This window comes from Solanum lycopersicum, chromosome 3, assembly GCF_036512215.1.
Source record: "Solanum lycopersicum chromosome 3, SLM_r2.1".
In the NCBI taxonomy this organism is placed as follows: domain Eukaryota; kingdom Viridiplantae; phylum Streptophyta; class Magnoliopsida; order Solanales; family Solanaceae; genus Solanum; species Solanum lycopersicum.
In genome coordinates this window covers 6566765-6638853 of record NC_090802.1, presented here as the reverse complement: position 1 = coordinate 6638853, position 72089 = coordinate 6566765, and the positions used below count along the sequence as shown (strand labels likewise).

Here is a 72089-nt window from a genome sequence, read left to right as displayed (position 1 = left end):
CCCTTATAAATATACTATTTTGATTTATTTTATCCCCTTGTTTGTATTCACGCAGTTGACGCGCATGGATGAATAAAATTTCTTCTACAAACGAATTAAAAAGTATCATGTGTCATTTCCTCTCTCTATTATTTAATTACTTCCTCTCTAGATACATCATCTTACGCAATTCTTTTACGAGATTAGTTGGTTGAAAGTTTAAACTCAAAAAAGATCTTTTTAAATGAAAACAACCCAAAAAGTTTAAAAATTTCTAACATTTTGTTAATTTTCAGTTGTTAAAATTAAATTTCTTTATAATTTGAAAAATCAAGTTACCTTATTTAATTAGATTTTGTGGAAAAAATTTCTAATAATGTCAAATGAAAATATTAAATCGCATTTGCAATGACGAAAATAATCTGATGTTGCATTTATTATTTCATTCTGCAAAAGTGTCTTAAGCTAAAATCTTGCAGAACCCCAATCCATGGAACTTAATGAACCTCAAGTCTTAACAATAATGGCGGAAAAATTATTAAACTCTACCAACTTTACACTAGGCCGCTTTACTAGTTTTTATCGTTTACTCAAAATCTAAAGATTGATGTAAGAGATTCACAATTGTAGTTATTTGATTTTAGTTTTAGTCTTGTTGGATTATTTTATTTTAGTTTTAGTTTGTAATTGTAGGTTGTAGCATTTGTAAATTTGTAAAGGTCCGTAATTCGATTAACATAAAAAATGTCATACTATGTTTTGACGGTAACATGTAATTATAGCATTTGTACTATATTTTCTCTTATTGATACAATTTCTTATTATCATTCTTGTTCCACTATATCAAAACATTTAGAAAAGTGAGAAAGTGTATAATATTTTATGGACAGAATCTTATTGGGTAAACGAAAATCAAACCGATAAACCAAAAATCATAAAAAATATCTTATTGGTTTGTTATTGAATTGGCATATTTGTAAACTGAAAATCAATAAACCAAATCGAACCGGCCGATGCACACCCCTAGTCCCCTTCTTCTCTATTTTACCAACATAACTAGAACACAAAAAAAAATCTATACGCCACACTACATCTTGCTATGAATGCTACGAAAAATAATATCATAGCTAAAGTGTTTAGCCACATAAATTTTCATATTTAGTTATGACGAATTTTGTAGTAATATATGCATTTTTTTGTAGTGGTCGTAACCTTAATATTTTCTTTCCATTTTATCTTTCTTCATTATTTAATAATTTTGCTTTATCCTTTACCCTATATTTTTGTTGCAACTCACGTCTACCCTACGTATTTAATACGTTTATCATTTAAATTGTTGATGTGTGGTATTATATAACAATAGGGAGCAATACAATTTATTCAAACATTATTTTCATTAATACAATACAATATAATGCAATACAATACAATACAATACAATACAATACGATACAATATCATACCATACAATACAATACAATATTATAACATACCAGACAATACGATCACCATCGTTCAAATAGGAAAAGGGCTCAACTAATAGTTGATAGTAATAATTTAAGTAGGAAAAGCAAACAACTTATAGTTTATAATGTAGAAATTCGTAATAAAGCGATAATTTAGATGTGTTTTGTTATATTGCTTCATTCCTAATGTGAGGCAAGTAAGTGTGAAGGACATAATCATAGTCATCTTCTCGATAATAAAGGATAAAGGACTTCACCTCAGATTGTAACCAAATCCATTTGAATTTATGGCCATCATAATAATCTCTAACCTTCTTATTATGTTCCAATGTGACTTCGAATTTGTTGCTCAAATATATCTCAACAGCTTCGTAAAGTTCATCAAATTCGTTGATCACCTTTATTTCCTTATTTGAGAACAAATTCTTGAGTTCGGAGAAAAGATTTCGATTGTCATCGATTGTTTTCGCAATCACTGTGGCTATTGTAATGATAGTGATCAGTGAGTCTAAAGTCTCCTTGGTTTTCATGCTTAAGCAATAGAGTTCTTTCTTTTGCATTGAATTTTATGTTCTTGTATTATATATAAGAAGAAAAAATAGCGTATGATTGACTTTATTATGTGAAGAAAAAATTATACAGTGTGGATGGAGAAAATTGGAACAATCAAGGAAAGTGTTACTCATTTATTAAAATTATATTTATCAAAGTCCTTTTTTTTTAATGGAAAAAGGGTCTAATATACTCTTAACTTTGTCGAGGCTGATATGTTTCTCGTTTTACAGTATACCGCGGTACTCAGCTAGAACAATGTGGCTCGCCCTTACTTTTCGAGTCGATGCCCGTGACTCATCATGGGAGACTTTGAGACCAACGAACCTAATGCTCTGATACCATGTTTGTCACGATTCAAACCGGGTTGCGACTGACACCCACACTTACCCTCCTATGTGAGCGAACCAACCAATCTAACCTTAACATTTCAATATAATATCAACAGAAAGTAATGCGGAAGACTTAAACTCATTAAATAAAGACCAATTCATTAACTTCTAAAATTCAACATCTATTATTCCCCAAAATCTGGAAGTCATCATCACAAGAACATCTACGATCAAATGACTAAACTAAGAGTATTCTAAAAGCTAAAAATACATAAAAAGCTAGTCCATGCCGGAAGTTCAAGGCATCAAGACTTGAAGAAGAAGATCCAGTCCAAGCTAGAAGCATTAGCTCACCCTGAATTTCCGATGTAGTAAGACTGGCTTGAATTACTGTTGAGTTGAAGACGATGGCACGTTTGCTGCACTCCACAAATAAACAAGAAGAAAACATAAAAGTAGGGGTTAGTACAAAACACGGGTACTGAGTAGATATCATCGGCCAACTCAAAATAGAAATCAATATATACCAAGTAATATCATAAAATCAACTATGATACTCAACATAAAGCAACAACAAATACTATATCATTAACAATTACCGTCAAGTTCACACATGAGGACTCAAGCCTCAATACCATACTCATTTGGGAATCATGTTCATTAGATTGAGTATATTAACATCTTTCAAGATTCATTATCTTTATTTCTCTTGTGTCGGTACGTGACACTCCGCTCCCTCAATATTCATTAATCCTCTTATGTCGGTACGTGACACTCCGATCCCCTAAATCTATGTGTCGGTTCGTGACACCCGATCCCCTAATTCTACGTGTCGGTTCGTGACACCCGATCCCCTAATTCTACGTGTCAGTTCGTGACACCCGATCCCCTAATACTACGTGTCGGTTCGTGACACCCGATCCCCTAATTCTACGTGTCGGTTCGTGACACCCTATCCCCTAATTCTACGTGTCGGTTCGTGGCACCCGATCACCTAATACTACGTGTCGGTTTGTGACACCCGATCCCCTAATTCTACGTGTCGGTTCGTGACACCCGATCCCCTAATCTCCTTCCATCAATTCATCAAGCCTTCTTTCTTACCAAGGCATCATCAATCCCATTATTTTAGTTCATCACGCCTTCTTTTATATCAAGGCCTCATTATTAACAAAGAGATTAGGATTTTGCAAGATTTGGATTCAATAACTTCATCATGCTTATGTAATCACAATTATATAATTACATTCATGCAAGCATACAATTAAGCACATAGCAGGGTTTACAATATTATCAATACATATCATTCTCTATTAAGAGTTTACTACGAATATCGTAAGAGAAACCATAACCTACCTCCACCGAAGATTCGTGATCAAGCAAGCAAATTTTTCCAAAGCTTTGTGTTTTTCCCCTTCTCGATCGTCTCTCTCTCTATCGATTCCCTTCTCTCTCTTTCTCTTGTTCTTTCTATTTTCTTTATTCAAACCCTCTTTCTTTTACCATAATTAGTATATAATTAAGAATAAAAGATGACAATAATAGCCCACTAATTAACTTAAGGTTACCTCTTTTATCCCCCAAGAAATTGAGTTATTAATATAGACCCACGAAATATATAATTATAGCAGGAATAGTCCAAAACGCCCCTTTAAAACTTAACCAGAATTCCGACTTCAACTGGGATTATGCAACCTGTGACGGCCCGTCGCGCCTGCGACGGTCCGTCATGCAGGTTCGTCAGAGACTCGATTTCCTTAAGGAGTCTGTGACGGCCCGTCGTACCTACGACGGTCCGTCCTGCACTTCCGTCACGACGTTCAGAGAATCGTTCCCTGTACCAAATTCTCAAGAGTTGAAGTGTTTTGAAACGGTGGATCACGACGGTTCGTCGTGCCTGTGACGGTCCGTCCTGCAGGTCCGTCACAGAGTTCAGAGAGTTGATTTCAGCACCCAAATTTCAGAATTTCTAAGTGTTTTGGAACGAGACACCCTCGACGGTCCGTCGTGCCCATGACGTTCCGTCGTGGGTTCCGTCGTCTCAGCCTGTTTTTCCAGAAATAAAATCTGCTGCTCAAAACGACTAAACAGGTCGTTACATTTCATCACCAAAAAATGACGTTAATACATCATATAAGTCGGTCAACTTCTTTTCAATTACTCCGTCTAGTTGTCCATTTCTTTTACTCGGTTTGATTGACATTATAAATTTATTATTTTGAGATATTTAATTATAAACTATGTGTATAATATATGTGTATAAAATATGTGATTGTATTTTAAGGGATAGATTGCAATTTTGCCTTAAAAGTATGTGAAATTTGTTATTTGCCCAAAAAATATTGGCTCATCTATATGCCATTTTCATTTGAGAAAATGAAAATAATATGAACTTTTTCTTTCACACAAAAATACATAGATAAACCAAAATTTTAGCGGAGGACATAAATAAGCTTATTCCAAGTTTCAATGACATATTTAAGTTTTTTCTATTCCATCAAATCTACATACATGCAATAAAACAGAAAGTTTTTTTTACCCTTTTCTAGAAGTTCCCATCTTTTTATTTTCTTGATAATTTCAGCTCAAAATTAAAAATAAGACTACTTATCTTTCGAACAACTCCATCTCCTCGGAAAAAGAAGAAGATGAAAGGAACAATCGAGAGAGTAATAGCTAAATTGACCATAGGTTGATTTTGATCATGAGACCTAGTCCTGTTCACACATTTTTCATCACCAAAAAATGACGTTAATACATCATATAAGTCGGTCAACTTCTTTTCAATTACTCCGTCTAGTTGTCCATTTCTTTTACTCGATTTGATTGACATTATAAATTTATTATTTTGAGATATTTAATTATAAACTATGTGTATAATATATGTGTATAAAATATGTGATTGTATTTTAAGGGATAGATTGTAATTTTGCCTTAAAAGTATGTGAAATTTGTTATTTGCCCAAAAAATATTGGCTCATCTATATGCCATTTTCATTTGAGAAAATGAAAATAATATGAACTTTTTCTTTCACACAAAAATACATAGATAAACCAAAATTTTAGCGGAGGACATAAATAAGCTTATTCCAAGTTTCAATGACATATTTAAGTTTTTTCTATTCCATCAAATCTACATACATGCAATAAAACAGAAAATTTTTTTTACCCTTTTCTAGAAGTTCCCATCTTTTTATTTTCTTGATAATTTCAGCTCAAAATTAAAAATAAGACTACTTATCTTTCGAACAACTCCATCTCCTCGGAAAAAGAAGAAGATGAAAGGAACAATCGAGGGAGTAATAGCTAAATTGACCATAGGTTGATTTTGATCATGAGACCTAGTCCTGTTCACACATTTTTCATCACCAAAAAATGACGTTAATACATCATATAAGTCGGTCAACTTCTTTTCAATTACTCCGTCTAGTTGTCCATTTCTTTTACTCGGTTTGATTGACATTATAAATTTATTATTTTGAGATATTTAATTATAAACTATGTGTATAATATATGTGTATAAAATATGTGATTGTATTTTAAGGGATAGATTGTAATTTTGCCTTAAAAGTATGTGAAATTTGTTATTTGCCCAAAAAATATTGGCTCATCTATATGCCATTTTCATTTGAGAAAACGCTCATCCATGCCATTTTTCGTTTGAGAAAACGCTCATCCATGCCATTATTTATTAGCGAAAAACACTTTTGATTTTTCAAAATCATTTTTTACGCGTGGTCAATTATGATTCGGCCACATCATTAAGTAAATTAATTTTTAAAAGGAAAAAGGCTAAAATGTGACATCAAACTTTGAAAAAATACTCATTTATGTCATTCATTAAAACTTAAAAGTATGACTCACTTGTGCCATTATAGTTAACAAATATTATGAACCTTTTCTCAAATGAAAATGATATAGATGAACCAAAATTTTAACGGGTAACATAAATAAGTTTTTTTCAAATTTTAATGACATATTTAAATTTTTTCCCTTTTATTAAATCAATATACATGAAACAAAACATAAAGAGTTTATCTTTTTACCTTTTCTAGAAGTTCTCGCCTAATTATTTTCTTGATAATTTCAACTTGGAATGAAAAGTAGGACTACTTACCTTCCGAGTAACTCCATCTTCTCGGGAAAAAGATGAAGGGAGCCAAGGGGAGTAGTACCATTGGTTGATTTTGATCATGAGACATAGTCATGTCCACACATTTTTCATCTCCAATAAATGGTGTTAATACATCATACAGTCAGTCAACTTCTTTTCAATTACTTCGTCTAGTTAAATGCACTTGCCCCATCGCTTTTACTCGGTTTGATTAACGTTATAAATTTATTATTTTGAGATATTTCATTTTATTTTACGTATCAAATAATTTGTAAATACATATTTAGTCATATTTCATTATGAAAATAAGAAGAGAAAAAGGTTTTTTATTTTTAATTAAAGTGAAAAAAATAATATTTAAAAATTGAAGTTGTGTTTGGTCATAAAATAAATTAGAGTTATTTTTAAATTTTTTATAAGTAATTTATAGTTAAAAAAAGAAGAAGTAAAAACAACTTTAATTATTTATTATTTGTTCAAAAAAAAAAGAAAATAAATTTTTATTCAGAATTTTGTGCCTCCAAAATTGAACTTCAGAAAAAATTGGAAATAATTTCATAACCAAATAATTAGGGCAACTTTCACATATAGCAAACATAAAATTCATATTTGTATGCTATAGCAAAGTTTACGTAATTGCACTCCATAACAAACATATAAATGTATAATTCGCTATACATATACAATTGAAGCGAATTATCTAAAACGAAGTGTATAAAACGAGAAAGAAAAAGAGACTTGGACAGAGAATTGTATAAAAACAAAGTGTATAAAACGAATTGTATAATTATAAGTGTATAGAACGATTATATACAATTTGAATTTGTATAAAATGAGAAAGAGAGAAAGGTAAAAGAGACTTGGGCGGGGAATATACAATTGAATCGAATTGTATAAAACGAGAAAGAGAGAAATTATACACAATTTGAATTTGTATAAAACGAAAAAGAGAGAAAGACAAAAGAAACTGGGCAGGGGAGTATTTTTATTGTATAATAATAAGTGTACAGGACGAAAATATATGTATATGCATGTGTATATACAATTTTTTCTCGCTTTATACAAACAGAAACGCAATTTATACATTTCGCTTCTGTTTGTATAAGCGAGAGAGGCAAGGGTAGCGAGTGAGATTAGAGAGAGTGGCGAGCGAGATCTGGAAGAGGGGAGAGAGGGAAAAAAATATATGTATTTATACAGTTTCCTCTGCTTTATACAAATAGACACAAATTTTATACACATGTGTTTGTATAAAAGTGAGAGGAAGCGAGCGAGAGATGAAGCTAGAGAGAAGACTGGCGAGCGAGAGTTTAGGGAGAGAGGTGACTGACAAACAGTTTGCTATAGGACACAATTAAATGAAAGGGTGGTTATTGCAATTAATTTGATTTATTAGTTTGCCATTATATATAATTTTCCCAAATAATTAAGAGGTTGTTTGAATTGATTTTTTTTAAGTGACTTTTAAATTAATAGACACAAATCATAAGTTGGGTACGGTAAATACCCAACCATTGGCTTTTCTTTTTTTAGGTACTTTTTCAACTTTAAAAAAATGTTTTAATTTTTTTTTGTGTGTGTTATCCAAATATTTTGAAACACATAAATAGCTTAAAAATCATAAATTATTGAAAATAAGTCAAGTCTAATGGGGTGTTTGGTATGAAGGAAAATAATTTTTGGAAAATGTTTTTCAATTTTATCATGTTTGGTTTGGTCAAATGTTTGGAAAATGTTATGCAAATTAACTCATTTTCCTCAAATTTAAGGAAAATGACTTTCTGTCAAAATTTAAGGAAAACATTTTCCAAAACTCTCTTCCAACCTCCCTCCTACCCATCCCACCCTACCAGCCCCCCTACCCCTAAAAAAATTAAATTTATTTTTAAAAAATATTTTTAACTTCAAAATTTCATTTTTTCACCCTTACCCTCGACCCCACCCACCCACCCACAACCCCATACCCTCCCCCCAACCCCTGCCCTCCAAAAAAAAATTTTAATTTGTTTTTAAAAAATATTTTAAATTTCAAAATTTCATTTTTTTCACCCTTACCTTCGACTCCACCACCCCACTACTTACTCCCTTACCAGCCCCTATTCAACTTCAATTTTTTATTTTTTTCACCCCTACTCTCGAACCCCTCTCCCCCCCCCCCCCCCCACCCTCCCAAAAAAAAATTTAACTTTGTTTTTAAAAACTATTTTAAACTTCAAAATTTAATTTTTTTCACCCCTACCCTCGACCCCCCCTATAGCCCCTACCACCCCCTTCCCCAAAAAAAAGAATTAATATTATTTTTTCACCCCTAATCTCGAACCCCCCCACCCCCACCCCATCACAAAAAAAAATTTAAAGTTTATTTTTTTTTATAAAAAAATCTACTTCAAAAATTATTTTCTACTCTAGTAAAAAATAAAAGATATTTTTCAAAAACATTTTTTATTCAAAAATCAAACACTGTATTATTTTTCTGAAAAATATTTTCTACTCTCCAACCAAGCATGAGAAAATAAATCAGACATTTTTTTTAGGAAAATATTTTTCACGAATTTTTTTTTTTTTTTGTACCAAATACACCCTAAACCCCAACTAAATGATGAGAGAAGGAAAGTGATAGACAATGAAATTAAGTAAAATGAGGAAGAAAATGGATTTACCAATAAGACTTCAAGAAAAAAAAGAAAGAAAACACTTATTACAGAGAATTAAGTAATATACACAGAAAAAAAGGTTGTTATTTTTCATGAAAGTAAAAATATGATATTTAAAAATTGAAGTTGCGTTTGATCATAAAATAAATTTAAGTTATTTTTGAATTTTTATAATTAATTTATAGTAAAAAAACTCTACTTTCTGAATTTCTTTTTTTTTTTAGAAAAAGGAGAACAAATTTTTTATCAGAATTTTGTGCCTCCGAAATTGAACTCCGGAATAGGCGCATATAAGCTAGTCAATAAAAATTTGGCTCATTTATATCACAGCTGTTTGAGAAAATGTCCATCCATGTCATTTTCATTTGCGAAAACGTTCATTCATGCCAATATTTGTTAGTGAAAAACACTTTTGATTTTCAAAATCATTTTGTACACGTAGTTAATTATGATTCTGTCACGTCATTAACTAAATAATTTTTAAAAAATATAAAAACTCATATGTGATATCGAACTTTGAGAAAATACTCATTTTATGTCATCCATTAAAAGTATGTCTCATTTGTGCTGTGCCATTTCAGTTAACAAATAATATGAAGTTTTTTTCAAACGAAAATGACATAGATTAACCAAAATTTTTAATGGGTGACATAAATAAGTTTTTTCTCAAATTTCAGTGATATATTTAAGTTTTTTCCGTTCTATCAAATCTATATACATGCAATAAAATGGAAAGAGTTTTTCTTTTTACCCTTTTCTAGAAGTTATCATATTTTTATTTTCTTGATGATTTCAAACTCGAAATGAAAAGTATGACTCCTTACCTTCTGAGTAACTCCATCTTCTCTATAAAAAAGAATGAAGGGAGCCATTGAAGGAGTAGTACCATTGATTGATTTTGATCCTGAGACTATGTCCACACATTTGAGACCATGTCCACACATTTTTCATCACCAATAAATAACATTAATATATCATATAAGTCAATCAACTTCTTTTCAATTACTCCTTCTAGTTAAATATTCTTGTCCATTTCTTTTACTCGGTCTGATTGACATTATAAATTTATTATTTTGAGATTTTTTTTTAGTTTACATATCAAAGAATATGTAAATAGATGTTTTATCATATTTCATTATTTTGTAGGAAAAAGAAAAGGTTTTTATTTTTAATTAAAGTGGAAAAAATAACATTTAAAAATTAAAGTTGTGTTTGGTTATAAAAATAAATTAGAGTTGCTTTTGAATTTTTACAAATAATTTATGATAAAAAAAAAAAGAAATTACAACAACTCTAATTTCTGATTTTTTTTAAAAAAGGAAAATAATTTTTTATTCAAAATTTTGTGCCTCCGAAATTGAACTCAGGAAAAAAATGAAAATAATTTCATAACCTAATAACTAAGAGGCTGTTTGAATTGATTTTTTAAAAAAGTGAGTTATAAATTAAAAGACACAAATCATTAGTTGGGACAGTGAATACCCAACTATTGACATTTGACCTTTTATTGGAGGTATTTTTTTTAACTTCTAAAAAAATGTTTACTAACATTTTTTGTTTTATTCAAATATTTTTCAAACAAAAAAAATATCTTAAAAATCATAAATCACAAAATATAAGTCAATTTAAACCTCAACTAAAAGCGGAGTGTATTGATGAGAAGAAGGAAAGTGGTGACAACCCATAAATAAAAGGGAAAAAGGTCTGATATACCCTTCAACTTTGTCATTTGGAGCTGATATACCCCTCGTTATTAAAGTGACTCATATATACCCTTACCGTTATACAAACGGCTCACATATACCCCTGCTGTTACAAAATGGTTCACATATACCCTTTATTTAACGGAATTTTAAATAATTAGTTTAAAATTTATATTTATTACTTATAATTTTTTAAAAAAAATTATTTAGTGGTATATATGATTCTTCTATAAAAGTTCAAGGTATATTTTAATTTTTTTCATACATAAATTATTTTTTGACTTCTTTTATTATAGTTATTTGAGTTTCTTATTCTTATTTTATTTTTTTTCTTTCATTCCTTAGTTTAAAGAAAAAAATTAAACTATTTTTTTGTGTGTATTGTAATTTAATTTCGTATTCGAAAAACAAAATTTGGTCATCTACAATAAGTTTTACAAGAATATTAGTGAAACATAAATAAATTTGATTATCAAAATAATAATTATAAATTAGTCATTGAAACAAAAAAAAGTCAAAAAAAATATGTTTGACGAGGATTAAATTTACTCATATGGGATTATATTTTTTAGAAAAAAATAATAAAAATTTAGATTGAAAATTATTATTTTTTCATTTCCGTTAGAGGAAAAGGGTATATGTGAGTCATTTGTTTACAAGTAGGGGTATATATGACTCACTTTCATAACAAGGGGTATATCAGCTCTAAATGACAAAGTTGAGGGGTATATCAGACCTTTTTCCCTAAATAAAATGAGGAAGAAATCAGATTAACCAATAAAATTACAAAAAAAAAAAGAAGGCAAGAATTACAGAGAACTCAAGTAATATACACCATAAAAATGTAATGTTTATAGTATCAAATTATTTAAGCGAAATGATCTGGGAAACTCATGTACTTAGCTTTGTTTGGCAGTTGGACTCTCCTACTCATCACTTTGCCACCAAAACCTGAAACTCATCAAAACACAATATTCTAAACCTCTCGGACCATTGACCGAACTTATGTGACATTAATATTGGTGAATTGGAAATATGTGTAATTACACGCGCAACAAGTTAAAACAATATTTTACTTTTTTAAAAAGGGATAATGCACAAGTACCCCCTCAACCTATGCGCGAAATCTCAGAGACACACTTATACTATACTAAGGTCCTATTACCCTCCTGAACTTATTTTATAAGTAATTTTCTACCCACTTTTAGCCTACGTGGCACTAGTTTGAAAAAAAGTCAACCATTGTTGGACCCACAAGATAGTGCCATGTAGGTCAAAAGGGGGTAAAAGATTATTAATAAAATAAGTATAGAACCTTAGTATAGTATAAGTGTGTCTCTGAAATTTCGGGCATAGGTTGAGGGGATACTTGGACATTATCCCTTTTAAAAAATCAATTTAACAAAATTAAAATATAAGATGCATCTTCTTCTACCCTCCTTCACCCACTCACCCACCCTTGCTTCTTTTCCACCAGCCCTCTCTCCTCTACTCCACACCACAACTCTCAATTTTCTTCTTTATCCAGCCCCACATTCACTCTTTTCCGTCTCTTTTTTTTAAAAAAATAAATAAAAATAAAAATCAGTAGATTCAACTTCTTCTAAAATTTTTATTTTTTAGGTTTGAAAAAAATTAGTATCATTCTTTTATTAGATGATGATTTCAAGGAGGTGTCGAGAAAATGCAGATAAACACAAAAATATATATGGTAAAAGTAATGGAAATAAAATGGGAAAATAACGACACCAATAAATTTACGTAGAAACCCTTCTCAATAAGGGAAAAAACCACGGCCAAGAGGAGGAAACTGATATCACTATAGTAAGGAACTTTACACAGTGTAGTCACAAATACAATACTGAAAGTGACTACTACACACTCAAAAAGAACAACACTCTTTTGGTTTTCACCTTACTAAAATATCGCTCACACTCTATTTTTCTTCACAGACTATTTTTCTTGTATAGTCTATGGAATACCTCACTTTGCTCTCAAAATGAGTTTTCTCTCTAATTTGGTATGTTCTACAAATGAGCAAGAATGCTCTGTTTATAGAAGGATAAAACCATGCTTATGTCACTAATTAATGACATAGGTAAATATAGCAAAGTAAAAAATTATTGCAAATTTTACCAATTTGTCAACCACCAAATCTTTTATTTTCAACTCCAATTACTATTCCTTTTTAAAGAAAAGACATAAAATTATCACTGAAGTTGTCTCGAATTTTCAAAAAGACATTTTAACTTTGTGGGTGTCCTATTTCCCAATTGAACAATTTAAGAGTGTTATAAATATCCCATTTCTTACCCAACCCCAATTGCAAGAAAATAGGTGCAATCACGCACCAATAGTTGTTTGACACGTATTAAGTTCTTTTAATTTTAAATTTTTAGTTTCATTTTCATTTTCATTTTATTATTTTTATTTTTATTAACTTTATTTTCATTTTTTCCCTCTTTTTTCTTAAATCTTCATTACTCAAATCTTTTGTTCTTTGTTGTAAATCCTCCAAAAGTAGCAGCCATAGTCACCTTCAATGTAGCCTTCATGATGCTTCCATGTTACAACACTATTTTCGTCATCAAAATATCACTAAATAAAATCAATTCAACTCTCAAGTTACAAAAGCAAAGTAATGAGATCAAAAAAAGATGGAGTTTCATAGTATTCTCTAATCAATGGACTTCTTTTTTTAAAAAAAAAAAAGATAAAAGAAGAAAAAGAAACAACGAAAAGCAAGAGAAAAGAAAAAAAAATGATAAAAATGGATGAAATAAATGGATCTTCTAAGTTGAAGAAGATGAAGAAAAGGTAATTGGATTTTTGAACTTGGCTGAAGAAGATAATGGGAAGATGATGTAAATTAATTAAATAATTAATATTAAAGAAATATAATGACACCTGACACTTTATAGCTGATTATGTCAGTAAAAAAATTGGGTCACGCGCCCCATTTGCGTAATAACAACCCAAACAAGAAAATGGGTCAAAATGGCCCATTTATAAAGATATTAAATAGTTTCATGGGGTGATCGGACACTTCCAAAGTTAAGGTGTCTTTATACAAATATTGAACAACTTTAGGGGTGATTTTATGTCTTTTCTCTTACTTTTTAACAATTGTTTGTAGCAATTGAATAGCTAAAGTTGACCAAAAATTGGGATGGATTCAACAGGAGGAGATGTGGACAAATCTGAAGGATGATTGTGACTATTGAATTTTTTTAAAACTCTATTGATAAGTAGGAAAAGCTTAAAAATAATAAATGGGTCTTGTGAATTTGTAAAATTAATTTAAAATTTTGATGGGGTTCATTGAGTTTGTATTGATGAACTTGTAGTTGTAAAAATCAAGAAGAATTTGATCTATTTGGTATGAATCTAGTGCTCAATTTGTGACCAAATATGAAGAAGATGACTATTTGAAAAGTTTAAGAAATTAAAAAATTGATATATTTGATTTTTTTAGCACTTAATTTTGAATGATGTGAAATTTCACGCGTAATAGTGTTCATTACACGCACACTGGCGGGAGAAGAAAATGGCTTAAAATATTGTACTCTTATGGGTTTAAGGGTTTGATTGGCAAAGTGATGAGTATGATGATTCATCTGACAAATGAAATCAAATATAAGAATTTTTTGCGTTATTCCGCTAATTATTTAAGATACTTTTAATTAAGCCTCTTTAAAATGTGTGATTTATAATCATAAAATAAAAGTGGTCTATATTTTGATTTAAAATGTATAATTTATAATCATAAAACCTAAAAACAAATTACATATTACAACAAGTAAATGTGACAAATATTGACAATGTCATAATTACACTCTTATTCTGAGATAAATATATTTTATGTTCAGTTGAAATAAATAACCCTTGAAAAAAAAAGAAGAAGAAAAATCAGAGATTAACTTTTATCTATTAACACAATTTATGTAAAAGTTTTAGCTTTTACATAAAAAAAACAAAATTTGTGATTAATTAAGTAAGTTCATTATCTCGAAATGACACGTGTCAACAAGTAAAACTCGATGGACGACAAAAACTTTACGTTCTAAATTTTCTAATTCAAAGATTTAGGGTTCGTTTGGCATAAATTTTTTAAATAATATTTGGAAAAAAAAATTGACAAATAGTTTTTATCTATACACTTTGTCATTATTTGACAAATATTTTTGGGAAAAGGGTCTGATATACCCCTCAACTTTGTCATTTGGAGCTGATATACCCCTTGTTATAAAAGTGGCTCACATATGCCCTTACCATTATACAAACGGCTCACATATACCCCTGTCGTTATGAAATGGCTCACATATACCCTTCATTTAATGGAAGTTAAAAAATTAGTTTTAAATTTATATTTATTACTTCTAATTTTTTTTAAAAAATTATTTAGGGGTATATATGATTCTTCTATCAAAGTACAAGGTATATTTTAATTTTTTTCATACATAAATTATTTTTTGACTTCTTTTATTATAATTATTTGAATTTCTTATTCTTATTTTGTTTTTTCTTTCATTCCTTAATTAAATAATAAAAAATTAAACTATTTTTTTGTGTGTATTGTAATTTAATTTCGTATTCGAAGAAAAATTTTGGTCATCTACAATAAGTTTTACAAGAATATTAGTGAAACAAAAAAAAAGTCAAAAAATATATATTTGACGAGGATTAAATTTACTCATATGGAATTAGAGTTTTTAGGAAAAAATAATAAAAATTCAGATTAAATTTTTTTTTTTGATTCCCGTTAGAGGAAAGGGGTATATGTGAGCCATTTGTTTACAACTAGGGGTATATACGAGTCATTTTCATAACAAGGGGTATATCAACACTAAATGACAAACTTGAGGGGTATATCAGACCCTTTTTCCAATATTTTTAACAAATATCCCAAATTCCCAAATACTAGTTTTTTCTAGTATTTGGGCTAAATCTCATTATTTGAAATCTTTTAAAAATTGAAAGTTTACTCCAAACTTTTATCTTTTACAAAAATACCCTCTGTAGTTATTGCTTACGTTGTATTACATAATTTTTTACATTAATTCCAAAGCAGCGATGAAAAATTTGGTAAATGTGAAATGATAATATGATTATTGATGAATATGATGAATAATCGGCTCAAGATAACAAAGTCATGTGTTTTATCTACTTCACGATGTATGAAATGATGCTTGTCGCAGTCACTCAAAATTACCACATTAATCTAGTGTCATGGACATTATTTGTTTATTGCTGTAACAAAGATCCAATTGACTTATAATACAAACTTATGGTTAGTTTTGATATTTTTAAAAATTTATGGGTATAAATCATATTTTTCTAAAAAAATGAAATATATTTTCCAATACTATGGCCAAACAAATAATAATACTTCACCCAAATTTTCATCCAAATAATATTTGCGAAGAATGTTTGGAAATCTATGGCCAAACGCTAGCTTAAAATATTAAATAGAACTAATAAATCAAGATCGCTCCGCCTATAAAGGTCATTCTGGTCTTTTTAGACAAGACACAAAACATTGGGCCTCACCTGACCCGGCCCATTCACTGTACCCGAATTCAGTTGTCTTGCTGAAGAGGTCATCCTCATCAATTTTCCCCTCTTTTTTTCCATTTCAATTTTCTTCTGCAAAACCCTAGCTATCTCTCTCATAGCAGATCAGGATGACAAAGCAGCAAGCTAACTGGTCTCTATACGACAACAATGGAGGTTAATTCTTAATGCATATTGTTGTTATTCTTTTTTGGCTTCATTTTTTTCACTATGTTGAATGTGATCTCGATGGTAATATCTGATATGAAAACTGTTTGCAGGACATGTGTTGCGATTGCAGATGCTGATTACTGTGTAATTGCTGCTGATACTAGGATGTCCACTGGTTACAACATTCTAACTCGTGATTACTCTAAGATCATTAAATTGTATGCCCCTTTTTTATTCTCTAATTCATCTTGTAGTTCTTTAATTACATAGATTTTATCCAAGTGTAGTGTTCTAGAGTAGAAGAATTAATCCTTTTTGAAAAAAATAAGTGAATATGGTGTCTGGACCTACTTGTGCACAGCTCGACTAATTATATGTGATATGTGATACCTCTGCTACCTCCCACTAAGATAGGTACCAGGTGACCAATCAGTGAAGGAGTGAGATTTTCTTTCTTAAGTGAAATCAAAATATGATGTGAACACACTAAGAAGCTAATAGGATTCAACATGTAATATATATACATAGAAAATGATCATATCAGCCTCTGGGGGTAACTGCCCATCAAGACCTGGACAAGTAGGAAGAAATCACAATATGCGATATCATTATTAAGATAAACTTACATAGAATTTTATTTTAAGTATATATACACAAAACGTGATTTTGTCCTTGAATATACAATGTAATTTTTCTATGTTGTTGGTAACTAACTGTCCATCAAGGCTTGGACAGATAGAAAATAATCACCCGTGTCCATTGAGATTTGAACTGGAGACATGATACATATTAAGCTAATTTTACATAGAAATTTATATAAAGTTTAAGAGGATGTCGAAACATTTCTATATGACAAAACTGATTTTGAAAATCCCTAGATTTGAGTAGTCTAGTCTCATTTCCAGTGTAAAGTATGTAGCTATTTTATCGAGTGCGTTTCTCAGGTTTGTTCCCTGTCCTTGTTAGTATCACTCCATGATCATTTAATTGTCTGTCCCCTTCTCTGTTTACCTTGTGGTTCTTTCGCTCTTTGGATTGTTCTCTTTTCTCCTTTTTCTATATCCCATATATTAAGTTAACTTGTGTTAATTGTAGTGTTCTGGAGTAGGATAATCATACTTATTAAGATAATCTTACGTAGAATTTAATATAAAGCTTAAGAGGAAGTCATTTCCCTTGTACCTGAAAGAACTGATCTTTGAAAATTAACTCTGCTTATGATTGCGTATATTTTAGGAGTTTACTTCCATTTCTTGCGTAAAGTATTTAGCTCTTTCATGGGGCGTATTCTTTAAACTTTTTTCCTGTCCATGTTAGAAGTCCTTGTTATTCTTACAATAACTTGTATTTATGAAGTTAATGAACAGAAGCAGAAACAAGATGAAGCAGAAAAAATTTAAAATAGAAGAATTAATCCGAGTCCACAGAAACTGCTGTGTGTCCTTAAGAAATTTAATCCCCTCACTGTACCCAAGGTTATGGATTAATTTCTCCCAAGATAAAACGGATTAAACCTGTTAAAGAAATAGCGGTACCTCAAACTTCTTTAACTTCAACGAACTGAAGAACAACAACAAGTCACACAGACTCAGTCGATCGACACTTTGATTTTATTTGAGAGAAAAATAAATGCAGAGAAAGAAAAAAATTTCAGTGATTAAAAAAATCAAAAATTGACTTCCTTTTATAGCCATTTTCAGCAAGGAACATGTCTGTTCAGTGAAATCTGTTCAGACCCATTTTATCCAGAAAGTTGTGTCTTTTGGAAAAAATAACAACTTTTCAAAAAATTGTGTCTGTTAGGAAAATAACTACTTTTTGGAAAGTAACGACTTTTCGGAAAGAGTAACAACTTTTTGGAATGTTACCGTTACCTGCAAATTTATAAGAAATGACTTTTCATTTGCATTTTGCAAATGACTTTTCATTTTCTCTCCAAAGTAGTTCCCTCACTTTTGATATTTTCTCTTTTCTTTTCCCATTCACACTTGCTAAAACCCAACAATCCCCCACATGAATGGGGAAGGCTACTGTTAAAACATATGCATGAAAAAACTTGTGTGTCTTGTAGGTAAAGGTTAATTGCATCTGGATAAGTAGGTTTCCCTTTAAACTTTCCGTAGTGAACATATATCGGATATACTCGGTCAATCGGTAGATTTGATATCTTTGAACCGTCGAGCTTTGATGTATACCTAGACAACATATGTCACACAATCAACCCTTGAACTGTTTTTAGTTCTCATTGTTTTGTTCGTTTCAGCCATGAACACATCTTGGATATTAAGTGCTTAAAGAACTGGCCTTACCGGATTCTCCTTGAAGCGGCTTACACTTCACACTTACATAGGTGATTTCTAAATGTGTTATCCCATAGATACACCATTTGATATTCCTTGTATCAAACTTAGAAACCATTAAAAAATCCTTATGTCTTTATCCTAGTTACTAAACATTGTCTCATCATGAGAATGAACCATAAAATAATAATAATATTTTATTTTATTTTTCCTTTGACAATGTTGATTTTGAACCGTCATCAATGACTTTGTTTTATATCCTTGAACCTAGATCTTGGGATCTCCAGTCTTTTAGGTAGAGTTACCGCCACGATGACTTGTTCTCGGCCATAGTCCCATTCCCGTCGATGATTTCTCAACTCCCTCTCTATTTAGGCCTTTTGTAAGTGGATCCGACACATTATCTTTTGACTTCACATAGTCAATTGTGATAATTCCACTAGAGAGTAGTTGTCTCACAGAGTTATGTCTTCGTCTTATGTGACGAGACTTGCCGTTGTACATAATGCTTCCAGCCCTTCCTATTGCAGCTTGACTATCACAATGTATGCATATAGGGGCCATTGGTTTGGGCCAAAATGGAATATCTTCTAAGAAATTCCGGAGCCATTCACCTTCTTCACCTGCCTTGTCTAAAGCAATGAATTCAGACTCCATTGTAGAGCGAGCTATACATGTTTGTTTGGATGATTTCCAAGATATTGCTCCTCCGCCAATAGTAAAAACGTATCCACTTGTGGATTTTTTTTCAATTGACCCAGTAATCCAATTTGCATCACTATATCCTTCAAGAACGGCTGGATATCTGTTGTAATGTAAAGCATAGTTTTGAGTGTCATCTAAGTATCCCAAAACTCTCTTCATTGCTAACCAATGATTATGATTAGGATTACTTGTGTATCGACTCAGTTTACTGATAACGCAAGCTATGTCTGGTCGTGTACAATTCATGACATACATTAAGCTTCCCAATACGCTAGCATAGTCCAATTGAGACTGACTTTCGCCTTTATTCTTTGCAAGATGAAGATTTACATCAATTGGAGTCTTTGCCCTTTTAAAATTCAAAAATTTGAATTTTTCAAGTATCTTTTGAATATAATGAGTTTGAGACAATGCTAGACCGTTAGCAGTTTTAAGAATTTTAATTCCTAATATCACATCAGCAACTCCTAAATCTTTCATATCAAACTTACTAGCAAGCATACGCTTTGTAGCTTTTATATTAGCAATGTCTTTGCTCATTATAAGCATATCATCTACATATAGGCATAAAATAACTTCCTGATTTGGAGTATCTTTAATGTAAACACATTTATCACATTCATTGATCTTAAATCCATTTGCCAACATGGTTTGATCAAACTTTGCATGCCATTGTTTTGGTGCTTGTTTTAGCCCATAAAGTGACTTAATAAGTTTGCACACTTTCTTTTCTTTACCAGGAACTACAAAACCCTCAGGTTGTTCTATGTAAATTTCCTTTTCAAGCTCTCCATTTAAGAAGGCTGTTTTCACATCCATTTGATGAATTTCAAGACCGTATACTGCAGCTAGTGCAATTAACATCCGAATTGATGTAATCCTAGTCACTGGCGAATATGTGTCAAAATAATCAAGACCTTCTTTTTGTCTAAAACCTTTGACAACAAGTCTTGCTTTATATTTGTCAATAGTTCCATCGTCTTTCATCTTCCTTTTAAAGATCTATTTTGAACCCAACGGTTTGTTCCCTGGAGGAAGATCAACCAACTCCCAAGTATGATTGCTTAAGATTGATTCAATTTCACTATTAACAGCCTCCTTCCAAGAGGTTGAGTCGCTAGACAACATTGCTTCCTTGAATGTTTGAGGCTCACTTTCAAGAAGAAATGTTACAAAATCTGATCCAAATGAAGTAGATGTCTTTTGACGTTTACTGCGTCTTGGACTTTCTTCATTTTGTTCATTCTCTTTTGGTTCTTCTCTAGGTTGTTTAGATCCCCCACTAGATGACTCAAGTCTAGTTTTATACGGATAGATATGTTCAAAAAATTCAGCACTATCTGATTCCATTACCGTATTATCATGAATATCTGGATGTTCTGACTTATGAACCAAAAAATGACATGCCTTACTGTTTGTGGCATATCCAATGAATACACAATCCACAGTCTTAGGTCCTATTTTTACCTTCTTAGGTATAGGAACTTGGACTTTGGCTAGACACCCCCACACTTTGAAATATTTCAAATTGGGTTTTCTACCTTTCCATTTCTCATATGGAATTACATTTGTCTTTGAGTGAGGCACTCTATTAAGTATCTGATTTGCTGTAAGGATAGCTTCCCCCCAGAAGTTCTGTGGTAAACCTGAACTTATAAGTAATGCATTCATCATTTCTTTTAAAGTTCGATTTTTTCTTTCTGCAATTTCATTAGACTGAGGAGTGTAGGGAGCGGTTGTTTGATGGATTATTTCATTTTCTAAACATATTTCTGCAAATGGAGATTCATATTCTCCACCTCTATCACTTCTGATCATTTTGATCTTTTTATCTAACTGATTTTCAACTTCAGTTTTATATTGCCTAAATGCATCTATTGCTTCATCCTTACTATTTAGCAAATAGACATAACAATATCTAGTGCAATCGTCAATAAAAGTTATGAAATACTTTTTCCCACCACGTGATGGTGTTGACTTCATGTCACAAATATCAGTGTGAATCAATTCTAAAGGATTTGAATTCCTTTCAACAGATTTATAAGAATGCTTAGCATACTTAGATTCAACACAAATTTGACATTTTGATTTATTGCACTCAAATTTTGGCAAAATATTTAAGTTAATTAGTTTTCGCAAGGTTTTGTTATTAACGTGTCCCAAACGTTCATGCCATAAACATTTAGACTCAAGCAAGTAAGAAGAAGCAAAATCTTTATTCATATCAACTGCAATTACATTGAGTTTGAAAAGGCCATCACTAAGGTAGCCTTTTCCTACATACATATCATTTTTGCTTACTACTACTTTATCAGAAACAAATACACATTTAAATCCATTCTTGGTCAGAACTCGAATTGAAACTAAATTCTTTCTCAATTCTGGAACATATGAGACCCTATTCAAAGTCACCACCTTGCCTGATGTCATCTTTAATAGGACTTTGCCAGTTCCTTCCACCTTTGCAACAACGGAGTTTGCCATAAACAATTTTTCATCTGTAAGTGCTGGAGTATATGATGAAAATAATTCTTTGTTGGCACAAACATGGCATGAGGCACCAGAATCTATCCACCATTCTCTTGGATTTCCAACCAAGTTTCATTCTGAAAGTATTGCACAAAGATCATCCATTTCTCCTTTGGATTCAGTCAAGTTTGCTTGATCCTTCTTTTTCTTGTCCTTCTTAGGACCCCGACATTCATTAGCCCTATGACCATGTTTACCACAATTAAAGCAGTTTCCATTGAATTTCTTCTTAGAAGGATTGCTTTTTGGACCAGATGCTTTCTTTCTTTTCTTTAATTTTGTGGAATCTTCTTCAACAAAATTTACTCCAGATATTGTTGAATTACCACGTACCTCTTTTCTGCAGCCTTATTATCCTCTTCGATTCTCAACCTTACTATGAGATCTTCAACAGTCATCTCCTTGCGTTTGTGTTTCGAGTAGTTTTTAATGTCCTTCCACAATGGAGGTAACTTTTCAGTAATTGCAGCCACTTGAAAAACATCATTCACAATTAATCCTTCAGCAAGGAGATCATGGATTATGACCTGCAATTCTTGAACGTGGGTGACGACAGTTTTATTGTCTATCATCTTAAAGTCCAGAAATTTTGCCACAATGAATTTCTTCATTCCGGCATCTTCTGTTTTGTACTTCTTTTCTAAAGCATCCCAGAGTTCTTTTGAGGTTTTTGCATTGTTGTACACATTGTACAGATCATCTTGCAGACCACTCAAAATATAATTTTTACACAAAAAATCTGAGTGTGTCCATGCTTCTGTTACCAAGAATCGTTCATCAGTCGGAGTTTCATCTGACATAACAGGAACATTCTCATTGATGAACTTCTGCAGACTCAACGTAGTGAGATAGAAGAACATCTTTTGCTACAATCTCTTAAAGTCGACTCCAGAAAACATTGCAGGTTTCTCAGCCGGTGCTAAGGCAGCATTTGAACGATTATGTGCAACCGTTGTTGTTGCAGCACTTACTGTTCCAGCATTTGTTTGACTTTAATTTGTCATTTTTTTCTGTCACAAATGACATATAAATTAAGTATTTAAAATACTAATAGTAAAGAACAAATCTTTACACAAACTGTTTCTGATTTAACGATAAAGTTTTTATGTTCTTTTAATCGTTAATCGAATGAATTTTAAAAATTCAAGCAGAGTAGAAAACCATAAAGGTTTTAATCTCCAGAAACCTCAAATACAGAAACTGATAAATTTCTTAAGATTGTTATTCTTACAATAACTTGTATTTATGAAGTTAATGAACAGAAGCAGAAACAAGATGAAGCAGAAAAAATTTAAAATAGAAGAATTAATCCGAGTCCACAGAAACTGTTGTGTGTCCTTAAGAAATTTAATCCCCTCACTGTACCCAAGGTTATGGATTAATTTCTCCCAAGATAAAACGGATTAAACCTGTTAAAGAAATAGCGGTACCTCAAACTTCTTTAACTTCAACGAACTGAAGAACAACAACAAGTCACACAGACTCAGTCGATCGACACTTTGATTTTATTTGAGAGAAAAATAAATGCAGAGAAAGAAAAAAATTTCAGTGATTAAAAAAATCAAAAATTGACTTCCTTTTATAGCCATTTTCAGCAAGGAACATGTCTGTTCAGTGAAATCTGTTCAGACCCATTTTATCCAGAAAGTTGTGTCTTTTGGAAAAAATAACAACTTTTCAAAAAATTGTGTCTGTTAGGAAAATAACTACTTTTTGGAAAGTAACGACTTTTCGGAAAGAGTAACAACTTTTTGGAATGTTACCGTTACCTGCAAATTTATAAGAAATGACTTTTTATTTGCATTTTGCAAATGACTTTTCATTTTCTCTCCAAAGTAGTTCCCTCACTTTTGATATTTTTTCTTTTCTTTTCCCATTCACACTTGCTAAAACTCAACAGTCCTGACTTGTGTCCATGCTCAGAAAAGGGGGATACTGTGGATTCAAATACCACTGCTCCCACTATTGTGACTTTAGATGTGAACATAGAAAGCGTATGTCTTTCATAATCTATGAACTATTGAAAAGCAAGGGTAACACATCCACTGCCAGAAGACTGAGTCATCATCTCAATTGGTTGCATTCAATATGATTAGCAATTGTATATCCATACTCTGTACTGTTACATTAACAGTTAAAGTGGACAAGCACACATCTCTGAAAGCCAAAAAAAATTATTTCATCTCATTACATCATGCTTTTTGGTGGCTTCCATTTTGGTTTAGCGTAATTTCTTATTTAATGCAGCATCCTACTTTTATGAATGATTTTATCTGAATGTGCAGAGCTGACAAGTGCGTGCTGGCCTCCTCGGGATTTCAAGCTGATGTGAGAGCTTTGCAAAAAGTTTTGGCAGCAAGGCATCTGGTAAGATGCTGAAAATTCTGTTAACTAATGCTTCTGCTGATACTTTGTAATCTTAGGTGCATTGATGCGATGCATTATTCTTTTGATTGTCGATGTTGCTTTAAGTTCTGCAAAAACTGAAATAGCAGCCCAATAATTTGAAGTTTGCACAAGTACTCATGTTATTAAATTGGCAATGAACTTAAGTTTCGGAACATGTGAGTGGAACAGAGGGAGGATAAAGGTGCAATAACATGTTTATGTGAAGCAATGAGGGGTAGGGAGAGGGACACTGACAGGGGGGAAGCAACAGGAAAGATTGGATTTTCGGCTTATGTTTTATGTTGTTTTTAAGTGAAGTTTACGTTGCTTAAGGATAGGACACACAGTATCTAATGTTTTCATTCATCCTGATGACCCTTTCTTGATTTTCCTTTTTTTGATAGAGATTTTTCTCGTCTTTCTAAACAACAAACGGAGTTATGTATGAGTCACATTTGCAGTCTATCTTTTAATGATTATGCCTATTAGATGCCTGCCATTTTATTGTAAAGGAGTATTTTTGTGCTTTCTCTATTTTTTTATTTGTAAAAGAAATATCATGTGTTTTCTCTTTTTGTGGATTTAATACGGAAATGGACATTTAATATTATTACGTTACTTTCCGAAATTGTCTGCTCTTTCAACCTTTACACTTCAAAAATATGATGTTGGTAGTGATATTCTGCTTTTTATTCTTTGAAAATAGACCTATCAGCACCAGCACAATAAGTAGATGAGCTGCCCAGCTATGGGACAGCTACTTTCAAACACTACAAACGTTTCTTTCCCTACTATGCTTTAATGTTCTAGGTGGCCTTGACAGTGAAGGTAACAAATTATGGGACGATGCTGTCTCAGGGTTTTATTTGTATACATCTTAATGTTGTTCCCACTTCCCAAAAATGTTGCTTCGCCCTTGTTGGATCTTCCAAAAAATGCATTACTTTTTGAGGATCCTATAAGCAGCCATCGACATTTTTGAAGGTCCGAGCAACACTATAGGAAAAGGGTGCAACTTTGTCCATGGCTGAAAAGAAACTTATTGTTATTTTATTCTTAAATTCTCATAGGAAAGGGTTGTGTTTTTACATATGATGCTGTTGGATCCTACGAGCGAGTTGGGTATAGTTCTCAAGGTTCAGGTGCAACCTTGATCATGCCTTCCCTTGACAACCAATTAAAGTCTCCAAGCCCTCTCTTGTTGCCTGCCAAGGTCTAGCTCATACTTCACTTTTGCCAAATTTCTTTCGAAGTATATGAAGTAGCTAGTGCTGTCAACTTCACCTAAGAATTGTGAGAAAAGGAAAATGTGATTTCCTGCTAACGAAGTTCCCATGACCTGCACAGGATGCTGTAACTCCACTTTCTGAATCAGAAGCCATTGACTTATTTGCTTCAGCAACAGAAAGGGATATATACACTGTAAGTGATTTATGTGCAGGTTATTTAAGTGTGATCGTATTTTGCAATTGCTTCACTAATAGGGAGTCTATTATTAATAATCATGAGTCGGAAGTGACATCTTACGATTGCTCTTTTAATTGTGAGCCAAAGTTTCTGAGTCTTAACTTTCCTATCGATCTGGAACTCTCAATGGATGATCAAATTGTACAAGTGTGGCAGGGAGAAGTTTTGTTTGAGAAGGTTATGAAGTTTTTGTCGTCTTCCTATTTTTCTGAACAAGTTGCTTTCATATTTGCAGGGTGACAAGCTGGAAATGCTCTATTAAACGCTGATGGTGTTCGTAGGGAAGAAATGGATCTCAGGTTAGACTGATTTCTGTTTTGCATAAGATTCATGTGATTTATGTTTGAGGTCGTTCGGAAGGCTTGAGTCATCGATACATATGGACAACAAAATCCCAGGAAGACCCTTTCCATGGCTGTATGCATACATCAGTTGTTAATTTGTTGATCATCTATGTATGTACTGTACTGTAAACTGCAGTTCCTGAAAATGCTATGCTGAATTATAAAAGAACTTATTGTTGAAACTTATTTAGTTTGAAAACCTTACTCTTTAGATCGATTTACTGATTGAACTAGATTTACCAACCTCGTACACCCTAAACGAACATTCACGAATTTCAAGGTAGGAATTTATATATGGTAAGAGTCATTTAAAAATATTGATAAGTATGTTTTCTTAAAGTACGAACTTGTAATTTCGAAAACAAGACAATTTACTTGTTACAACAACTTTAAAAAAAAGGGTATGAAAATTCCTTTCACTATGGAGTCCTTTGGTTATCAAGATGATTTGATACTTCATAGGATTAACCATCTTAACCCCATTATATTAGAGTATTAAATGATTCCATAGACTAATTAACAATTACAATCAAACGCGGAATAAAATAATCCTACGGATTATTTCGTGATTGTTATCCCTCGTCTCACCAACCAAACAACCCCTAATAAATGATAATATACAAAAGTTTGCTTATCACACATATTCAAGGCATATGAGAGGACATAATTTTGCTTAATAGTAATATTTTTCTTGCAACCCTATGAACTTAAGAATAGAACAATATTTGGACAAAAAAAAATCAAGGGATCAAAAACACAATGTGTTGATTTACTTGAGGAGTCGCGGAGCCACATTTGGGACATTTGTGTTGTTCGGAATATTCAAAAATGCCTTAGTGAAAATTCTGGCTCCGCCCAATGGATTCTTGTTCTCTTAAAGTAAGAACGCTCTAGATTCCTCACCTGAAAACACAACGAGAAAGAAATGAAAATTTCATGTTTCGAGTCTCCAGAAATGCACTACTTTGAAGGATACAACATGCACTACTTCTCTACGTTCCAAGGTAGCGTACTACCCTCCCCAGACCTCACTTTGTGAGATTATACATGATATTTTGTTGATTTGATGAAATAATATTTGAACTTATACCTGCTGACAATCATTTCATCACCAAGTCCTGTGGCCAAACAAAGGGAACCAGCAACTCTAGTAGCCAGTTTCTCGAGAGGAAGTGTGATCACTGGTAGACCACGATCCAGACTCCACGAGTGGATTAGTTGAGTGACTAGACTAATACTCTAAACGAGATAAGAGAAATGCATGATGTGGAAGAAGATGCAAAGAGATATGCATGATGTGGATTAGTCGTAGTATTTCTCATGTAGTTTCTGATTCTTCGATTTTTGTTATTATTTGTTGTCTTGTACTTCGACTATTGTATTTTTTTTGTTATAGTTATTGTCCTGTTTTCTTGTACTTTTATTACTTCTGGACTGCTTTAGACTATATTTTCCCTCAAGATGAGGGTCTGTAGTAAACAACCTTTTTACCTCTGAGGTAGGATTAAGATCTACGTACATTTTACCTTTCCCAGACCTCACTTTGTGGGACTTTCTAGTACATCATATAGTTTCTGGTTCTTCAATTTTTGTTATTATTTGTTGTCTTGTACTTCATTTAACAGTGTCTTCAACTACCGTATTGTTTTGTTATAGTTCTTGTCCTGTGTACTTCCATTACTTCTGGACTACCTTGGACTGTTTTTTAACTTGAGACGAGAATCTATTGGAAAGAACCTCTCTACTTATGAGGTAGGGTAAGATGTGCATACACTCTACCTTCCTCAGAGTAAACATTTGTGGGATTATACTGAATAAGTTGTCATAGCATATTTGATTCATTGATTGATTTGATGAAATAAGGTTTGTTATAAAGCTTAGAAAGATCAAGGAAAACATACTTGCTTATAATTGTTAACAAATTAGCAATGAGGGAGATGTACAAGCTTCTCTGAGTAAATATGTGTGCACTTCATCGATGAAACAAAATACATATAGGGAAATTACACTCAAAGAATCATATGGTGAAACAACAAAATATATATATATATATATATATATATATATATATATATATATATATATATATATATATATATATAAACTAATGGTTAAGTTATAAAACTCACAAAAAATATATATTTTTGACCATTTAGTCTTAACTTAAACTCTTCTGAATTTTATATTTGATTGACCTATACTCATCCTACCTTTTTATTTCCTTCAATGGGCACTTACAATTCTATATAAATGGTTCTCCTATACTACCATAAACCTCTTCAACTTCTCCTATTTTATTTTCCTCTCTAATCTCTTCCATATTATATAGGTTCTAAAACTCCCCTTCTCTTATTTTCAGCTTTCTCAATTTTGTACTTTATCGTCAAGACTCTACTAGACACTGCTCATGATTCTTTTTGCTAAGGCATATCAGTTTGATTCTTGATGTTTGGGATCCATGTCTCCGATAATTAGTGAAGTCCTTCTTTCCGGTTTCACCATAAACTCAACTCTTCGTCGTGGTACACACTTGGTCCAATCCTTCTCCGTTTCCTTCCTTTATTGGTTCTACATGTTCTCATGAAAAATAAAAAATCTACCTTTATTCAGATTCGCGTTGTGTAGGACCATTAGAACATCATTAGTAACTTTTTCCCTAGTCACAACATCATCCTTTTTTCCCTATAATCATCACATAGAATCCACTAAATGTAGTTAACCATTTGGTCCACAATAAATTAGTCCAAAACTTAATTATCCATTAGAGAGGTGATTTAACCATCTATTTTCGGAATCACACAAGCTCAAGATACTTATTCAGATTTGCATTGTGTAAGATTCATTAAAAGGTGATTTGATCATCTTGAATCCATAAGTCTAAACAATTCAGATTCATGTTATGTATGGCCTTTTAAAAGCCAGACCAATCCGCGTTCACATCATATAGGGCCCAATAAAAGTGATTCAACCGTCCAATCAAAATTAGTCTATTGACTTTACTAATTCAGATTGGTGCCACGTAGGGTCCAATAAAGGGATTGCCTTGTTCCAACACCATCAATTTATTTTATAGAATTATGGCTTCTTTTACTTCAGGATCAAGCCAAGAAGATCTTCAAAAACTAATGGATCAAAGAAAAAGAAAAAGAATGATATCAAATAGAGAATCAGCAAGAAGATCAAGAATGAGAAAGCAACAACTTTCTGATGATTTAACATCTCAAGTGAATCAATTTAAGGAACAAAACAATCAAATTGCAACAAATATAAACATGATGACACATCTTTTCTTAAATGTGGAAGCAGAAAACTCAATTCTTAGAGCTCAATTGGTTGAGTTAAACCAAAGGCTACAATCTTTAAATGAAATCATAAGTTGCACAAACTCTAATCGAAGCCTCGAAAAATGCATTAGTACTTTTGGAGGATGTGACATGCACCCAACCACAATATGCTTACAGGGTCCGAGCAACATAGATATTAATCATCATCATGAACTAGGTGATTTGATGAACCCTTGGAATTTGCTCAATGTGATGAATCAAACTATTATGGCTTCTTATAATTCCTTCATGTACTAATGTGTGATGATGAATTGGTTATTTTTTAACAAAAATATTAATGTTAAATGTATGTGGTTCAAAATAAATAAATGGTGATAATTAGTAGTTGCCTTCTTGATTTGTCTCTTGTGTTATTTTAAAAAGATAATTAATGCAAGTTCAATTATTGTGTGTTTGTGTCACATTCTCTATTTGTGTTTTTTCTTTTTGTTTTAATGTCTATTTTCAATGTTGTTGGGATGTACCGTTACCATATTGGCAATAATTTCTTTTTTTTAAGAAACAAATTGTTATATCTAGTTTGCACACACTTTAATTATTGTATTAGGTGTCGATTACTTTTCACCATCACAAACACCGAATAATTCTATCCAAACTTTAGAAAATGAAAAATAAGCATTTTATATTTTTGTTTCTGTGAAAATTTATCATGTGTTGTCTAATTATCTCTCCCCAATATATTTCTTCGATCTACTTCTTCCTCTTTTAGACACTCTATCCCGATCTCTCATACCTCCTCTGAGGCATCTAAGCATTTCCTTTTTACATGTCTGAATCATCTCAACCTCACTTCCTTTTCTTGTCCACCGACCACTTTCACTTGCCACAAATACCTTTTATTTCTAATTTTATCTCTCATAATATGTCTATATATCCACCTCAGCATCCTGATTTTCACTACTTCCGCATTTTCATCTTCTGATCGGACATAATTAGTTTATAGCTTGATATTAGGATTTGTGACTTATGGTATGATTCGATTTGAGTCTTGAGGAAGTTCAGACATGGTTTTAGATCAGTTTGGAATTGAAATATTATTGGTGCATAGCATATGGTGCACTCACAATAATATGGATTTTAGGCTTATTAACACATTGATAACCTTTGAATTTGTCAGTAAATTTCATTTAGACCTTCAAATTATGATTTTTTTTAATCAAGTACTTGAACATCTGATAAATTGTTTTTATTTAATACTTTCAGTTTAATTTTTTGAAAAACTTTTGGATATGTTCTCAAGTACTCGTTACGTAAATAAAAATTAACCACTTAAAGTATATTGCTTGAAATAATCATACAAGCATAATCCAATTGAGGTTGATGTGTATAATTAAAATAGTTGTCATTTATGTAGTTAATTTAACTACCTAATAAATTTCTTGAGGGCATGTACAAATTTATTGTACCGAAATTTGAATCTAAATTGTCTAACATAAATATTTTATCATATAATTAGATGTTTAATCGAAATCAATTACCGTTGAAGTATCTAAATAAAATAACTCACAAATTGATTGATAGTTTATTTATAAAGCCTTTAATTAATTGAAGGGTTGAAAACCTCTTGGACCTTCTGAAAAAGGATTACACATAAAATATGGCTGAGTATAGGGTTAAATCATTGGCAAAATATTTTTTTTTTAAAATGGAGACAATACAGCAAAGTGACACTAGACCTAACTATTTCTAGATAGGAGATAATATGGTGAGTGACATAATTTTTAAAAGGGAATAATTCAAAGTTTCTAAGTTTTTTATTTTCTTTTTAAGGATAAGTCACAAGCACCTCTTAAACTATGATCGAAATTTTAGAAATACACTTTATTAATTAAATTAAGGCCTTATTATCCCTCAAAACTCATTTTTTGTAATTTTATATACCTTTTAACTTACGTGACGCACTTCGTGACTCTACGTAATTGAGCCGCATGAGACATGTTTGGATATCACATAAGCCAAAAAAAGTGTACTAAAAATTATTTTTAAAAAAATTGGTTTTGAGGGTGGGGTGGGGGTGGGAGCGGAGAGGGGAGGAGGGAGGAGATTTCGATAATAATCTAGGAACTGCTCGTACATTATCTCAAACTCTTTTATAAATGAGAAACTTGCAAATTTTGAATTAGATGACCTCATGAACCTCTCAACAAAACTATATGGTAATATATATAATGTAGTGTGTCATCCATCATCCACTTGAAGAAAATGATGGGTCAGTCTATGCAGCATCATTATGGTACCTTTTCTATCAAATTTATAGCTTAAGGGGATGTCTCCTATTTAAATATATGCAAGTTGTTACAAATCATGACTTAAAGTTTAGTGATATTGATAGGAATCTCTTATATAATAACTTAATAAGTGTGTTCAAATTTTACTATCACTATTTAGATTATTTTCCTCCTCTTCCCTATTTCCCTCTAATTTATTATATTGTTTAAGAAGGCTAAAAAAAATTCAAGTGACAATAATTGAGGATAACCTTGATTTATAATGTATGTACACAATCAAACTAACAACTTAACAAATAATTTGTCTAATGAGAATAATAAGCATGGTTAATTGTCTCTTTCAAAGCTATGTTGCATTTATATAAGTTTTTTTGGATTTTCATTCGGTATATGGTATAATTGGAGGGGTGTAATCTATCAAAGATAACTTTATATCCAAGAAAACTCAAACTCAAGATCTCCAACTACTCTGTATTAATTTAAACTCGAGACCTTTAATTAAGGATAAAAGAGTAGTTAACCTATACCACCACAACCTTGTTGGTGCATATATATAAGTTATTATACACATGTATATTTAACCACTCTCGAGGCTTCATTCTCCACCCACTCCCACTTTTATAATACTTTATTAGTGCATATATAATTTCTTGGAAATAATATTTTTTTATTTATTATCAAACACAAAAAATAAGTAAAAAATCAACATATTTTTCAAAAAATATTTTCCATCACAAATAGTTCTTTTCATACCATGAGACTGTAGACTATATATCTTCTCATCCATGTTTTCATTTTTTTTTCCCTCTTATTATTTTAATATCTTGGGTGGAAGGATTTGGTTGGTCTTTGGTTGGAAAATGGAGACTTTTAAAATTAAAGTTGTTAAGATCATCTTAGTTTGTTTTAGAAAATATTATATTGATAATGACATTATTAATTTATTAAAAGGATGTTCAGTGTAATTATTAAAATAAAATTTATGATATCAAAAGTAGGTCTTGGTTATCGCTCGAGAAATCAATATATTAACATAAAAATAATTGAGACAAGTAGTTGAATAATTTTTTTTTTAATAACAAAGAAACTCATATTTGCTATTCTTTAGGTATGTTGTGTGCATAGGATAAATTTCAATTCAATATAATATTCTGCAAATTACATAGGTGAAATAAATCATACTAGAAAAATTCATACAACAAATTCAATCGAAAAAATATGCAAAAAATAAATTCGTGTAACAATTTAATCGAAAAAATATGTAGAAAATTTCGGACCCAAAACTCTAAAAAGTAGTTGAATACCTTATAACTCTTTGAACTTGTATATGATTGTGATGTACATGCTTTGAATCATCTGATAAGAGAAAATTAAATGTAAGGTGTCAAATAAGTCTCGTTTGTTTTTTATGATAGATTGGTCAAGAGCTGGTCAAATCCTCTTTAAATGACATTTTGTGCCAGCGTCGATAGCAGAACTCCTCCATACTTGCTCCTTAGAAATGTGTCATCAACGGCTATTACTTTTCTCATTTCTTGAAAACCAATTATCCAAGCAACATATAATACAAAGAAGTACTAGAACCTCCCATTTTCATCGAGCGACAATGTCGTCTTGCTTTCCGGATTCGCAACTTCAAGCATATACCGATACGCATTAAGCACTGTGTACCCATGCTCATATGTTCCTCTAACATTAGACTTAGCATGCTCCATGCCCTTATGAATCTTTCAATAGCTTACCTTACAACCAAATTCTGTGCGGAGTTGATTTGACATATCTCTTGTGGATGGGTCTATACCATTGCGAAACCTATTTTCGATGTACTTACCTATGACTTTGCCGTGGTGTGGGGATTATGGCTTGTAAGATGTTCTGAACCACACGTATGGTACTTTTCATATATTCTAATGACAAACCTGTCACTACTTGTAAATTTCAGAGCCCTCAACCACCAATTGCACTCTGAATATGAACATTTAAAGTAAAACAAATTGCGAGAATTAATCACCTTTTTCAGTCTAAAATCTTTTTTCAAACAAGCAATTTTCAACGAATTTGTCAGTTCTTGCTTGTTCTTGAATGTCATTCCCTTATAAAATTCTGTTTCATCATCTCTAACATTATTTACACGTGAAGTTTGAGTAGTTTATTGATTGTTCTTGTCAACTATAGGTGTGGGAGGAAACTTGCAATCCGGTCCTTCAGCTTACACCTACACCTTCACCTTCACCTTCACCTATTCCAATTTCATCATCAGGACTATTCATGTCCGCAGGATGAAATTCATCATTAAACATATCTTGTTGGCATTCCTCTACATTATTATGATCCTCCTCGATAGGATTTTCTTCTACGTACACTTTTAACATGGGCGATTTCTCTGCTCCTCCCGAATAAACAAGCAAACTAGATAGATCGGTTATTCTAAAATGTAAAACCTTCTCATTATGAAAAAAATATGGAATGTAACTCATAACATGATCTTGCGGTTTACAATTGTATCCACAATTTTGCACGACTAAATCATCATACAAAATGTTTCTTTCGACATAGAATTATCTAATTGATATACATATACAATTTAACAAATATACATATACAACTCGTCTCTCCCTCTCTCGCTCGCCACTCTCCTTCCTACTAATATGTAACTATGAATCATAATTAGTAAACTATAGCTACAAAGCGTAAATAAAATTATTTTAATGATTATCTGCGAAAGTTTCCCCTATCTAAATCATGCCAAATTTTCTTATTTATCCATTGGGCTAAAAATGAAAATCCATGTAAGATGGGCCTAAAAGAATCTTAACAAAATTTTAATTTTCCACGCCAATGGAATCAACAATCAAAATTATGTCTTCTTCATCTGAACCTGTGTTTCCCGCCTCTACTGTAAACCCTAATTGCAGCAAATGGCGATTCAAATGGGAAGCTCAATCTCACACTTCAACTCTCCGATTAATACTTTTCAGTTCAAATATCAAACCTTGTACCGAAATCACTGTCAATTTATCTGTGGAGAAATCTCTGCTCACTGTCTGTTTCGTCGAAGGGGATACAATTCGGGTACCAGTTCCTCGGGTTTTGATTGACCCGGAAGCTCCGGTTCATTGCAGAGTGTTTGATGATCATGTTGAAATTAAGCTTGCTCTTCTTCTTCCTGTTGATCATCCACTCATTTCAGGATTGGATTTATCGGAACCGGAACCGGAAGAGGAAAAACTGGACTCAGATACTTGCTTTCCGTTCTCGGTGAATTATGGTTAGTCAGGAATGTTTCTTAAAATTGGTTAGTTTCGGTTTTATATTTGCGAATTTGGATGTTAGCTCATTATTTAGCTATTGTTACTCTTCACTGCTGTATTGCCGTTTTCATAACTAGTTTCATTTGCTGCAATTGAGTCAGTTCTACCCTCCACCATACCTCACTTGTGGTATTACACTGGGCAAGGTCTTTCGGAAACAACCTATCTGCCTTAATGAGTTAGGCGTAAGGTTTGAGTACACTCTTATCTTCTCGAGACCTCAATTGTGGTATCACACTGGGTAAGGTCTTTCAGAAACAACTTCTCTGCCTCCACGAGTTGGGAGTAATGTTTGGGTACACTCTATCATCCCGAGACCCCAATTGTTGTATTACACTGGGTATGTTGTAGTGGATGATGTTAGTGATGCTTGGCTGATACATTAGGATACAGCTAAAAGGAATTTTACCATTTTACAACATATGATTATACCCTTCGGGGTGGTCCAGTGGTTTGAGCTTGGGACTTCCATGTTGGAGGTCTCAAGTTCAAAACCCCTTAGGCCTTCTGGGTCGCACCAGGCTTGCCTAGTGCGGGTTACCTCTCCTATGTGGTTTATGAGCTATTGCATAGGAGAGAGGTTTTTACCCTGTGCGCACCCAAAGGGTAGCAACTGTGGGTTTTCCTTGGTGTCAAAAGAAAAATATGATTATGATATTTTTTTTTTGATGCACCTAAGGGTGTGGTAGTTTGACGATTTCTTCTTTTCAGCATCTCTTAGCTTTTAATGTATCCCTAACCAGAGGAAAATCTAGAATTTGAATTCTATGGGCTCAATTTGAATTTGGATGCAAGATTATTAGCATTGCACTTGTTATATTTTGAAAGTTATGGGTTCATATCTACTATTTATTGCAATTTTAGTAAATTTAGTCGATTGAACCTATAACTATATTGCTACATACTCCTCTGTTCCCGATGTACTGGAGTGTAATAAATAATTATTGATTTTTATCTTGATCTTCATGAAAGTCCACCTAAGGTTGTCAATATGCAGAAGATAGAGCAGGACTTTTCCCTTTTTGTGTGGTGGATGGGTGGACAGGACAAATTTGAAATTTCCCCTGGGATTAAACAGTTCATAACATTTATATATAATGCTTGTCAAGAATTCACTTTTGTATGTTTGCGAGGTATTCCAATAAGTAGCAAGACCCAAGCTGCAGGATTTGATCAACATAACATGTTATGTCTGTTGAATCACTTTAGGAAGTAAAATTACAACTTTAAAGTTCTAACACGTGTCAACCACTTGTCTAAGGAATGTGAAAGACTTGATTCTCTTGTGATACCAAGTCAAAAGAAAAAGGAATAGACAGTAATGCAGAAACTGTCATCTCCTTTGATGTGTTTATGTATTCCGTCATTGAGGGACTGGTGATTTGTCATGCAGAAACTGCCATGTCATTTTGCTTTGATTTTATGTTTTAGGCAGACGATTATGATCACTGCTTAACGTACTCTATGAGTCTAACCTTATTTGCATTCTGGCCCTTATAGAGCTTCATGTTCATTTATTTTATTTCACTATTATTAATTCTGCTTTGTTGGATTAGAAATAAAGAAATTATCTGCTATGGAGGAAGTTCATTTCTACTGCAAAAGTTGCTCGACTAAGTTAACCAAGGGTATCAGGTAGGGCTGTTCTTTCTCTCAGTCGGGGAGGAAATGCCCGTTATTTAATTTACATTAAGCCATTGCGTGTCTCTAAATATTCTTTTTTTTGCAGATTATTTAATGAGATGCCATCAGTCGACTGGCAAGATGTTGCAGACAATTGGTTTGGGACATGTTGTTGCTCGTTTGGTGGTATAAGTGAACAGCTAGTCATGAAATTTGCAAAGTCATATTCTTGTACAACTGGTGTTTGCCTTATAACTGGCGCATCTGTTATCATATTCAAAGAGGACCTAGTCGTCTGTGAATTTCCTGTGTTGAAAAGGGACCAAACTTATGATTCTCAGTTGAATTCAGCCAAGATGACTTCTTTAAGACCTTGTCCTGAGGAAAAAAATAATGGGGTGAAACCACACAATGTAGTTGTTAAAATGATGATTAATGGTGATAGTTCAACATGCATACATTCAAAGTTGAAGGATGAAGACAAAATGAAGTCATTGGCTGGAATTTCATCCGAGGCAAACTGTGACATTAAAAACCACAATACTGGCTGTTGTAGCAATAATCTCAGTGAGAGATTTTCAAAGGACAGAGAATATGAAATGAATACTGAACTCTTAGATAAGCAGAAAATATTTCTTAAAGGCTGCCTTGGGGATGCTTTTATGTTAAGACATTCCAATCTTTCCAAAGACGTCAAGTGGATTGAATTTCTCTGTCCAAAATGTTCATCTCTTATTGGAGCATATCCTTGCTCCAGTGATAAAGCACCATTGGATGATGGAGTTCGGCTATACAAATTTAACATATCCACGTGTTTGCCTGTTGTTGGATTGAATGATCTATTTAGGTAACCATTTATCAGTCCCCCCTTATATTTAGTTTATCTTGTAGTGCATTCTCTTATATTTTTCTTCTTAACTCAAACTTCTTTCCCAACTTGTGGTTCTTGAAACCATATGGAGCCTGTAAATAGGAATTTTTGTTAAATAGATGTGTCCTTTAGTTATATGTTTCTTGCCCTATAACATTTCATGGAGTTGATGTCTTTCTTTCTCTCTTTAGAAAGCTGAAAACTAGATGAAAATGGCAACTTTGTCAATGGCGCTGTAATTGCTAAATAGTTTTCTAGTGCCATTAGTTAGATGTTGGCCTATCTGAGAGTCGAACAAGTTATTCCCTGATAGCGAGACATTCTTTGGATAGAGCATATTTTCTCTTCTCTTTCATGTATTTCCACTACTGATATGCTATGCACAATGAGGATATCTAATAAAGTCAAAGATAACGGACCGACAATGTCATGTAAGATTGAATGTTGGGCCTTTAAGGCCCAAAATATTCTAAAGACGAGTGTTCAGTAGTTTTGATGTTAAGATGAATGCATGTAGGTAAAAGTTTACAAGATTAAAAATGATCACATCCTATGTAAGTGCAAGTAATGCACTTGATTATTCAGATATCCAAATGCACCATCAGGGTGTGTGCACTTGATTATTCAGGTGTTAAAGCAGACTTATCATATTTGACATTACATGGGGGGATACAATTTCTGAGAAGCAATACAAACTTAACCAAGTTTAGAATGCAAATGATCCATATCAGTGATGCAATTAGTTGGGATCAAGTTTAGTTGTTTCATATACATCTGGTGTTTATCATGACTCCTGAGTTTTCCTTGTTAAGAGACTTTATGTCAGTGTATTGGCATGATATATGCCCAAATAGAGTGGAATGGATATTGAAAAATTCCTTACAGTCAACTCCAACTAGTTTGAATTTGAGGACATTTGATTGATTGATTTTGATTTCATGATGTAATAATAAACTTACTCTGTGATACCAGGGAGTATACTTTGGAAAGGATGTTTTCACGTCAATTGCTTGAAGCTGCACAAGACGAATTAACATTTCGGACTGTTGTCAGAGATATACACACCAAACGTGCACTTTCACAAATTGTTCTCCTTAACCCAAATGCATGGTGCTACAGTGACTATTGTGTGCATAACATGGAACCAGTTGCCAAGATTAATATGTACCCCGTTGTCAAGCTATTATTCTCTGCAAACATCAATGACACGGAACTTGAACTCAGGTAATTGCCTCTCTACTCTAGCTGTCCTTTTCTTCTGTCATTTGATGCCATCTACACGTATGTATAGGTTATCTTCCTCAATCTCTGCCTTACTACTGGGGAAGTTGTTCAAGCTTTTGAACCTTGCAAGATACGTACTGTTATGTGTGCCAACTAACTTTCAAGAACTGTACTATAAGTCTGTAAGTAGTTGCCATATTGAAGTAAGTTGGCATGAACAACGTATCTAGTCTTGTGAAGATAGAGAGACTGTTCTCAATGGACCCTTGGTTCAAGTAAAACATGTCAAAATAATCAAGTATGTAAAGCAAATACAGGAAGAAGAATCTATAGAAGAGAACAATAAGTTGGCACAAAATACTAAATTATTGTCTTCCTGAGATGATTTTGAAAAAGGTATACATACTGTTGTCACACATTTTAAGTAGCATCAGATGGTTGCTACCAATTTGAAAAGAAATCGTTTATGGACACTTTAAGATGCAATTTTCATTAGAAATCCAACGAAGGTTATAGATAAATCTTGTAGGACTTGTTCAAAGTAACACAATAATTTGTTTATACTTCATCTGTTTCAACATTATCATTTGACACATGTTCCTGGCCACTTTCTTCTCTTATTTCGATTGTGCATTTCACACCAACGACTCCCGTCCTGATCCATTTTCAAAAGCTCGCTGAATCAAACTTTATGCAGGAACGTAGAAGAATGGGTGACCAAAAACCAAGCTGATGAAGTTTTCATGTTGCCATCTCAAGTGAAGGAACTAATTACAAATTTGGAGATGGCAAATACTATGTTACCACCTTCACATATGCTGTTACAGGGGTTCTACATGTCATCCTTGAAGCGATAAATGGTAAGTCGTTTCAATCTCACTCGAAATTATCGAGAATGAGACATTCATCATGTGTACAATACATGTTCCAACATGTTCACAATCATTGTTCGAAAATGGTGATGTCACTAGTTGAACATGTTAACACCCTAGCCCTTACAAGTAGGCTGTAATTTTGATGAATTGAGATGTGAATGTGTATGAATTAACCATGGTTTTAACTCATAGTGCAGCTTATGCAAAAATATATGATACATTCACTAAAGTGGTTTACACACCATGTTAGTTTTTTGTTTTTCTTCCATTGTAGCAATGGCGACTAGTTGCTATTATTGGATTCTTTTAGCAAAGTTTTTTGTTCCATAAGTTGCAGTACAGCTCCTTTACAATTCAAATATATCTGCCCATAGATTTTATTCTATCTTTTTATGAGAGGTCAAAGCTGAAAAGTATTGGTTTATGGAATGGGGAATATTACCAACATTTTTAATCTTTGCACACTAAAATGGCCAGAAAATTAGTAAGGAATTAACACAATCCTCTATCCAAACAAGCCTCTATTGTTTGTTTGTAGTGAAACCTTCGGTCTAAGTAGGGGGTGGTAAAATCAAACCCAACCAACCAATTTGCCTAATCCGTTTAAGTTTGGGCGGTTTGTTGTCTTGCTCATCTATTAGCTCAATTCAGTAAAAGTGGTTCTTTTTTTTGGTTTCCCACTTGGTGTTCGGAACCCACATTGGAACTCTGACTAAATTCAGATCGCACATTACAGGACCTGAATTGACTAATCAAATAATCTTGATAATATTTAATAAGCTTGTTTTTATCAGGTACTAAATAATTTTAAAAAATAAATAAAACAATTAAGTTTATCAAAAGTTGGATTGAGTTGGGTCTTGACACATTATGTAATCCATTACCTAACCCGTTTTGATTTAAGTAAATGTTGATAGGATATAATCTTGACCCGATTATCATCTCAATCCATAATGATTCATCCAAACTTGATCCGAACCGCGAATTGTCACCCTACCATATAAGTGAATAAATGAATGAAGGTAGGATATCCCCCCACCCCCCCTATCCCCCCCCTCCCAAAAAAAACTATTTTTTTTTAAATTATCAATTTCATATTTAAACTATACGTAATTTATTTTTTTAAAATAATTCGGATATACACCAAATAAATTAGTGTCAAGTTGAGAACGTCTTGAACTAAATAGATTACTTAACTAGTCGAGATGTGCAAAAACTGATTCGAATATCATGATCATTAAAAAAAAATGAAGTGAATATAATTTTGTGTGTATCCTAGCTGTTAATCCGATGGAACAAGTATCCAAAAACTCTAACGGACCTTAAAATTTGAAAATGTGGATCGAGCTTATTGCATAGAGTCTTTCTGCCACAATTTGATGTGGACCCTTGGACCCCATGAAAAATATAGTACAAATTGATTGGCAAATCTTTAAATATACTTTTGTTGTCGTTGAAAATCTGTCTCCTTCAAAATACCACAAAGTACACATAATTAAGGCCAATGTCTTGTAGATCCTATGAACATATTCCCCTAAATGACATATACATGCATGCATAACATATATAGTCAAATAATTAAACAGTGAAAGAAAAAAAAAAAAGAAGCATAAATTGCATGAGGAAAAATTAGAGAGGGAAGAATCAAAGAATTAGATTTGTATTCTCACATTGTCAAATGTGTGTATATAAATAGTAGTGTTCTTCCATAGTTTATATAGCTAAAAGTTAAAAAAAAGAAAAAAGATTATATAGAAGCATATGAAGAAATGGTAAAAGAAGAGTGTCTTACATGAAGGGTAAGTGCCTATTTGATAGCCAAGGATGACTTGCCTGCATCATTAATTAATTCTTGAGGCTAGCTTGTGATATATATCATGTATATGACATGTATACAAGCATTCTTCTTTGATGGCCAGGCAGTCTCCTTTGGCTACTCGAATAGGTTCCTCTCATTCATGCTAGACTCTTCTCTTCTTATTTAGCTTCTACTTTAGTCAGAGGTGAATTCAGAATTAAAATTTAATAGGTTTAACTCTTATATATTTATTTTTAATGTATTACACTAGAATTTGTGCTCTTTATTTTATTCTCTACACGGAGGCGTATCTAAAATTTTGAATTGACAAGGTGCATAATGTCACTATTTCATTCATGTTGCAAAATCAAGAGTGTATTTAAGTTTGATTAGTCAAATCAAGAGGTGTATTTAAGACCGATAATAGTTCGGAGATAAAATTAAATGATATAGAAGAAACAATTCCCATTATTCAGGATAAATGCCAACATATAAATACCTCATCAATAATCCTCATCTGTTTTCTGCAAGAAGCCTACTAAGTGTCTTTTTTTTTTCTCAATCTTCCTAAGTTTTCGGAGAATCAATAGTATTTTCACTTACCTTTCATTATGATTCTAACCCTTAAATCTATCGGTAGATGATAGAGATGTTGAATCACTTGAGTAAGCTTTGCTTGTCTTGTTTCACAACCTCTTGATTCAGTTTTATCCAATAATAAGGTAAGTGTGAAAAAATAAATGTGGGGAGGGGGGCACAACCAAGTAAAAATAAAGTTAAAAGGAGGTATTTGAACTCCGAAAAACACATTTGACCATAAAATTTAAAATTTTCAAGGATTTGAGAAACAACAAAAACGTGTTTCACTTTTTCACTCCAGACTACTTATAGAAAGTCAAACATAACTCCAATTTATATTCATGATCGAGCCGTACAACTTTCAAATTTCATTTTTTCACTTTGAAAATAAAATTTTCTTTTTTCAAATTTCACAATAAAACATGATCAAACGTCCACTGAGTATACAATTTAAAACGTACCAGGAAAGTGCTTCAAATGAATATATATGGAACCATCACTAACATTTAGCACACTATGGAAAAAGGCAACCCAAGATGAACTTAATATATGAGGATGATACAAACTAACCATTAAAAATAAGAAGAAAAAAACTTACAACAATGTTAAAAATAAAAACATAAAAATACAACAAATAGAGACACAATATCTATTTTCTCTTAATTCATGTATCTACAATTCTTCCTAATCTCTCCCTTATATCCAGTTAAAGGTGAAATATTTCCCATTTTAACCATAGATTTCGCAAACTGCTCGAAGAAAATCTCATTATTTTCGGCATACAATTTCACCAATTCTAATGTTGCTTGATTCTTTGTCACAAGAATTTGATCTGAATTCAACAAACCCCTTGAAGCCAACAAGTTCTTGTAGTAATTGTTATCAAATTTTGTTGGTGTGACATAATCCAAGAAAAATAAATTTTGGTCACCACCAAATTTTGGGCACATAGTTCTCAATTCTGTAGCATATGATTGATCAAGTGTATAATCTGGTAAATTATTTCCTGATTGATTGTAGAGTCTTTGCTTGAAGCTAGTGCATCTTGCATTTCCAATGGTGTGGCTCCCTACAAGACAATTTTCGAGTCAGAATTTTTACTAAATTGAGGTTTAAAATTATAAAAAAGTAAACATACAAAAAAATCAAAAGAAATTCAACTTGTACTATATATACATAAAACTTGTTTGTGCCTCTTATTAACTATCGCAGGACCTCTTTTCCCCAAAGCAAAGAAAGAGGAGCAGAAACAAGAGGTAATTGTCCTCTCTTAACATTCAAAAAAAAAATAAAATTAATCTTATATAGAAATATTATTTTTTTTTGTTAAAGGAATTCATTCTATCCAGCTCCGTCCCTGATATGATAATTAGTTTAGTTAAAATCGAATGAAGAATTAAATTATATATGTATAACACATGGATAATAGAACAAAATTATACTAAAAAGGTTATTTGATTTGTGAACAATATTATATAGGGATTGTTGTACATACTAATAATTCATGGATTTTTTTAACATTTATGATGATTTTCTTTTTAAAAAATGTGATAACTTGGATATACATAATGTATAATCTAAAATATATGTTTGATTTTATATTGTAAAAATAAAATTATGTTCCAATTTTAACCTTGATCTTAGTTGAAAGTTGCAAGGACTTTGATAGAAGGAGAGTTTCGTTATTTGACTTGTTTTATCCAAGAATAAATAATCCTATAAATTGTTATTTCCCATTGGATATGGTATAAAGTTATACTATTTTTTCGATATAAATTATTCAAAATATTTGTAATTATCATTTAAATATATAAAAGTTAAATTAGGACGAGTAAATTTTACCAGATAAAGTAACAAGGTCAACCAGATCAAGCCCTTTTAGCTTGAATTTAGTAAGAATAGTATCAAATGTGTTGTTAGGAGCAGGAATGTTATTGTTGGAGCCACTTATACTAGCATCTCTTGAGTCTCTTCTTCCTAATGGAACCTCCCAGCTTGGTCCACCAGCCTGCATAAATAATAATCGAGTTTAAATTTTATATACTGATAATATAAATTAAGAATTATCTCATAATCTTATCAAGATAATAACTACAATTATATAGGATATAATTTTTTTTAACTTAATTGAAATCGAACAGATCATGATATTTTATAAAATATGGGAATAGTTTATCCTGTTATTTTAATACAAAATGTATTTCATTGACTTATTAACACTCATCAACGAGAGATAAAATAGTCTCGCTAGTATTATTTTTGAACTTACCTGCAAGAATTCATAGCTCGTCTTAACTACTGAATTTATAACTATATATTTATGCATACTTAAAAGGTTTTCTAATAAAAAAATAAAATTTAAACAAACTTTATTGAGCTCATCGAAATTGAAATCTTTTGGTTAGGTTACTTTTTTTTGCTAGGTTTAAAGTCGTTGTACTTACTAAAACAGTAGAATCCCTTGCAGCAAGGGCCAATATATCAGCACAAGAGACGGTTTGAGGGCATTCCATTTCAAGTGCAGATTTAATTTCATCGATTACTTCAAATCCACGTGCTGAATTTCTATTGGTGTTTGATAATTTTTCACTTATTATTGGTCCATTGCTGTCCAGAAGCAATGATGCATCACACCCCTACATGATCATAAAATAAAAAAAATATTATAGTTAGTTAATCCGTCTGAGTTAACTTATTGAAAATAACTGATAAAATAATAAAAAGAAATAGTTAAATTAAAAACATTTATAAGTTAGAAAAGTCATAAATCGAGAATGATTGACTTATGATTTTTTGGTTAATTGAAAACTCAAACTATATTTATAATATAATTTGACCAGCTTATAAATTTTGGCTAAACACTTATACTTTTTAGGAATTGTTTTTCTAGAATTTAGCTAGAGAGTGAAAAATAACTTTTTTCTTAAAATAATAGTATCAAAGATTGATGATAATAGTAATAACAAACTACATTGTGTTTGATGGAACTTTTGAATATTAATTACTAAAAATAGTTTGTGATTTGAAGTAAAGAAAAAAAGATAATTGCTAAGTGAGGTAAGTCATATTTTCCTTCTTCTTTTTTTTTTACAAAAATTTATGGAAAGTATTTTCGTAAAACATAATTTCAGACAATCAAATAACGGAAAATAATTAAGTCATTAAGGAATTGTATGATTCATGAAAAAGTAACAGTATCTACTCAAACACCACAGTGAAAATATGTTGAATCAAGAACGTACAAATATGCTTTTCAAGAGACGAAAAATGATTTACCTTGACAAAGCAATCGTGAAAATGAAGCCTAAGCAAAGAGGCAGCCATTCGAGCTTCTCTAGTTACAGCCTTAGCAACAACAGACTTGACAATTTCTTTTGCATTTGGGCATGACCAATCATAAAATTGTGGATATAGGTAACCATAATAATTGGTTTTGCTAGATAAACATAATGTTGGTGAAAAAACAAGAAGAGATGTGACCATGATGAATAAACTCAATATTTTAGCCATGATGAGTCAAATTCTAATAAAGACTTTGTTATTGAAGAAATTGTTGTATGCAAAGAAGGTTGATTAGTTGTGATGAAATTGAGATAAATTGTATGAGTATATATAGTGTATAATGAGCACTAGATGGATTTGGTAGCTTTTAAGTAAGGATTAGTATAACTAATACGATTAAGTAACACTTTTTACCTAATGATGAAATTGTTTCAATACACTATCACGATCAGTGGGTAAGACTGTTTCTTCTTTAATAATTAGAAGTTTTTCAGAGTCTGAATATGAAAAATTCTTTGGTAGGGAGCGCTTTCTTACAACTAGAACCCTATGCTGGGTAAATTCAAATTAATCAAGCTTAAATAATATTGGACACCAAATGGGAAAAAATATTGTTCCCAATACATGTCAATTTGAATGATTTTGAGTGTATAAAAATCCACATAAAAATGTAAAATTAAATTATTTTCAAATTTGAAGTGCATTATTTCTTTTAAAACGAGCTAAAAAAATGTGTAACACAAATTGCACGGAGGACAAACTATTTTTTAATGCATTCCAAATGTTGATCATGATTCCTAATTGTTGAAGAATACAATTTTTAAAGCATTTAGAATCTGTTGTAGTAAACAAATTACTTATTTTTCTTGCTATAAAATTTATTTCTTATGACTACAATCTATTATTATTTTTTTAGTTGACTTGACGGTAAGTATATAAAAGCTAAAACACATTTTTTTAATAAAAAGAATTAAATGAAACATGAGAATATTATAAGTTGATATGGTCAACCAATCATTCAATAGTGTTTTTGGTTACGGAATAAAGGCATATCTATGACTAGCTCAAATATATTATTTCATAAATAGGCTTTACGTGACGTGAATTAACGATAATCAGAGTTTTAATAAAAGTATTATAAATTTATAAATATTTACTAAGTTTCTAAATATGTACATAAAATTTATAGAAAAAAATGGATTTATGTGAATTGGAACTCCTAGATTCGTCCCGAATTTGAACGTGGAAACATTCATGATTTTTTAAAAATTATTTTTGTGATTACTTTTCTTTTTGGGTAAAAAAAGAAAGAAAATTCTTTTTGTCCGAAATAATATTTTTCTTATGTTATTTCACCTTTTAAAATATTTGTATCTTTTTAATTTTAATATCTTTTAACAAAAAAATGAAAAAAAGATCAATTTATTTTAAAATAGACAAATATTATAGTTTTTTAAATTTTTTGACAAAATTCTAATCAAATTTTCTGGCAATTTAGCGAAGAATTTGACAATCAGAACTCATTCACATAAAATAATGGGAGTAAATTAAAATAACCTATTCTGATCTATTTAAGAAAAGTTCTATACAATTTGATAGAGTAACTTGCTGATTAACCTAGACTTACAAAAACATCCCAAAATGCAGGTGTCAAAAAATTTAAAAAGATAATTTATTAATCAAGTTTTAATATAACTAGTATTTATACATATTAAGAGATGATGACAATCTTAACACAAACACATAATTTTGATCAAAATTACTGAATTCTGACGTTTAACCAAATAGCATTCTCTATAGCTTCGTCCCTGATTAAATAATCATATTAACTTGTTATATTCAACTAAATTAAATTGATTATGTAAAAATCTGATGAACTTTTAAAAAATTTATAATGTGGAGTGCTTGATTGTTCAAAGTGACTTAGCTTAAATTCTAGGGGGAAAAGCAAATATTAGTTCAACTAAAACAAGATATATATATATATATATATATATATATATATATATATATATATATCTTTTACACATAATAAAGTCATATAAGCTAAAAAAAAAAAGATATTTTTTTTCCTCCCAAAAAGGCAAAAAAAAGCAATGTATTTTCACCAAAATATTACTACTACAAGTTATAGAATTAGGCAGAGGAATGGATAACCAAAAAGGGAATATTAGGTAAATATGAATAATATAAATAGAATAGCAAAACCAATAATCTTTGGTCTTTAATTTAATTAATTTCAAAATTGTTCTTTACTAGAACAAGGACAACTTGTTACAAGACAAATATTTGGCCTTAACTTTTTTTTCCATACTACCAAACTTCTTGTGTCTTTCTAACAAAAAGTAGTTGCTAAAAGGAAAGAGAAGTTTAATCAATTCTATGCAAGTAAAACAATATTAGCATCTAGGTAGCAAATCAAAATATTGAGAATATAATTAGCTAACAAAAGTATTTTCTTTCTAATACCTTCAACTTTTAGGTGAAAATGGTTGCACATTTTAATATAATATCAAATCAGACATAACGAAGGCTTGGATTATTACATCCACTTGTTACAACAAAAAATAAGTAACTTTGTAATGGTATTATGCATCTTATCAATTTAAAATCTTAAATTCATCTCCATATAGAAAATAAAAAGAAAAAGCACAAGTTATAGTGTACTTTTAATAATGTAACGGATAAAACCCAAGGTGTGCCCTAGCTAACGGTCAATGAAGTAAATTACGAATCACAAGGTCTCGAGGATAGCACCCTAATTCTTATTGTTGGTGGGAGATGAAAAATATGTATTCCGTATGTAATATTAGTGAAGGTGTGTGAACTTTGACCCAGACAAGCAGACACCATAATTATCACACCCAAAAAAATATAATGACACAAAATATAAAAGGTAAACCTATAAACTTTAAATTTCAAATCTGCCACTATTTTTTTTAACTTCTAAATAAGAAGAGAAGAGTCTAGCATGAATGAGAGGAACCTATTAGAGTAGCCAAGGAGACTGCCTGGCCATCAAAGAAGAATGCTTGTATACATGTCATATACATGATATATATCACAAGCTAGCCTCAAGAACTAATGATGCAGGCAAGTCATCCTTGGCTATCAAATTAGGCACTTCCCTTCATGTAAGACACACTCTTCTTTTATCATTTCTTGATGAGCTTCTATATTTTTATTTTATTTTGAGCTATATAGACAATGTAAGAACACTACTATTTATATATACACATTTGACAATGTGAGAATACAAATCTAATTCTTTGATTCTTCCCTCTCTAATTTTTCCTCATGCAATTTATGCTTCTTCTATTTTTCTCTCACTTAAAAAGTAGTTTAATTTATTTTTGGTTTCCCCCGACGTCTAGTATTCTATTGGAGCACCGACTAAATCTTGATTGCATATAAAAGGGCTTATTAGAAGGTAACACTCACAACATAATTTTTTTAATATTCAAAATTGAAATTCGAATCAGTCTTATTATTTGACTATATATATATATATATGTCATGCATGCATGTATTTTGCTTTATGGCATTTTGAAGGAGACAGAATTTCAACGACAACAAGAAATATTCTAAGATTAATTGTCAAACCAATTTGTACTATATCATGTTATAATTGAACACCTTTAATAGTTGATAAAGTGTTTCAATTAGATATTTTCACATCAAATGTTAAACTTACTTTTTTTGTGCTTGTTTACAAAATCTTAGGTGTTTTTTCTTTGAGGTTAATGTGAATAATTAACGTATAATTTAATTAAAAATAACTTAATTTGAATATATCTTAAATGGAATATTGTAATTAGTTTAGAGTGGACATTTGACTATAAATAAAGCCAAAAAGAATTGGTTCCAAAACCCATACTTTTCAGCTTTGACTTCTCATAAAAGACAGAATAAAATTCATGGCAGAAATATTTGACTAATTTACGGTTAATTCTGGAACAAAAAAAACTTTGCTAAAAGAATCAAATAATATCAACTTGTTGCCATTACTACAATCCCATTAAATATTTATTGGTATAATCGTCAAAAATAAGTTATAACTATCATAAAAATAACTTTTAAGAGCAATAAATATACAGATTAATAAAGACAGTTAAATTATTTACGTTAATTTTTGTTAGATCTAATGACGTTATAGGTTTCAGCTAGATTTTCAAAGAGTATTAGAATGTGATTGATAATAATAATTGTCTTAAAAAACACATTTCACAACAATTAAACTATTGTCGTTTATAATTATCGTTTAAGATCATTTTTGTTACAATAATAAGGCTAAGTTCAGACCAATGCTAGTAAACATGTTAGAAGATGTAATATACATACGATGAATGTTGATCCTTGATAATTTCGAGTTAGTGAACACAAGGATATTTCAAGTAAGACTGAAATGAGTTACCCTTTTATCGTTTTTGTTGGGTTTTAGCAAAATATGAATGAGAAAAGAGAAGAGAAAAATGAAAAAGTGAGGGAATCAATTTTGGAGGGAAAATAAAAAATCATTTGCAAAGTGCAAATTAAAAGTCATTTCTCCCATATTGGTAAAACGAAAGGAAATTGTTGTCGTTATATTAGGAAAAACATTTACTTCTTAAAGGGTTAAAAAGAAGATGTCCCTTCGCCCCGTCGCTAGCTCGGCTTCAGAATTAATTCAGAATGTTTGTTAAATAACAGAATTAATTTTGGCGCAACGATTTCGAAAAGTCGTTATCTGGGAAAAAAACGTGTCTGAAAATACACATTTTTGCTGAAAATGGCTATAAAAAGGAGGTCTTTTTCGTTTTTTCAAACACTGAAAATTTTTCCTCTCTGCATACATTTTTCTCTCTTAAACAAAATTATCGACCGACTAGGTCTGTGTGTGGTCTTGTTACTACTCTTACGTTTGCTTAAGTTATTGAAGTTTGAGGTACCGCTACTTCTTTAACATGTTAATCCGTTTCATCTACGGAGAAATTAATCTTCAACCTCGGATACAATGAACGGATTAAATTACTTAAGGAAACACAATAATTTTTGTAGACTCAAATTAAAAATTTTCTTTCTATTTCATCTTATTTCTGTTAATGTATTTTTGACTAATTTTTATCGCGTGCAAGTTGAACTCTACATTTTCAAAAGTAGCTCTTATTCCTATCGTCCCTTATATACATGTGATGGACTAGAGTAAAAATTGTACATATAGCTTTCAAGAAATGCAAAGCTTGAGATTTCAACGTTCAACGACCTCGTATTCGAATATTAGCTTGAGGCATTTTCTCTACCCCTTCATATCCTCAAGGGATAAGAAAAATAAAATCTCTTCGAAAAACTATGTGTAACATCAATTAGTTGGAAAGAAAAAGACATATATGCCTTTACATTTACTAGAATGCCCTTAGTCGTACCACACTTGAACCAATAACCATATTTTGGCTAGCTAATCTAATATCCTCCATCCCTCCTGAGGTTATATTACTAAGAAGAATCACACAAAATGTACTTGAATTATATCAAATTAACATATTAAAATCTCGTGAAAGGACTAAATTAAATAAAATATGTTCTTTTTATATATATCTGTTTTAAAAAAAAAAAAAACTACCATGTACAAATTTCTACTGCCCAACATTGGATACCAACAAGTTAAGAGTTGTGTATCAAAGCAACAATTGTATATATATAATGGAACAAGGTATTAGATTATAACTAGTGTTTCATAATTAAATATTACTATATGTTTCTCTCTATCTCTATCTATCTATAAGTATTTTGTTTGTTAGTAAAATTTCAACAAAATCATAAGTTGTATTTTGAAAGAAAAGAAATTATAGATTTACGATAATCAAAATTCATATATAAAATATAAAATGAAGAGTAATTAGACATAAAAAAAAGTAAATAATGCGGTATTAATTTTACGATCATAATTATAAAAAAAATCAATATTCAATCTTCCTCGTTATTTGCGCTCATAAGTCAATCACATCATTCAATATCTGTAACGACCTGTTTAGTCGTTTTGAGCAGCAGATTTTATTTCTGGGAAAACAGGCTGAGACGACGGAACCCACGACGGACCGTCATGAGCACGACGGACCGTCGAGGGGTCTCGTTTCAAAACACTTAGAAATTCTGAAAAATGGGTAGTGAAATCGATTCTCTGAACTTCGTAACGGAATAGCTGGACGGACCGTCACAGACTCTTCAGAGAATTGAGTCTCTGAACTCTGTGACGGAGCAGCAGGACGGACCGTCGCAGGCACGACGGCCCGTCACAGGCTGCGTAATTCAAGGCTGGGTCGGATTTCTGTTAAGTAATTTAAGGGGCGTTTTGGACTATTCCTGCTTTAATTATAAAGTTAGTGGGTTAATGTTAATAAGTCTAACTACTTGGGGGTTAAAAGAGGTAACCTTCAGTTAATTAGTGGGTTATTATTGCCATCTTTTATACTTAATTATATGCTAATTAGGGTAAAAGAAAGAGGGTTTGAATAAGAAAAAGAAAAGAACAGAAAGAGAGAGAAAGAGAATCGATCGAGAGAAGGGAACGAAGGGGAAAACGAAAAGGCTTGGGAAATTGCTTGCTTGATCACGAATCTTCGGTGGAGGTAGGTTATGGTTTTTACACTATTCGTAGTAAACTCTTAATAGTGAATGATATGTATTGGTAGTATTGTAAACCCTTCTATATGCTTAATTGTATGCTTGCATGAATGTGATTATGAAATTGTGATAAAATAAGCATGATGAAGCTATTGAATCCTAAATCTTGAGAAATCCTAATCTACTTTGTTAATGATGATGCCTTAGTGTAAAAGAAGGCTTGATGAACGAAAGTAGTGAGATTAGGGGATCGGGTGCCACGTTCCGGTATCAAGATAGAATATGGATCGGGTGTCACGTTCCGACACCAGGATAGAATGAGGATCGGGTGCCACGTTTCGGTACCAGGATAGAATATGGATCGGGTGTCACGTTCCGACACCAGGATAGAATGAGGATCGGGTGCCACGTTCCGGTACCAGGATAGAATAAGGATCGGGTGTCACGTTCCGACACCAGGATAGAATGAGGATCAGAGTGTCACGTTTCGACACTAGGATAGTATATGAGGAGCGGAGTGTCACGTACCGACACGAGAGGAATAAAGTTAATGAATCTTGAAAGATGTTAATATACTCAATCTAATGAACCTAATTTCCAAATGAGTATGATGAGGAGGCGTGAGTCCTCATTGATGTGCTTGGTGTTGTAACCAAGGATTATGGTAATTGTAAATGCTGCATGCTAAGGATATTAGTTGATTTATGATATTACTTGATATATACTGTTTTCTATTTGGAGTTGGCCGATAATACCTACTCAGTACTTGTGTTTGTACTGACCCCCTACTTTTATGTTTTGTTTTCTTTGTTAATTGTGGAGTGCAGCAAACGTACCGTCATCTTCAACTCAACCGTAACTCTAGCCAGTCTTCATTACTCCGGATATTAGGGTGAGCTAACGCTTCTAGCTTGGACTGGATCTTCTTCTTCATGTCTTGATGCCTTGAAGTTCCGGCATGGACTAGCTTTTACTTGTTTTAGCTTCTTAGAGTACTCTTAGTTTAGCAATTTGATCCTAGATGTTCTTGTGATGATGACTTCCAGATTTTAGGGATAATAATAGTTATTGATTTTATTAATGAGTTTAAGTCTTCCACATTACTTTCTGTTGATATTATATTGAAATGTTAAGGCTTAGATTGGTTGGTTCGCTCACATAGGAGGGTAAGTGTGGGTGTCAGTCGCAACCCGATTGGGGTCGTGACAAACTTGGTATCAGAGCCTTAGGTTCGTTGGTCTCATTACACAAGAACGAGTCTAGTAGAGTCTTAAGGAACGGTAGGGGGACGCCTTTACTTTTCTTTGAGAGGCTATAAGACTTCAGGAAAATTTCATTCTTTCTTTCTTTCGTGCTATTACTTGGGTCCAATTGGTATCTAGGTGATACGAATTGGTATCTGACCATTTTCACTCTATTTCGTAGATGGTTAGAACTAGAGCAACGACTGCGCCAACATCAACATCGGCAAGACAAGAAGCGTCTGAGCCAGCCACTGGGGCTGTAGATCGAGGAAGAGTAGCGGCAAGAGGTCGTGGGAGGACGTCCTCTAGAGGAAGAGTACGAGCACCTAGCCCATCTGATACTAGGGCAGTGACTCCTCCACCGACTGAAGAAGTAGTAAGAGAGGGTGAGGAAAGGGAAACTGAACAAGTACAGAATGAGGGATTGCCTCCCCAACCTACCCCAGAGATGATCAATCAGGTTCTTGCTTATCTTAGCGGGTTATCTGATCAAGGCCAAGCGCCTCCAGTGTTTTCTACACCAGCACCTCAGGTTCCAGAGGTACAACATGCCGCTACTATGGCTCCCCGCATGGATGCCTCATTGGAAATAGGCACATTTCCTCGTCTGACTACAGGGCCTATAATGACAAATGATCAACATGAACTTTTCAATAAGTTCTTGAAATTGAAACCTCCAGTCTTCAAAGGTGCTGAATCTGAGGATGCCTACGATTTTCTGGTTGACTGTCATGAGCTACTACACAAGATGGGTATAGTAGAACGGTTTGGTGTTGAGTTTGTGACTTACCAGTTTCAAGGGAACGCCAAAATGTGGTGGCGGTCACATGTTGAGTGTCAACCAACAGAGGCACCACCTATGACTTGGGCATCATTCTCTAGCTTGTTTATGGAGAAGTATATCCCCCGGACTTTGAGGGATAGGAAAAGGGATGAGTTTTTGATCCTAGAGCAAGGTAGGATGTCGGTTACTGCATATGAGGTTATGTTTCGTGCATTATCCCGGTATGCCACCCAACTATGTTTCAGTCCACAAGAGCGGATTCGCCGTTTTGTGAAGGGGTTGAGATCAGAGTTGTGGATTTCAGCCTTACAGGTAGCGGCTACAGCGAAATCTTTTCAAGAAGTGGTAGACTTCGTGATAGAGGTAGAGGGAGTGAAGCCAGATGACTTCACCATGGCAACTACGTCAAAAAGGTTTCAAAAGGGAGGTGAGTTTAATGGTTCTTACTCTAGAGGACAGGGTTCAGGAAGTTACTCAGTCCGACCAATTCAGTCTTCACTACAGACTGTAGTTGGGGGTCCACCTCAGAACGGTCAACACTTCTCTGAGAGACCTATGCTTGAATCCAGAGAGTGTTATGGATGTGGGGAGACTGGACACATTAAGAGGTATTGTCCAAAAAAAGTTACAGACCTCCAAATGTTAGAGGTAGAGGTGGTTATGAAAGAGGCCGTCATTCTGGAGGACGCGGTGGTCGAGGTAATGGTGGTCACCAAAATGGTCGGGGTGATGGGCAAACTGGAGCCACTACATCACAACATGGTAGGGGCAACAGACAGACAGGTGAGAGGGCCCATTGTTATGCTTTCCCTGGGAGATCTGAAGCAGAGGCATCTGATGCTGTCATCACAGGAAATCTTTCGGTTTGTGATTGCATGGCTTCTGTATTGTTTGATCCTGGATCCATGTTTTCTTATGTATCTTCTTCATTTGCTACTGGTCTTAATTTACCTTGTGAGTTACTTGACATGCCTATTCGTGTTTCTACTCCGGTGGGTGAGTCTGTGATAGTTGAAAAAGTATATAGGTCTTGTTTGGTAACTTTTGTGGGGAGCAACACTTATGTAGACTTGGTTATTTTAGAAATGGTTGATTTTGATGTAATTCTGGGTATGACTTGGCTTTCTACGAATTTTGCGATCTTGGATTGTAATGCTAAAACTGTGACGTTAGCCAAACCTGGTACGGATCTGTTAGTGTGGGAGGGCGACTACACTTCCAATCCGGTTCGTATCGTCTCCTTTCTTCGTGCTAAGAAAATGGTTAGTAAAGGGTGTTTAGCTTTCTTGGCACATCTCAGGGATGACACTACTCAAGTACCTTCGATTGAGTCGGTTTCGATAGTCCGTGAGTTTTTGGATGTGTTCCCTGCAGATCTTCCTGGTATGCCACCAGATAGGGATATTGACTTCTGCATTGATCTTGAACCGGGCACTCGCCCCATTTCTATACCCCCTTATAGAATGGCTCCCGCGGAGTTAAGAGAGTTAAAGGCCCAACTTCAAGAGTTGTTGAGCAAAGGCTTCATTAGACCAAGTGCATCTCCTTGGGGTGCTCCGGTGTTATTTGTGAAGAAGAAGGATGGGAGTTTTCGGATATGCATAGACTACCGGCAGTTGAACAAGGTAACCATTAAGAACAAGTATCCCATTCCTCGCATTGATGACTTGTTCGATCAGTTACAAGGTGCTTGTGTCTTCTCTAAGATTGACTTGAGATCCGGTTATTATCAATTGAAAATACGAGCAACGGATGTGCCAAAGACTGTTTTTCGTACCAGGTATGGGCATTACGAATTTGTAGTGATGTCTTTTGGTCTTACGAATACCCCTGCTGCTTTCATGAACTTGATGAATGGGATTTTTAAGCCATATCTGGATCTCTTTATGATCGTATTTATTGATGACATACTGATATACTCAAAGAGCAAGAAAGAACATGAGGAGCATTTGAGAATGGTATTGGAAATGTTGAGGGAGAAAAAGCTTTATGCCAAATTCTCCAAGTGTGAGTTTTGGCTAGATTCAGTGTCCTTCTTGGGGCATGTGGTTTCTAAGGATGGGATGATGGAGGATCCTTATAAGATTGAGACAGTGAAGAATTGGGTAAGACCTACTAATGTGTCAGAAATAAGGAGCTTTGTTGATTTAGCTAGCTATTACCGTCGATTTGTCAAGGGATTCTCTTCCATTGCTTCCCAATTGACGAACTTGACTAAGCAGAATGTTCCTTTTGTATGGTTGGATGAATGTGAAGAAAGCTTTCAGAAGCTCAAGACTTTGTTGACTACCGCACCAATCCTTACCTTGCCAGTGGAAGGCAAGAATTTCATTGTCTATTGTGATGCATCCTATTCGGGTTTGGGTGCAGTACTAATGCAAGAGAAGAATATAATTGCTTATGCTTCGAGGCAATTAAAGGTGCATGAACGTAATTATCCGACCCATGATTTGGAGTTGGTTGCGGTAGTGTTTGCATTAAAGCAATGGAGACATTATTTATATGGGGTTAAGTGTGAGATCTATACGGATCATCGTAGCCTACAGTATGTCTTTACTCAAAAAGATTTGAATTTGAGACAGAGGAGATGGATGGAACTACTGAAGGACTACGATATCACTATCTTGTATCATCCGGGAAAGGCTAATGTTGTGGCAGACGCCTTAAGTAGAAGGGCAGGGAGCATGGGAAGTCTAGCTCACTTGCAAGTTTCTAGACGTCCATTGGCTAGAGAGGTTCAGACTCTGGCTAACGACTTGATGAGGTTAGAAGTAAATGAGAAGGGAGGATTGTTGGCTTGTGTGGAGGCAAGATCTTCTTTTCTTGACAAGATTAAGGGAAAACAGTTTAAGGATGAGAAACTAAGCAGAATCCAAGATAAAGTATTTCGAGGAGAGGCTAAGGAAGCACAAATCGACGAGGAAGGTGTTTTGAGAATCAAGGGAAGGGTATGTGTACCCCGAGTTGACGATTTGATCAACACTATTCTGACAGAGGCTCATAGTTCAAGGTATTCTATACATCCTAGTGCAACCAAGATGTATCGTGACCTAAAGCAACACTTTTGGTGGAGTAGAATGAAGCGTGATATTGTTGATTTTATTGCCAAATGTCCAAACTGTCAGCAAGTAAAGTATGAACACCAGAGGCCCAGAGGAACACTTTAGAGAATGCCCATTCCTGAATGGAAGTGGGAAAGGATTGCAATGGATTTCGTGGTTGGTCTTCCAAAGACAATGGGTAAGTATGACTCTATTTGGGTGATTGTTGATAGGTTAACTAAGTCTGCTCATTTCATTCCGGTCAAGGTGACTTACAATGCAGAGAAGTTAGCCAAAATCTATATCTCAGAAATTGTTCGGTTGCATGGGGTTCCACTCTCCATTATATCAGATAGAGGTACGCAGCTTACTTCTAAGTTTTGGAAAACATTGCATGCGGAATTGGGTACTAGGTTGGACCTTAGTACTGCGTTCCATCCTCAGACCAATGGTCAGTCCGAGAGAACGATTCAAGTGTTGGAGGATATGCTTCGTGCATGTGTAATAGAATTTGGTGGCCATTGGGATAGCTTCTTACCCTTAGCGGAGTTTTCCTACAACAATAGGTATCACTCAAGCATTGATATGGCCCCATTTGAGGCACTATATGGGAGAAGATGTAGGTCTCCCATTGGGTGGTTTGATGCATTTGAGGTTAGACCTTGGGGTACCGACCTTCTGAGAGAATTGTTAGATAAAGTGAAATCTATTCAAGAAAAGCTGTTAGCGGCTCAAAGTAGACAGAAAAAGTATGCAGATCGAAAGGTTAGAGACTTGGAGTTCATGGAGGGTGAACAAGTCTTGTTGAAGGTTTCACCCATGAAAGGGGTGATGCGTTTTGGTAAAAATGGTAAATTAAGCCCAAGGTATATTGGTCCCTTCGAGGTTCTGAAGCACATAAAAGAGGTGGCTTATGAGTTAGCCTTGCCTCCAGGGCTGTCCAGAGTGCATCCGGTATTTCATGTGTCTATGTTGAAAAGATACCATGGGATGGAAACTACATCATTCGTTGGGATTCAGTTTTGCTTGATGAGAATTTGACTTATGAGGAGGAGCCTGTTGCCATTCTAGATAGAGAAATTCGCAAGTTGAGATCAAGGGAGATTGCATCCATCAAAGTTCAATGGAAGAATCGACCAGTCGAAGAAGCCACTTGGGATAAAGAGACTGATATGCGAGAAAGATACCCACACCTGTTTACAGATTCAGGTACTCCTTTTCGCCCTTGCTTTCCTTCTTGTGATCGTTCGGGGACGAACGATGGGTAAATTGGTATCTATTGTAACGAACTGTTTAGTCGTTTTGAGCAGCAGATTTTATTTCTGGGAAAACAGGCTGAGACGACGGAACCCACGACGGACCGTCATGAGCACGACGGACCGTCGAGGGGTCTCGTTTCAAAACACTTAGAAATTCTGAAAAATGGATACTGAAATCGACTCTCTGAACTTCGTAACGAAATAGCAGGACGAACCGTCACAGGCGTGACGGACCGTCACAGACTCTTCAGAGAATTGAGTCTCTGAACTCTGTGACGGAGCAGCAGGACGGACCGTCGCAGGCACGACGGCCCGTCACAGGCTGCGTAATTCAAGGCTGGGTCGGATTTCTGTTAAGTAATTTAAGGGGCGTTTTGGACTATTCCTGCTTTAATTATAAAGTTAGTGGGTTAATGTTAATAAGTCTAACTACTTGGGGGTTAAAAGAGGTAACCTTCAGTTAATTAGTGGGTTATTATTGCCATCTTTTATACTTAATTATATGCTAATTAGGGTAAAAGAAAGAGGGTTTGAATAAGAAAAAGAAAAGAACAGAAAGAGAGAGAAAGAGAATCGATCGAGAGAAGGGAACGAAGGGGAAAACGAAAAGGCTTGGGAAATTGCTTGCTTGATCACGAATCTTCGATGGAGGTAGGTTATGGTTTTTACACTATTCTTAGTAAACTCTTAATAGCGAATGATATGTATTGGTAGTATTGTAAACCCTTCTATATGCTTAATTGTATGCTTGCATGAATGTGATTATGAAATTGTGATAAAATAAGCATGATGAAGCTATTGAATCCTAAATCTTGAGAAACCCTAATCTACTTTGTTAATGATGATGCCTTAGTGTAAAAGAAGGCTTGATGAACGAAAGTAGTGAGATTAGGGGATCGGGTGCCACGTTCTGGTACCAGGATAGAATATGGATCGGGTGTCACGTTCCAACACCAGGATAGAATGAGGATCGGGTGCCATGTTCCGGTACCAGGATAGAATATGGATCGGGTGTCACGTTCCGACACCAGGATAGAATGAGGATCGGGTGCCACGTTCCGGTACCAGGATAGAATAAGGATCGGGTGTCACGTTCCGACACCAGGATAGAATGAGGATCGGAGTGTCACGTTCCGACACCATGATAGTATATGAGGAGCGGAGTGTCACGTACCGACACGAGAGGAATAAAGTTAATGAATCTTGAAAGATGTTAATACACTCAATCTAATGAACCTAATTTCCAAATGAGTATGATGAGGAGGCGTGAGTCCTCATTGATGTGCTTGGTATTGTAACCAAGGGTTATGGTAATTGTAAATGCTGCATGCTAAGGATATTAGTTGATTTATGATATTACTTGATATATACTGTTTTCTATTTGGAGTTGACCGATGATACCTACTCAGTACTTGTGTTTGTACTGACCCCCTACTTTTATGTTTTGTTTTCTTTGTTAATTATGGAGTGCAGCAAACGTACCGTCGTCTTCAACTCAACCTTAACTCTAGCCAGTCTTCATTACTCCGGATATCAGGGTGAGCTAACGCTTCTAGCTTGGACTGGATCTTCTTCTTCATGTCTTGATGCCTTGAAGTTCCGGCATGGACTAGCTTTTACTTGTTTTAGCTTTAGTAATTTGATCCTAGATGTTCTTGTGATGATGACTTCTAGATTTTGGGGATAATAATAGTTATTGATTTTATTAACGAGTTTAAGTCTTCCGCATTACTTTCTGTTGATATTATATTGAAATGTTAAGGTTTAGATTGGTTGGTTCACTCACATAGGAGGATAAGTGTGGGTGCCAGTCGCGACCCGATTGGGGTCGTGACAATATCATTGACTACAATATGAAATAACAAATAATGTCATGAATGTAACATTGATTATTTTAGGTGTTATAGATGATAAAAGGTTACAACAATATAAAGACCATTAAGTTTTACATTTAATTTTTAAAAAGAAATGATCATTTAGTTTATTAACATTGCTTTAATATAATTAAGAAGATTAGATGAGTGTTTTATTTAGTATTTTGAATATATAAAGAATAAGTACAAGAAGCTTTTGAGAAATTAAAAGTATATAGTATTATATTGTATGTATAGATGTTGTACATATTGACGTAAGTATAGGGTTCTAATCCAATACGAATTCTAAAGGAAGAGTAATCCTTTTGTTACAAAGAATGAGCTATGACAATTGAATTAAAGACTAACAACAATATTTGAATTCAAATAGGTTATGGACTCTAATAGTCCCCTGCAAGATCATGCTCGTGATCGAACTATGAGCTTGGAACTTAGGTTGAGGAACCGATCGAGTTGTGCCAACAACTTTAGATAAAAACATATCTCGAACAAAGTGATAATCAATATGAATATGCTTTGATCATTGATGGATGGCAGGATTCTTAGATAAAAACTGTGCACTAAGATTATCTCAAAGAGATATCACATCACTTTTTTAATATATTTCTAATTTTATTATTGTATATATATTTGACAATAAATTATTGTTCAATATTGAAGCCTCACATCATTTGAATATATGCGATGAAGTTTCATTATATGGTGGAGATTCGAGATATTTTGTGTGTTATATTAGGAAAAGACATATAAACAACATAAAAGAAAAATATTATATGTAAGAAAGGTTGGTTTTGTATTTTTGATTTCTTGCTTATATACGTAATGAAAATATCATTCTTATATAGATTTTTCAAGAGGAGGAGCTTCAAATAGAAAAAAAAGTTTAATTTTTTTTTTTAATTTTGAGAAACGAATTGTCAAAATTAATGGCATTAAAGGCATTACTTCACTTTTACAGAAACCTCTTGTTTGTTTATTGGAACGATATGTTTTCTCTTTTAAAATGTATTATTGTTATATCTTTGCATTAGACTTAATTAACATAGTTAGAATTAACTCAACTATAGTATTAACTCAACACCTCTCTTATAAGATTTACACTTCTTTCTTTGTTATATTTGTTATGTTTCTTAGTTATTTTTTTTCTGTTTGATTTATTGTATTTGAGCCGAGAGTTTTTCGAAAATAACCTCTTTATCGCTACAAGATAAAGATAAAATATACATATATTTATCTTTTTTTATATATATATTATTAATGAGATTTCACTAAATATGACGTTAAACTCTAAGCGATACAAATTCATTTTGTCAAGCTTTTACGAAGAGACACATCTTGTAGATACAAAAGAATAAGAATGGACTTTTGCTTTATAAATGTAATCTTCTTTTTGTAGAATATTTATCTGTTAGTAATTTCTATTTCGTGGACTCACATACTAATATATTATACATAGGTATATGTTATTATTAAAGGAGCTCGTTGTATAATCTAATAAAATATTAAAATTTTGGAACTAAAAAATAAATACCAATATAAATTCATTTTTTTAGAAAATTCGAAAAATCCATGAACCTTTTCTTAATTCTAATAGAGACTTATTGAAAATTAATTTTGGGTGAATTTTATAAAATTTTCTAAGATTATCCACATTAACTATAAAGAAAAAATATTAACTTACAGAGAGAGTCCAAGGCTTGGATTTTTTAAACAAATGATTATGTTAATTAAACAAATTAAATGTGAGGGCTTAAAAAAAATTATATTTTTATGAGGAATCTTTAATGATATTTTAAGGTGATAGAGAAAAGAAATTGCAAATGGGACTGATAAATTCAATTGTGGAGTAAAAAATAAATTTAATTAGCCTCACAAGTTTAGATGTTGTATTAATTAGATGAGTTATCCTTGCTTATATTCACAAAGTGACAAAATGAGCTTAGTTAGCACTTGTTCAATAATTTGGAAGTGTTAGATTATATTCATAAATGAATTTCCACATGTATGTGAAAAATAAAATAAAATTAAAAGACATGATGAATCTTTTATTATTATTATGAAAAAAAAGGTTAAAAAGAAATAAATCTTTAACGCATGCGATCATCAATATTTTGATTCGAAAAAACTTCTATTATTATTTTTGGGTCATATTATTATTTTCGAGTTATCATATCATTTCTTTAATTTCTTCTTAAGCACATCATTTTTCAGTTTAGGTAGAAAATTTACGCACGCTTATGATTCAGATATGTAACTTGAAAAATTGAGATACATCATATATGTTATTAACTATTTACTCTAGTGTGCAAGTCTACTATGGACAAGTAAAAATAATCGAAAAGAATATGAAATTAGAAGGCTTTGCATATGGAGTTTTCTTTGTTAGATAGTATTTTATTTCCTAATATGGGACTTTCAGGTGTAAATTCAAATTTAGTCGGACTCCAATGTGGATACTGAACACCGAATACAAAATAAAAATAAAAAATAGGTAGAAGCCTTCTTTTTAAAACAATTTAAAAGAGAAAATAAAACAAATAAATTGAGACCGAAAAACTCTTTGTTTCAATTTATTTCACTTACTTTAACCTAATTCACTTTAAAAAATAATTTTTTTATAATTTTTTAATTTTAATATTTCATAAAACATATATAAAATCACAAAGTTAAAAAAATATAATTTTTTTAATTGAAGATAATAAATTCAAAAGTCTCGAATATTTTTTACAACTTTGTATCAAATAAAAATCAGATAAAACATATTAAAATGAAAAGAGTAATATTATAAAAGTTTTCGGACAGATAAAATATTACATCCTTGACCAAACAAAAATAATATAAAATCCCTAGTTGCATTTTTGTATTTTTGCATATGATTAATAATGGGCCATTAATAATTAGGGTATGCTGTGAATCACTAATTGCAGGGTTAAGTCAGGGCCAAATTTTAAACAAAGTAAATAAATAAAAATCTACAAATTATATAATTAATGTAAACTATTTTCCACTATATAATCAAATTAATATAATGGCGTGTTAATCATATTTTGTTGATAAGTGTTGATGGTTATTAAAAAAAAATGGTTATATAATATATTTGAAGAAAGAAAGTATTTAAGGGGAAGAAAGTATTTTTTTTTTTTTGGTGTAATTATTTTTACATGATCAAATTATCTTTAGTTGTTGTAGTTCAAAAATTAGAAAGTTATTTATTTTGTAATTGAGATTACAAGTCTCCCATTTTCAGAAAACAATACTTATCAACATTTTAAAGTGATCTAATTATGAACATTAATTTACTCTCTGTATAAAATTCCTTTTTAAAAATTAAATATATTATTATTGTTGACAAACATTATTTTTTCAATTCAGATAAAAAAAACTCACATATTGAGGTATACGAAACTTCTAAAATTGAGATACTCCAGTATGCGTTTTGACCCTTCAATTGAATGTGCAAAATCTATCGTGGATAAGTAAAAAATAAATAAAGAAAATATAAATTAAGAAAAAACTTTTTTTAAAAATAAAATAAATAAATTGAAACAATAGTATTCTCTCCGCTTCAATTTATTTCTCTTAATTTTCTTTTTAGTATAGTTAAAAGTAAAATCTCGTTTATTTTTCAATAACTCTTTAATTTTATTTTTTTAAAACCGCCATAATGGTGGGGATTAGGTACGGCTAGTTTCAAAGATATATAATAAAGTAATTACTTTATTATAAATATAATTAATAATAATATTTTATACACTAACTATAAATATAACTATCCAAAATACAGTGACTATACAATATAACTTACCTTTACATGAGCTTTCCACTGACTATACATTATGATACATTCAAAAGACTGAAGATAGCTAATTATACATAAAGTATACATTGATTATTCAATCTCGATCAACTCAAAATCATCTCTAAACAATTCAAAATTTCGATATGAAATATGAAATAATCTCAAAGTTTTCAGTCTTTTGATATATAATTCACACAAAACGATTTATATTTTCAGTACATCATATTTTTAAAAAAAAAGGAAAAAGAAAAGAAGACAGAGAATATTGACGAAGCCGAAGAAGAGAATTCCCTTGAAATCACCTCTAAACAATTCTAAAATTTAGATATGAAATCCTCTTAATATTTCCAGCCTTTAATTTTGATATATAATTTATTCGAAATGATTCTCATTTCCAATACGTCGAATTTTAAAATTAAAAGGAAGAAAATATTATCATATTTCTCATTGAACACTATATATACTCATGAACAAGGCATTATCTTACATTGTCAAGTCTATTGTTGCTAAAGCCGTAGCCAAAGAAGCTCGAATGGGTGCTCCTTTGCTACGACTCTATTTTTATGATTGCTTTGTTAAGGTACATTTTTCTCATATGTGTCACTTTGTAAGTGTCCATGATAAGCTTATTATTTGATATCAATCTTTAATGCCTTTTAGGAGAAAAAGTTTTCATTATTCTCTTATTAAATATCAAAAAACTACTCTCTAGAAAATAAGAGGGTGTATAAATAAGCTTATACTTAGATAATCAAATATACATGTTTGACGGATATCTTTCATTTATGACATTTTTAAATATTTTTGGTTTGATCGAACTTTTTGATTTATGTAGGGTTGTGATGCATCGGTGTTTTTAAATGGCAGTGGAACCTTAATAAGTGAAAAATTATCAAACACCAATATAAATTCAACACGTGGATTTGATGTAATTGATGAAATTAAATTTGTAGTTGAAAAGAAATGCCCTCAAACTGTCTCTTGTGCTGATATATTGACACTTGCTGCAAGGGATTCTATTGTTTTAGTAAATACAACTACTTTAAACCTAGAAAAAAGTAATTGAGACAGAACTAGAGTATTATTTACGAATTTGGAGAAATTCAATAACTTTTGTTTAGATTTTGTATTTATATATCAGAAGAAAAAAATCTACTAAATATGAATAATTAACGCATAATTGTAAATTCAGTAATTAAGACGAGTTATGAATTTATGTAGAGTTTGAGAGACCATAAACATAATTAGGGATCGTTCAACTGGTGAGAATATGATAATATCATATGAATAAAATGTGATATTATTTTACTATGCATTTGGTTATGGATATTAATTAGTTTTAGAATATACATTGTACAAAAATGACGGTATTAGTTATCTGTGTAGAAGGTGAGATGGCCAATCCCGTGAAATATTCATGGGTATCCCATTTTAGTCATCAAACAATTCCTAAAATCCTGATTCCGTCTTTATAATAGAAACATAAAAAATTACATTCTTTTACGCTATTATTATATAAAACTTAAACTCAATTATTATTTATACAGGCTAGTGGTCCAAGTTGGGAGGTTCCATTACCTCCTAATATTAAATTATCATTATCAAGTTAAATTTATTTTAGTTTTTACCCGGATTAGAAAAATAGAAATTACCTATGACACTAATAAAAACAAAGGTTTTTTCCTCTATGAATTAGTGAAAAATTTGTGTTGTAGAACACAATTTTTCTACTCATTTCCGACCAACCAATTCACTAGAAAAATGTATGATGGAAAACAGATTCTCACTGAAATTGTGAGAAACTTCTAACTTTTTTCATATGAAAATAATACTATTTTTTTTCTTTTCTCACAGATTTCAATCAAATATCTATGAGAACAGAACATTTTTAAGTGAAAAATAGTTATTTTTTGGTAGTATGAATTCCTCGCTAGTCCATCTTTAATTTCCCCCCATAGTTAACAGAAATGCATCACTAAGTAAGATTAATAACGAATTTTACTGTTTAGATACTAAATTCGCTAAATCTTTGTTTTACTATAGTTAATAATATAAAATTTTACTGTTTAAATACAAAACTATTATAAATACAAAACTATTATGCAGGGAGCCACACGATCGGAAAAGCAAGATGCACCAGTTTCAAAGCATAAGACTCTACAATCAATCATGCAAAAATTTTACCAGATTATACATTAGATGAAAAATATGCTGCCCAATTACGTACTAAGTGTCCAAAATTTGGTGGTGACCAAAATTTATTTTTCTTGGATTATGTCACACCAACAAAATTTGATAATAATTAGTACAAAGAATTTGTTGGCTTCAAAGGGCTTACTGAATTCAGATCAAATTCTCGTAACAAAGAATGAAAAATCATTAGAAATTGATAAAATTATATGCTAAAAATAACAAGATTTTCTTCGAGCAGTTTGTGAAATCTATGGTGAAATTAGAAAATAATTCACCTTTGATGGGACATAAGGGAGAGATTAGGAAGAATTGTAGAAAAATGAACTAAGGGAGTTCAATTATTGTGTCTTTATTTGATGTAATTTTTATTTTATCATTTTTAATTTCAATATTTCTTTTAATTATTGTCAATTTGTAATCATCCTATGTACCAATATTCATCTTGGTGTGCTAAATGTCAATAATTGTTATCATATGAACCATAACAAATATTTTATGTCCATAATTTAATTGTTATAGGTTTTGAAGTATGTATTTTTTTTACTTGCTTTCACACGCAACGTGCACACGCTAATTTAACACTAACAAATAAAAGATTTAGTGATTATAATAAATATATGTATTTATAACAACATGACTTTATATTAAAAGCAATTTTTATATATAACAAATATAAAAATTATATTCGTATGTTATAGCTATAGTTTGCATAATTCGCTCCATAGCATATTTTTACTATGAAGCTTTTGATTTGTATAATTCGCTAGAAACATCCAATTTTGTAAAAATTGTTCAATATTTTATAAATTCATTCATGCATTGTAATTTGTATAATAAGATCTGTACCTGTATAATCGTAAGTACATATATGAAAATATATGTATTTATATTTGTATATACATTTTTCTCTCATTTTATACAAACAGATACATTTTATACCGAAATATATAAACAAACTAATTGTATATCGAAATGACTAATTGTATAACGAATCAGATGCAAGAAAATGAAAAGTTTTGTTGCAAATTACAATATAAAATAAAATATAACTATAACATTTAATTTGAATTTATAATTTACAATTTCATACGATTTTCCCTATTAATTAACAAAATATTTTATAAAAACGGTGTCAAAATATTAAAATTTTGGACACACGTAAAAACAAGAAAATGTCAACATTTAACATAAGGAAAACTTAAAGTTTGACTTGGCTAAGCAATTTAATTTTTTTTATAATTTATGGTAAAAAGAAAAAGTTATTGTGAGACTTTTCTGAAAAATGTTGCGTGGCTTGATTATATATCAACTCAATTAGTAAGATGAGTTAATAAAATTTGAAAATTAGACATAGATGAATAAAGACGGATCAAATTAAACATTATTATTTTATTACTTATAAAGCACAAGTTCTACTTTACTAAGCAAGGTATTGTGGAAATTAATTTTCATAATCCTAACTCAAAAAGGTATAATCCAATCTAAATGAATAACAAGTACTTTCAAATTGACGTAGCTAATTATACTGAAATTTCGAGATTCAAACTTTTAAATTTTGATCGTAAATTCAGACATATAAGCTTTAAGTTTTTTTTTTTAAAAAATAATTTTATATATTTAAAACACTACTTAAAAAAAGAATAGCTATGAATTACCATAATTAATAATTTTTACATAAAAAATTGTTTGAAAAATAAATTAAATCGACACTTGAATTTTTAATTGTGTCACGTAAACTAAAATAGATCAAATTAATTAATATAGAAATAGACTCTAACCTCACCCTTTGAAAACTATATATACTCTTGCATTGCATCTCAATTTTATTATGAAAATCCAACCTTCTTATATATTAAAGTTAAATTATTATTTTTTACATATATAACAAGTCCTTGATTATTATTACAACTTTAGTCATCATGGCTAAAATAATATGGACTTTATTTTTTCTTGCTTCTATATGTTTGTCTAGCAAGACTAAATATTATGTTTATGGTTGCTTAGACCCACAATTTTATGATTTGTCATGTCCTAAAGCAAAAGAAATTGTCAAGGTTGGTGTTGCTAAGGCCGTAGCCAAAGAAGCAAGAATGGCTGCCTCTTTGTTGAGACTTCATTTTCATGATTGCTTTGTTAAGGTACATAAATTATCTAGTGTATTTTGTAACGTATAAAAAAGTGAATTTTTTAGTGATAGACAAAAAATTATTTTTATAAATGTCAGTCTATATTGATTGACTCTTTTCTGGAGATAGATGGAGTGCACGTGTACTCATTAATTTAAAAAAAGATCTCATATATATATATATATTGAAAAACTAACAGAAACTAAATATAGAATCACACTTTATTGTTTTTATTATAAGTTTTGAATTCAAAGGTTAAAATTGCTAGATAAGGAATTCGGACCCATGACCATTTAGTAGATTACTCGTTTTCTTTTCATGAAAAATATTTTTCTTAATATTTCATTATATATTATGATCATGCAGGGTTGTGATGCATCTTTGCTTCTGGACAGTAGTAGAACTATAACAAGCGAAAAATTATCAAATGCCAATAGAAATTCGGCACGTGGATTTGAAGTAATTGATGAGATTAAAGGTGCACTTGAGAAGGAATGCCCTCAAACTGTGTCTTGTGCTGATATATTAGCACTTGTTGCAAGAGATTCTACCGTTTTAGTAAGCATTAACAACTTTATGCCAATCAAATATAATAAATTTGACTAAATAATAGCTTATGACGAATTTGAACAAAGTCAATTACTCTTATTTAGGTCTTGTACAACAATATTAAATTTTTTGTTAAATAATATATAATTATGAATCAGTAATCAAGATAAGCTATGAAATCGTGGCAAGAGAATTCATAAACATAAAATTCTTATTTTACCTCATAGACGATGTTAGAATTGATCGACTCCTCCTCGAAATCCAAAATAAATAGACCAACGGAACAGAATCAATTTATTACAGTAACATATTTAATTAATCTAAATAAACTCTAACATAAAAACAAAATGTTACGTATAATTATCTTAATCTGATTATATAATTATTTTTATATTATTAATACATAAAATTCAAGCTTTATTGTTATTTATACAGGCTGGTGGACCAAATTGGGAGGTTCCATTGGGAAGAAGAGACTCAAGAGAGGCTAGTTTAAGTGATTCCAACAATAATATTCCTTCTCCCAATAACACATTTGATACTATTTTCACTAAATTCAATTTAAGAGGACTTGATCTTGCTGACCTTGTGGCCTTGTCAGGTAAATTCTTACCCTAATTATTCATCTATGTAACACAAATTGTTTTTTAGTCTACCACAAAATAAATAACATTTTAATATATTAATATACGAAACTTTTTATTTAATTAAATAACATCACATAAAATGAGACGAAGAAATTATTACTTTCTTTTAATTATATCCTTCAATCCCTTCCCTCACTTTTAAAAGAGTTTAATTTCTATGCTCTAGATAGATAATTTACACTATTAACTTATTGAAAAACTAACTATAGATCTATATTAGCCAAGATTAGTAACTTCTCAAAAAATAAGACAAGTAACAAATTAAAATAGATCTAACTTGTTTACGCTCTATTTTATCTTATTAGTCGATTAAAACATGTCACTTGTATTATTTATTTAACCTAAACAGACGTCTACCAACTAAGTAAATTAAAAATATCAATAGATATATAATATATATGCATATAATTCATATGTAATATGTATATCAGGTATATTAAATGTATAATTTATGTATACTGAATAAAAAAAAGTAAACAGTAAATCTGACTGACAATTCATATAAAAATCCACAAAATAAACTAGTTATAAATTTTATTTACACTTTTAATGTGTATTCCTTGTAGGGGCCCATACAATTGGAAATTCAAGATGTATCAGCTTCAAACAAAGACTCTATGGTCAATCAGGGAATTACTATTTTCCAGATTACACATTAGATAGAATTTATGGTGCACAATTAAGCACTGTGTGCCCAAGATATGGTGGTGACCAAAATTTATTTTACTTAGATTATGTGTCACCAACAAAATTTGATAATAGCTACTTCAACAACTTGTTGGTTTTTAGGGGTTTGTTGAATTCAGATCAAGTTCTTGTGACACAAAATATGGCATCATTACAATTGGTGACATTGTATGCTCAAAATAATGAAGCTTTCTTCGAGCAGTTTGCGAAATCTATGGTGAAAATGGGAAATATTTCACCTTTAACGGGACAGAGGGGAGAGATCAGGAAGAATTGCAGGATAATAAACAATTAAAATTTATGTTTTTTTTAAAAAAAATAAATAAATAAATTATATTACTAGATAGACGCCTAGTGCCTTTTATTAATAGTCAAAATAAAAAATTTTACTTTATTAATTTGAGCGAGGTAATAAACCTCTACTAATTAACAAGAAATAATAATTATTGTGTTTCTATTATATGTAATCTTTTTTGTAATTATCATCGTCTATTGAGTTCATCTTGGGTGTATATACTAAATGTTTATGATGATTTTATAATTCTATATGGAATGAAAAGATGTATAAATATTTTCATATTGTGTTAGACATATGAAGCAAGACATCAATTTCTCAATGAGTTTAAAAATAATTATGATTATATTATCATAAACTCCCTATATGTTGGTTTTAAGCGTTTTATAAAAGATTGTGGTGATAATAACATTTTTCTTGTGAACCAATGCATTTTTATTTATGATCTAATTTCGCTAGGTATAAATTTAAAAAATGTTTATCATGTTCAGCCTAAATTTTGTAAAAATTAAGTTATTCGACATAAAATGTAAAGCATTTCTATGATCTAATTTTGCTAGGTATAAATTTAGAATTTTTTCCCCTTTTTCACATAAATTCTATAAGAATCAATTAGTTATGTATTTTTATCATTTTACGACATAATCTGTGGATTCTAAAACTGGTATGGCAAAAAGAACGATACACAACAAATTGAATTTTGAAGAAGAGAAAACAATTCAAATTACTACTAACATAAATATTTCATACTTCATACTTAAACAAGGACTTAATAATTAATCCCAAAGCTCATTACAAGACTTAAATATTAAATTACTTCTTGCCCATACAAAGATTATATTCTAACACCACATAAGCATGAATATTAGTATGTGTACATATACATATGCGATACGTATATATGAATACATCTATACGTAGAAATAATGCATATAACGTTGATGCGCTAACCATGTATTTGACGATAGCATTTTGCAATTCATGTTTTTTTTAGCTCCAACAACCTTATAAACAATGTTACCTTCCTTGGTGAACATGAAAGTTGTCATTGCTTCCACAGCCCAATCCAACAATTACCATACCAAATTGCACAATTAACAAAAAGGTAAAGCAACCACTATCTAACTAAAAGTTTTTTATTTTTTATTTTTTAAAAAATGGGAATATAAATAATAATCAGAATATAAGCGATGTTACTCCATAAATTTAATCAAGCATCAATAACATATTAAGTAAAATGTTGTTACATATCTTACTACCACTTGTTAAAAGTAGAGAGGTTTTTTTTCGAAAATTTCTCGGCTCAAGTACAATAAATTCAAATATAAAGAAGAAATAGACAATGAAGAAAATACAACAGGCAACAAGGAATCGGTGCAACGTTTATCAGAAGGAAACAACAATAACAATAACAATAATAACAAAATAATGTGATAATCAAAACACAATAAACAACATACTAAGATAGAAAATTAAAAACAATAATGAATATAAAAAAAAGAACCACTGTAATACAATTAGTACAATAACAAACACCAATCACCCAAAGCAAGACAACACTACACTATATACCTAGTAATCTTCTACTCTAATACGCGT

At 31.8% G+C, this 72089-nt stretch overlaps 3 protein-coding genes and 1 pseudogene across 4 annotated transcripts; 3 read left to right on the top strand and 1 right to left on the bottom strand.

Annotated features, from left to right (window-relative positions):
* Positions 1 to 16366: 16366 nt before the first annotated feature.
* Positions 16367 to 26358, top strand: LOC101249892 (proteasome subunit beta type-1-like; annotated as a pseudogene).
* Positions 26359 to 34621: 8263 nt separating this feature from the next.
* On the top strand, positions 34622 to 39962 carry LOC101246799 (uncharacterized). 2 transcript variants are annotated; one of them, XM_004234557.5, is made up of 5 exons: positions 34622 to 35097; positions 36697 to 36775; positions 36870 to 37610; positions 38607 to 38858; positions 39556 to 39962. In XM_004234557.5, exons 1-5 carry the CDS (start codon positions 34668 to 34670, stop codon positions 39713 to 39715), a joined length of 1662 nt encoding a protein of 553 aa, XP_004234605.1. In that variant the 5' UTR covers positions 34622 to 34667; the 3' UTR covers positions 39716 to 39962. The 2 variants fall into 2 exon arrangements, with proteins under 2 accessions (XP_004234605.1, XP_025885599.1); XM_026029814.2 differs by having other exon boundaries at positions 34629 to 35097; positions 39532 to 39962.
* Positions 39963 to 42629: 2667 nt separating this feature from the next.
* Positions 42630 to 45734, bottom strand: LOC101249612 (peroxidase 72). The gene is made up of 4 exons (XM_004234499.5): positions 45387 to 45734; positions 44555 to 44746; positions 43953 to 44118; positions 42630 to 43179 (listed from the first exon to the last, which is right to left on the bottom strand). Exons 1-4 carry the CDS (start codon positions 45618 to 45620, stop codon positions 42770 to 42772), a joined length of 1002 nt encoding a protein of 333 aa, XP_004234547.2. The 5' UTR covers positions 45621 to 45734; the 3' UTR covers positions 42630 to 42769.
* Positions 45735 to 68011: 22277 nt separating this feature from the next.
* LOC101246220 (peroxidase 72-like) lies at positions 68012 to 70770 on the top strand. Its single transcript, XM_004234555.4, has 4 exons — positions 68012 to 68324; positions 68679 to 68870; positions 69297 to 69462; positions 70075 to 70770. Exons 1-4 carry the CDS (start codon positions 68106 to 68108, stop codon positions 70488 to 70490), a joined length of 993 nt encoding a protein of 330 aa, XP_004234603.1. The 5' UTR covers positions 68012 to 68105; the 3' UTR covers positions 70491 to 70770.
* Positions 70771 to 72089: the final 1319 nt, after the last annotated feature.

Excerpts from the sequence above, each read along its gene's own strand:
- LOC101249612 (XM_004234499.5), bottom strand. The coding sequence starts at position 45,620 with ATGGCTAAAATATTGAGTTTATTCATCATGGTCACATCTCTTCTTGTT. Across the intron at positions 44,747-45,386 it reads TTCACGATTGCTTTGTCAAG|GGGTGTGATGCATCATTGCT; the intron begins GTAAATCATTTT and ends ATGATCATGTAG. Across the intron at positions 43,180-43,952 it reads TGACCTTGTTACTTTATCTG|GGAGCCACACCATTGGAAAT; the intron begins GTAAAATTTACT and ends ATTGTCTTGTAG.
- LOC101246220 (XM_004234555.4), top strand. The coding sequence starts at position 68,106 with ATGGCTAAAATAATATGGACTTTATTTTTTCTTGCTTCTATATGTTTG. Across the intron at positions 68,325-68,678 it reads TTCATGATTGCTTTGTTAAG|GGTTGTGATGCATCTTTGCT; the intron begins GTACATAAATTA and ends ATGATCATGCAG. Across the intron at positions 68,871-69,296 it reads CAAGAGATTCTACCGTTTTA|GCTGGTGGACCAAATTGGGA; the intron begins GTAAGCATTAAC and ends TTATTTATACAG.
- LOC101246799 (XM_026029814.2), top strand. The coding sequence starts at position 34,668 with ATGGAATCAACAATCAAAATTATGTCTTCTTCATCTGAACCTGTGTTT. Across the intron at positions 35,098-36,696 it reads TCCGTTCTCGGTGAATTATG|AAATAAAGAAATTATCTGCT; the intron begins GTTAGTCAGGAA and ends TTGTTGGATTAG. Across the intron at positions 38,859-39,531 it reads GACACGGAACTTGAACTCAG|CTCGCTGAATCAAACTTTAT; the intron begins GTAATTGCCTCT and ends CATTTTCAAAAG.